Source organism: Numida meleagris, chromosome 2, assembly GCF_002078875.1.
Source record: "Numida meleagris isolate 19003 breed g44 Domestic line chromosome 2, NumMel1.0, whole genome shotgun sequence".
Lineage (NCBI taxonomy): Eukaryota > Metazoa > Chordata > Aves > Galliformes > Numididae > Numida > Numida meleagris.
In genome coordinates, this window is record NC_034410.1 from 146,261,897 (window position 1) to 146,333,985 (window position 72,089).

Sequence of the window (72,089 nt, forward strand, 5' to 3'; positions counted from 1 at the left end):
CATGGAATTGGCATTCTCCCCACGAACCTCTGAGAGGGCTGATGGCTGTAAGAGTGGTCCCATCCCATTTTCTACAGCCAATTTGCGTATTTCCTAGAGAAATATATGCTGCCAATTAAAAAATATTTAAAGCCCTATTAAAAACAACTTACTGGCTTGCCAGGGAGAAAAAAAAAATAAACAGCACTAGGTATATTTCGTGGCTTGTGAAATATACAGCACTGTCCAGTAGGCACTTGAGCTCTGCTACGCATTCGGATTATCTCCTGTTCTGAATGAATCACCACCTGGTGCTATAGATGATCTTGGTTAATTACCCCTCCTTGACATGAAGCAGAGCAGTTGTTGCAATTTTATGAGTCACAAACTGTGCTGGTAATAATAATAATTCTGCCACTAAGCCTTAACTTTATATCTTAATTGGAAAGAATGCTGTTTGATTGAGAAGTACAGTAGGAGGGGTGGGGGAAGAGATGCGAGGAAAATTAATGCCCGTAAAAAGTTTCAAAGAAACTCCTTATGGTGCTTGAGATCCACAAGTCAACAGGTAGATCAGAGTTCCTCTGAAATAAGATGTAAAATTGTAAATAATATAAAATAAGTATTGTAATAAATAAATGTCATAATAAATAAAATGTATAATGTATCATACAGAACTTTGGAAAATACAAGTGGACCAAGATATGCATTTACATGTATAGGTCCTAATACCTAAAATAGGACTGTACTCATCATAAACTCCTCTGCATTATGGAGAAAAATAGTTGTTCAGTCTCCTACAGTTCAAGTCACTCTCTGAAGGTATTTAGCTCCCGGTTGCCTGAAGAAATAACTATATCTCATTTTGCTTCCTTAGATACATGCATGGAATCCTTAGGGTGAAACTGGGCTTAGAACTAAGGTATAGATTTTCTCTCTGTGTCACTTACGGATAAGAAGTAATGGCCTTAAGTGACGCTGAGGCAGGATCAGAGTAGATGTTGGGAAGAATTTCTTCTCTGAAAGAGTGGTGTGGCACTGGAACAGGCTGCCCAGGGAGGTGTGAAATCTTAGTGGTCTTTTTCAACCTTAATGCTTCTGTGATTCTATGAATAAATACTTTTCCACCTCTATCATTCTGCTACTGTGCTGCCATAGTTGCTTGCTCATCTCATCTTCATGGGTGTTGATGACTGGTAAATTATCTGAGAATGACAGGATCCAGAACAAGAAACAATCATCCTTCTGTCCTCACTCCATCTAGAGCAAGAAAGCACTTTTTCTCCATAGCTACAGGACTAGGAAGTTGCAAAAGTAAAAGTGAAGCATGGAGGGCCCCTTATCAGCCACTCATCACCTTGATGGCTATACCAACCACAGCCTGTGAGCCCTTCATTCTGGTTCAGTCTCTTTCTTCAGTTCTAATTCTCCTTCATGAATACTTTCCTCCAGACACCCTTTCAAGCCCTGTTTTCCAACATGCAAATAACAAGATGGAGGACTCTGCATGTTTTTGTCTTCCCTCAGTACCACTCTGTCTGCAAGCTTCACTTCTCCCTTCTCAGAAGCAGAAGCAACTTGTGAAAGATGATGTTGCCCTTATCACAGGTTTCACATTCATTGGCAGGTTTCCAAGGACAGCTTAGGAAGGGGCTCATCATTTTCTTGGCTTAGCTGAAATGTATACAATGATGGCTTGGAAATAAAAGCTGTAAAGTGGAGTTAATAGCATTCTTACCTAGTTGAAACCACTAGGTTGCTACTTAACTCCTTTATATTCAAGCAGTTCTTGCACAGACCTAAAGACTGCCTTATCAAGCTACTGTATTCCTTCTGACATAAATCATTTTAATTTTAAAGTGTATCAAAAGAAATGGATGACAATTGAGAAGCAGGACAAGGGAAATAAAGAAGGAATGACTGAAGTGTCCAATTACCAATTTTTTTTTTTAATCTTCTAATGAAGAAATCAACTATTGCTGGAAACCTTCAAATTCTTAAAACCATCTGATAAAGGAAGTATTTCCAGGGCTGATTTTGCAAGGACAAACACTAGCACAAATCTTTTCTAATTCTCAGACAAATCACAAAGAGGGCATGGAACAAAGAGGATTTTGATGAGTGTGGGTTTAACTAAGTTTTTATGATCATTTGTGATTGTAACCCCTGTTGCACTTCTCAGAACAATCATTTTAAACATGTATGTGCCACCCATTCTCCATCTTTCCCATCCCTAAGCTATTAGGCACCATGGCTTCCTGAAAACTGCACCCAGGGTGTCTTGTACATACATCCAGGAACCTCATTTCACATTACAAGTAGATAGAATTTATGAGTTATCCCTCTCAGAACTTAATTTTGGTGTGAAATAGAACCTGTCTAAGGAACAGCTAGGTTAAAAGAGCGGAGTAGTTCCACATGCTTGCTTAGATGGTTCATGGCCTAAACTCTACTGACTTAGAGACTGCAGCAGTCATAATTATAGGCAGTAATGACAACCATGACAGCCAGTTTAGATAGAGAACCTGCCAGATACCTAAAGGAAGTAAGAGGAATCACAACTTCCTACAGTGAATTTTTTGTCTTTAACACGATGGCAGCTTCTTCTCTTTCAGAAACACAACGTGTATGAGCAGAAATACATACATTTTTCTTCTTATTGCTTATTTACTTCCATCCCTCAGTGAGAAAACCTATACCAGTAGTAGTAACTTCCATAACACAGCTCCTTCCAAATGAGACCTGTGGGCATATTGATCTCAAACAAGTGATGACCACCATAACAAATACACTTCTGTAGTGTAGACTCAATCCACAGCAGTTTGCATGTGATCCTGCCAAGAACTCAAGTATTTTTTGAACAGGGTTTCTGAGGATCTAATAGTGTCTAATTGTGGAATATAAGCAATTCTGGGTTCTGTTTTTTCAGTAGATATGCTTTGCCTTGGTACAGCTGGAGCAGTACTCTCTTTTGTTCCTCTGACACATCTCTTCCCAGCTGTGCATGAAGCAGCTGCTAAGCCACCCTAAATAACAGCTCATGGTGCCAGGAAAGAAATGAGAAGCCAGTTTTATTTTCCCAACTTGGGTATATGGCAGATCTCTCAAAGTAAGCCCTCTGCAGTGAAACAAGGAACCACATCTCTGTGAGAAAGGGATCACTATAGGAATCCCAAGAGATGCAAGACAATGTCCATGGTCCCATAGGAACTCTAGCAAAGAACACCCTTTCTAAAATTTCAGAACAATGTTGTGGAAGTATGGAAACAAAGGGAAATTACTATATAATGTTCACTAGTTAGTCTGCTGGGTTGTATTTTCACGTTTATTCCATGATCACCCAAAAGCATCTTTGCTCATCTGGCACAAGTTGACTGTACCTTAATTCTCTATTTTCAGCTCTCTACAATGTAAGCTGCTCATAGGATTTTGCTGCTGGTTAAAGATCTGCTGCTCATTGCAGATTTGCTCTCAGGCGGCAATAGATCTAATACTTGCATGTGGGCACACAATCTAGTTGCCCTAAGGCAAATCTATTCACAGATGACTGAGTAAGGGGCAGTAGATGAATACACAGAAACAATTCATAGAATCATAGAATCATAGAATATACCAAGCTTTAAGGGACCTGTAAGGATCATCAAGTCCAACTCCTGTCTCCACACAGGACCAGCACATAAATTAGACTATCAGACCATGATTCAACAGTAGGAACTGTGAGATAAAACATCTTGAGACGTATCCAGTATAATATGTCAGTGACATGCCTAGCATCACCAGGACAGGTTAACTGGTGTCCATAGTGTGCTCTGGTATGATGAAGATGAGGTTCCTCTCAAGTTCAAACATCAATAGAGATTGCAGTGACTCTCACTAGTGAAGGGGAATGCCCAAAGGCAAAGCTGAAATTTAACATTTCTGAGCCACAGGAAATTCCAGTTTTCTTAGGGAGAAAAATTCATTTCAGAATGAAAAGCAGAATTTTTCTGAGCTGCTGCCAGAAGGGAGAACTCCATATGCTGTCCCAGCCTACTCTCCCCTCATGCATTTTCAAATCTAGGTTTTAATAACCAGAGCCTTCAGGACTTCACAAGTCCTGCAGCCTCCACGCTTCCTCCCAGTGTTCCCAGGTTCTTGACGGAACATGTAAATCCTTCAGAGATTAAGAAAAAATCTTTCCAGCTCCAGTCTTCACTTCAGAACAATCAATACACTGAAAATCCCCAGTGCAAGTTTTTAGAAGGGCAAGACTTCTGTAAAAAGTGAGAAGGTTGTATTTTTGTACACAGAAACCATAACTGGCCATTACTCCAATATCTCCTAAGAAGTTCCTGTGGACAGTATTTTGTTTGAACCTCTCTTAAACTAGAATTCACAGCAGGGCTGCCTATTACTGTTGTTCAGGCAACTGGAAGGTTGGCATTTTCCTCCTTTTCAATGTTATTGGCAACCTTATCATTCTCTTAAGAGAATGTTTTCATTTGATGATTAGGGAACATTAATTCCAGTTTGCAGTGCCATCTGATGATGGAAAGTATTCATATATGATCTCATATAAAGAACAAAAAAGAGAATGAGATGTCTGTGGTTGACTTCAGTGTTCTTTGATCCAAGCCCTGAATCACAGTAGCTCTAATTGGGCATAATCAAAATGTGACTTTTATTACTGGGCAGGTTATGTAGAAGCCTAAAACGATTATATGTTTCTAGAAAATAGTACATTTCCTATGCTTTTCTCATTAACACTTTTATTTATTCCCAGAAATGCTGTAGAACAGGACTCTTTTCTAAGATAAAAAAGTGAAACAAGAGCTCAGGATTTGCAATGTGATTTAAAGATGCTAGAACTTAATGATCAAATATTCTGGATGTTGCTTACTTTGACCATATTCCCTTATGCACATACATCTTCATTCAGTAATATGTTCAAGACTTTAAATGAAGGTTTCATGCATGGCTGATATATTTTTAGTTCCCAACATAAATTTCTGCTACATTGTAGTGAAGTTTTTTTTTGTTTGTTTGTTTTTAGTGTGATGCATTGTTCCAGAAAAATAACAGAATTAATTGTCATATTTATCAAAAAACTCTGCTGGCTTATCTTTAGTAGTGGAGACAGAATGCAATGCAGCAACAGGAGTGTTGATAGAGATTCACGGTTTCCCTAGCTGGGTTTGGTTGCTGTGATTGTTTTATAGTCTTATCAGATTTGCTTTTGGATATGGAACTCACCTCTTTCTAAAATAAAATAAGTAGAAAATGCAAACTTCTCCCATTGCTGGATGAATGATGTCAGCCCTGTAAAATTGCAGCCAAAGATTTACCTCACTGAACTGGCAATGGAGGCAAACCTATTGTACTGGAAAGTGCAATGCGGAGATACTAAAACTGAGAAGTCTCCTGGAAGGGAAGCCATAGACCTTCGAGAAAAATTAGAGTCCTTGTGAACATAGGTATCTTAGGGTGCCCATGTCATCCCACTGCTGTGTAGATACTGAATGAATCCACTGCAGAATGACAGCAGCTCCTTCATAACTTATAACGAATTTCTACCCTGATTCTGCCTTTCCTTGATCCCCCGCCACCATGTCTCTCCAAAGCTCACAGTTTATTAATGGGTTTGTCAGGCAGGCTGATTCATCCCAGAGGAAGGCCATGTTTGAGAATAAATATATCAAAACGAAGAGCAAACGGTACACCACTGGATGAACAGCGCATGAAGAAGGAGTCAAGAAAATCAATAGGTTATTGAAATTGTAATTGGAGGAACTTATTTGTTTTTAATAATAATGTTATAAATCAAAAGATCCAGGCTGAGAGATTGGTATCAGGCAGGAGAGAAAGAGGAAAAATCAATTCTTGTGATGAGTTAATTCTCAAGTCACGCATGGCCACAGTTCAGTCATAATCTTTTCTTCATAAATTAATGCTTTTATCACTCCCAAGAGTGAGAGAGATAAACGCTGTTCTGTCCTGGGTGGAGAGGGAGTCACACGTAGTGATAGAGTGGGAATTTAGAGATGAAATTGAGCAATAATGCTTTGTCTTTTTTTGTCAAGGGGATAGAGCTGCCTCACTTAAAAAATAGTGGTCCCCTTCGGCCATATGGGAATATCTGCCTTACAGACTGCAATAGTGGGTGGATAGCAAACAGGAATTGAACTAGATATTTTTCAGATAGAGAGAGCAGGGAGGCTGTGGTTAATCACACATATGTATTTAAAGGTGAATGGGAAGTCCAGTACACACTGACTGAAAGGTCATCTTCCTGCTGCCAGAGGGTGAAAGAAAACACTATTCCATTGAAATTTGGAAATCTTCTCCTTCTCCTTGGAGAATGAGATGAGATGAGAGGTTTCCCTTCTCCACATAAGCTGGAGGGTTAGGATGTCTCTAACATGGCTCCAAAATAGGAATCACAGGGGTTGTTTATCAAGTAGTAGTACATGGGGAATTTTCCCCCATTTCTTCTTGGCAGCTTTTTCCTTTCAGTATCTAAAGTGGAGCTACAACAAAGAAGGGGACACATTCTTGAACAGGCTCTGTTGTGATTGGACAAGGGGAAATGATTTCAAACGAAAACAGAGGAGATTTAGATTAGATATAAAGAATGGCCTTAAAAGTGTCATCAGCAAACTTGCTGAGAGTTCACTCAATCCCACTTCGATGTCACTGATGATAGTGAAGAACATCAATCTCAGTACTGAGCCCTGAGGAACACCATTCATCACTGATCTCCATCTGGACATTGAGCCATTGACCACCACTCTCTGAGTACAATCTTGCAACCAGTTCCTTGTCCATCAGGCAGTATCAAATCCATATCTTTCCAATACGGAGAGAAGGATGTTATGCAGGACCATGTCAAAGGCCTTACTGAAGTCTGGATAGATGACATTAGTGACTCTTCCCTTGTCCAGTGACACAGTGATACCATCATAGAAGGCTACAAGCTTGGTCAGGCAGGACTTGCCCTTGGTGTAGTCATGCTGACTGTCCCATATCACCTCCCTCTCTTCCATGTGTCTTAGCAAAGCTTCATGGAAGATCTGCTCCATGATCTTCCCCATCATAGAGTTGAGGCTGACAGGTCGGTAGTTCCCTGGGTCTTCCTTTCTGCACATCCTTTCTGCATGTCCTGATGCACCACACTCAATAAGCACCAAAAGAATTACCTCAGACAGGTGGAAATACACAGTCAGAAGTCCTACCATTGGTGTCTGTGTAAGACACAGCCAAACTGGCAGCCCAGAAGAGATAGGTAATGAGGCTCCCTCTGCTTCCAACAAACCCCTTGGTCTTTTTTTGATCCTTTTACTGATGCAGAGAAATTTGTTTCTGTTTTTTCTGCTAGCAGCTGTTTGCCAGCAGCCTAATCTGAGCTCCTTTTCAGTAAGCAAATTAAACAGAGGAAGAGACCCATCTGATGCCAAGCTAAACCCAGCTGTTGCTTCCTTTTGAAAGCTGTATCACTAAAGGGCTGCAGAGAACAGTGTTGGCAAAGCCACAGGGTGACAAGCATGTCAGATAAGCGTAGGCACATCAAGAGCTCTCTTTCTATAGATGGCAGGCTGCCTGGCAGCTGGATGGAATTTCTATGTGGGTTTAATACACTTCTGCATTTGCAGGCAGCAGAAAAATAAGACCTGATACAACTTGGCACCCAACGAAGGATTTGAGGGCTGTGCAGCTCTCTCATGTCCTGGCATGCCATCCTCCGAGATTCAGGGAGTTATCTTTTTTTCAGAGATGTTCAGCACTCTCAATGAATTATTCCTCAATGACCTTCCCTGCTTTGGCTCCCATTCCACAACCCAATGTCCCCAGTAAAAGTCTTTGATTTAAAAAAGCCCATGCGCTCACAGGTTATCCCACGAGGCTCATGGATCATCTCAGCTTTGGGCTTCCACTTCTGGATTCTGGATCACTTCTGTGTCCAAGAGGAAATAATGTCCAAAGGGCAATTTGCACCTCAAACTCAAAGATATTTTGTGTCTTCCCTCACAGAGTATGATGTATATTGAGTTATGTGTTGTGTCAGGTGGAGGGGCTTAAAGAGGAATAGTATGTATATCTCTCAGAGAGAAACATCTCTTGTTACTGCTCTTTCAGTTCTGAAGATATGGCTCTGGGCCACATAATCTCCATTTTCTAGCAGTCTCCAAGCAAACTGGTCATCAGGGCTCCCCACTTCCAAGAACTGCTGCAATGCTAGTTTGTAAGAAGAGAAACACATTTTCTCCAGGATTGTCCCTGACTGGAAGAGTAGTTCTTCAAAATGTTCTGATCACTGTGGTCTACACCGATGGTGGGGTGGTGGGACCTGATATAGTTGTGGATGTTCCTGTTCTTTGCAGCAGATTTGGACCAGATGCGCTTTAAAGGTTCCTTCCAATTCAAACAGTTCTATAATTCTATGATTCTGTGACTCTGCTTTTTTTTCACAACTACTGCTATAGCTGATAACCTGGGGAAGGAAAATCCAGACTCAATTTCCCATGACAGATCCAGTTATTTAAGTGGTGAAGGACATGTGCCTCTTTTGATGGATCAGAGACTTGCACACAGATGCTCAAAAATGCTGACTTCTCACAGAACCAAGTTTTGAACTGCTTCAGAGTAAATTTTCATAGAATCATAGAATCATAGAGTCATTAAGGTTAGGAAAAAACACTAAGATTATCTACTCCAACTGTCAGCCCATCACAACTATGCCCATTGAACTATATTCCTCAGTGCCACATTTATCTTGAAAAACTCCACAGACTCTACCACCTTAACTCCCTAGTAAATATATGTTAAAAAAAACCAGTTCTTTTTTTATTCCAAAAAGTAAATTAATAATAGTAAAATATCATGAATAGTCTGCTTTGAAGTCCTTTAAAATAAAAGTAAAGGAAATGGGACAGATCTAAAAGATAGGCAATTCTTTCTGCAAGTTACTTTGATTCACAGCATAAGAGGCTTTAAAAAGTGTTAAAAGCAGTGCTGGTTGGTATAAGCAGTAACATAAGACACTGTGAAAAAAAAAAACAAACAAAATTTAATGTCTGACCCATAAGCCTCTTTCCACTCATTTTGCACTTAAAAATATTTCATAAAAGATGAAAGTCTGTATTCTGGTCTCACATCTCTCAGTTCAAATCCCATATACAGTGAAATGAGTTTCTCACACTGACATTATTTTAACTGAGGTCTTTAGCATACCAGTTTCCAACTCTTGGATTGCTTTCATTGCCAAGAAAGCTTTGGGAATCAAATGATATGAAGACGTCTGCACTGCATAAAACCACATTTTGAGTAGCATAAATACCATGCTAAATAAGTAACTCAGGTGTGGATATCAGCTCTGCAGTACTAAGCTTGGCCATTCATTGAATCCTGTGCAGCTTACAAAAAAAAATACTTTATTCCCCAATCCATTGTAAGGACAGTGTGAGCTGAAATTAATTATCGACTTAAAAAAGCATTTCTGTCATGGGTTAACACAACTTCCATGAGCTATCAGCACATTCTGGTACATTGTAAGGGACACATTTGAGATATCAGGTAATGAACTGAGAATGGGCCATGGAAATTTTGCAGAACCCTCATGAACATGGGTCCAGTGAGTTCTGGGTTATAGTTTGGTTGCCATGACTTTGTGGACCACTAGTAGACCACGGCCAAGGACCCATTTTTCAAGGAGAAGCATTGCATCAAAGGTAGACTTAAGGTAAGGTAAAAGACAAGAGTAGTTTGGTTTTTTGTAGTAGAGTTCCTTGATTTAAGAAGAAAAAGGTGAATAATTCTGCAACTTTATACTAGTGCTATAAGAACCCTGCCGTCTCTCATGATTTTTATTATATTCCATGGAGTTCAATGATTTTTAAGATCTCTTCCAATCTAAGCCATTCTATGATTGTATGATTCTATGATTTTATCATGAGTCTTGCATTATTTGCTATTTTTCCTTCAGTTCTAGCTACAGAATTTGGGTCTAGTATCTCTTTAATACACGTTGTATAACCTCCTAGCTGTGAAAAGAAACCTGAAAACACAAATCCTCCAGAGCTAGATGGCATAAAATCACTCTATCACCTCATTACATCTCCTGTTTATTCACTTTAGACTATGATTTTCCAACCTGGCCAGGGATTTAAGAGTGTTTTCCAGGTTTGTTATTGCAGCAGGTTATTTTCAAGCACATGGAATTCGTAAAATCAGTTAGGTGGATTTTACAGGCCCCCTCATCCTTAGCAGGAAAAGGGAGTTAATGAATAATAATAATACTAGTAATAATAGTGATAATAGTGGTAATAATAATAATAATATGTATAACACAGGGTGTTTTGTCATTCCCTGTTCCCAACAGAGAATATCTGAGAAATTTTCATGGTTGACTTGGAACTCAAAAGTGCTGAAAGCCAGGCAGCAAGTCCCAGGAGGAGAGGAATGAGTTAATGAAGAAGGAGGAGTTTGATTCTTCAGAGGAGAAATTCTGACTGGATTAAAGGAAGTGGCAACACTCCCAACATTTTTATTAAGGTCATAAATTCTGGTTAAGTTTTTCATCACATTAAGAGTATAGGTTTGAATTTTTAATACATAAGAGTGGGTACAGATGTAAATAGACACTATATTAAATAGAGTATACACGGTTGTATACTCTAGTTGTGGGTCAATGCGTATTATATAAACACCTATTTATAATTCCTGTCAAAATACAAAATACTTTTTTCTTTTCTTTTAAATTTTGTTTTATTGTACAAGAAACCCCAGGAATCACTCAAGGTACTTTAATGCCACAATTGCTACAAAATCACATAACCTCTGTACAGACCAGCAGGTTACAACCCCTCTTCAAGCTTTGTTCTCTATCCCACAGGAAATAGGAACAAAATTCTCACAGCCTTCAAACAGAGCACAATTCAGCACTGTACATCAGGGATCTGGTGCGAAGAGGTCTGGCTCCTCTCTGAGCTGAGCGGAGGTAATTGTGGTGCAGCAATGAGAAGCTCATTTCATTGCAGAGAAGAGAATAAGTGAGTCTGAATTCGGTAACAGCCAGAAGCCCTGCACAGCATTAATGAAACATCTGTGGAATATCCTCCCACTGAATCAAGGGCTTAAAGGCTGCAGGAGCTGTTGTTATTTTGTGGTTGTACTAATAAGACAAAAAGCATTTCCAGTTAATAGCTTCATTCACGTGAGGCCAAATCGTCTTTTCAGGGTTGCAGAAAGCAGAATATGCAGGAGGAAAAATATTTTCCTGGTATTCATATTTATGATACTTTCCAGGGTAATAGCCATGATGGTACTCAGTTAATAGCTGTAATGATGCTCCATGCAGGTGTTTCTACTTAAATACTCATTAACACTCTAATCTTCCTCTTCTGGCTGTAGCAATATCTCCATCCTGTCATGGGCTCCAGGGAGAGTAAAAAGTGATTCTGGGGAGAACCTCCGTGGTTCCCATTCTTAGTGGAAAGAAACTAGGCTTTTCTGCTCAGGAAAACACTGAGGTCTGACATCTGTGCCATTGGCCTGGGAAAAAAAAACATGCTCCAGAACCATTGGGTCCTACACGTCATGAGATTTCTCTGCAGACACTCTGGTTCAGATGAATGAAGACCAAGGGGTGATGTACGTGTCCTGACTATTTCCCTTGGCTAAGGTGAGAAATTGGTGTCTGAGAACAGAATATGTCCTAAAAACAAAATGTTTCCTCTTCTGTATGCAAAAGCCTGGGAAACTGACTGTAAGATACTTGTGATAAACACCAAGCTGTGTGCTGTGGTCGACACACCGGGGGATGGGATGCCATCCAGATATACCTAGACAGGCTTGAGCAGTGTGTCCATGTGAACCTCATGAGGTTCAGCAAATCCAAGTGCAAGGTCTTAGGGCTACAAGAAGGAAGGTACAGACTATTTAGTAGAGTCTGTTGTGATAGGACAAAGGGAAATGGTTTCAAAGTAAAACAGGGAAGATTTAGGTTGGACGTAAGTAAAAGTTTTTTAAAATAAGGGTAATGAAACACTGGAACAGGTTGTCCAGAGAGGTGGTGAAAGCCCCGTCCCTGGAGACATTCAATCTCAGGCTGAACAGGGTTCTGAGGAACCTGAGCTAGCTGCAGATATCCCTGTTCATTGCAGGGAATTTTGACTAGATGATCTTTAAAGGTCCCTTCCAACTCAAATGGATCTATGTCTCTATGATTTTAAGTCTTGAAAGTTTTATTTTGCTGTCTTATTACAACTCCGGACATTATTCAGAAAGAAAGATATACAGGGATTAAACTTTCCATATCTGACATGTTTAAAAAAATATATGGCTAAGAAATTGGTAGGTTTATTAATATCTCCCCTGGTTTCCTCCCTGCATCAGAACTGGTGGAAAAGCACACATAAGCACTCTGTAATCTGCCTCAACACCAGCTGCTGTGCGTTAGCAAAACTAATGCAAGCTACCTTGGCTAGTGGAGGTGAAGCACACAATTACTGCAATCAACTGTTTCAGTACAAAAGCATTCACACAAGCAGAAACAACACTTTCAGTGTGTTGAAAATAACATCTTTAAGATGTTTCCAAGTTATACATGTATTTGGATGTTGCTCAAGGTCACCCAGTCCCATAGCAGCAGAGACAAGAGCAAGACAATCCCATATCCCATTCAGAGCTCAAGGGGTGCCCCAGTTCTCTAATCCCCATGGCACAGATATCCCAGGCGAATTCTCATTGAGATTCCCAGCGAGTCCTTCTTTGGCTCATTCCGTATTCACCCAGTGTCGCTTCCTTTCAAAACTCATTAGTGACATTTATCCTCATTTGAATGAAAAGAAGCCACAAAGGTAAGATATACAGATGGCATATTGTCTGTGGAGAATCTTTATAGCTTGGAAAAGATTTAAAATAATAGAAAAAAAAGAAAGAATAGTATACTGTGGAGATAAAAACTCCACAGCAAATTATCTGTGGGAGAAAGAAAGACAAAGGCCTGCTGGAAGGCAGGGATTGCTCTGGGGAAGGAGCCAGGCAGTCTCTGGAGGAGCAGAGGAGAATCAGTGAAGAGCATTTTGCCTTTCAATATGATGAGAAAATAAAAAAGCAAAACATAATGATTAAGCACGTAGCCAGGAAGGAGTGAGGTGATGAGCAGAACAGACTCGTGGAAAATGAGTGGTACTCTAAGAGCAAAGTCATTTCTTGATGTAGAAGCTGGAAAGATTCAAATTCTCCAGTTTTGATTACATTCTGACTCTGCCAAAGCAAGGCCTAGAGGTGGACCATAGGGTCTAGGGGTGCTGGACCGTTCTCCAAGGAATGCTGCATCGTGACTGGAGACCTTCTCATTTTCAGCATAAATGTATTCATGCAACATTTCTACATATTTCTTACACCAATTTTGCCTTTTGCCCCTTGACACTCCCTGAAGCATATAAAGGGGCCAGTAATATTGAATATTCCAAGTTGGAATGGACTCAGGAGAGCCATGCCCATAGCCTGGCAGGTAAGGTCAGGTCCCACAGGCAGAGGAATGAATACACATTGATGTCAGGGCAGCTGCTCAGCCTTGGTCCAGAATCTCTTCTTTGAGAATCTGTTCAGTGAGTAACACAGCATGCCCTGTGACATCTGTGTCATCTAGGATTTCCCATTATCTGAAACATGCCATCCTACCTTTGCCTGTTCTCCCTTTGATATTTCTTCTGGCTCTTGTTTCAAAGACTCAGTTTATGTAGCACAGAATGTACCCCTAGTAGTCTGTAATACAGAATGTGTACAACATAAAATTTATACTCCCACATAGCATTTTAAAGCCTATAACAGAAATCTGTGAGCAATATTATGTCCTCTCTGCACTTTATATAATTATTATGTGCTTTGGGATTGAAGTTATCTTTACTATATATGTGTGTACAGCACTTGCACTATACAGATTTGGACCACATTTAAAATTTCTAGGTATTGCTATGAAGTCTACAGGTTTATTGGATGAAATTTTTTATAACAGCTAAAGAGGCTTTCCTAGGATTATGACATCCATGCAGCCCACTTTGCAAAAAAAAAAAAAAAAAAAAAACAGCAGATGAAGGAATAAAGAAATGCGGTGGAAGCAAGATAAATCCAGATATATGCAGGTTATGTTGGCAGTTCACATACTTAGCAGTAAGAGAAAATAATATTTGATGATGATATAAAGCCTGGAGCACTTCTCCTACGAAGACAGGTTAAGGGAGTTGGGCTTGTTTAGCCTGGAGAAGAGTAGTCTCTGGGGAGACCTCATTGTGGCTTTCAAGTACTCGAAGAGAGCTTACAAGCAGCAGGTGGACCAACTTTTTACACAATCTGATGGTGATAGGGCAAGGGGGAATGGCTGTAAACTAAAAGAGCAGATATTTAGGTTAGATGTTAGGAATTTTTTTTTTTTTACTCAGAGGGTGATGAGACACTGGAAAAGGCTGCCCTGAGAGTTTGTGGATGTCCCATCCCTGTATGTGTTCAAGACCAGGTTGGTTGGGGCCCTGGGCAGCCTGATCTGGTGGGTGGAGACCGATCCATGGCAGAGTGGTTGGAACTAGATGATCTTTAATGTCCCCTCCAACCTAAGCCATTCTATGATTCTATGAATATATTGGAAAGTTTTTGAAATGGAGCACTGGATTTAGCAGTCTTTTAAACAGCTGAGGCAGAAGGACGACACCTTTCACTTTACCTCATGCAGATGAACATCTTCATCCATCCTTTCACCTCTGTGCAAACCAATGGAGAAATTACATTCTGGGAGACATTTATTGGAGATGCTGACTTTTAGTATGGCTTTTCTCTCTGTAGTTGGTGAATACAGTCTAAGATCAGGTTTCTTTGACCTGGATATAGATTTTATAGGAAGTCACCTTCTGTAGTCCCTGGGAGTCTCTCATTAGAGACAGTGAAGTTTGAAGTACTGTCCCTTCATGATAAGGCAATTGTCTATGTTTCTTCAGATGATTCATGCCACTGGCTTCATTTACTGTACTGGCTAGATCTCCCATACGTGTAATACCAGTGTTACCAAGTAGCTCAGGGAATTCCAATCTATCGTGCCACTGGGTATAGATCTTTTCTTACTTAAGTATGGCATATGAAGGCAGAGCTGAGGTTGCCTTGACTGTTTTCTCTAGAAATGAACCAGCTGGAATCTCAAAGACCTTAACAACGTCCAGAAGCACTAGCAAAATTCAGGAACATACTACGCATTCCCTACTTAGTTTTATGATGCCTCCCTAGCCACAGAATAGCACAAAAAAAAACCATCTTGCAGTTAGAAGGGATCCATAAAATGAGCTCTTGAGTCCCACGCTACACAGCTCCACCCAACCAACTGCTCATCCTTTTCTGTATCTGAAACTAATAAAACCCTAAAACCCTTCTGCTTGCACCTCATTGTCTCATTTCAGTCAACCCCACAAGCTGAGGTCAAAAGCGTTTGGTGTTATGCAACTCCACTGTGATCCTGCTCAGGTTTCGATGTGGTACGGAGGGACATGGTTTAGTGGGTGTGGTGGTGATGGGCTGATGATTGGATATGATGATCTTGAAGGTCCTTTCCAACCTTGATGATTTTATGATTCTATGAGTGGGCACGACTGTGATGGGTCGGCAGGTGAATTTGATGATCCTAGAGGTCTTTTCAAACCTTACTGATTCTATGACTTTATGTGTTAAATGATACTTTTTTCTGGAGGATCATCCACTTCCCAACATTCAAATGCAACCAGTCACTCTGTATTCATGTTTTTTCCCCACAGTTTTTATCTCTGTGATTTATATGCTCATGCTGTTCTTTGCAGTCGGCAGATCCCTGTTATCTCTCAAATTGTTTTCAAAAACACTTCTTAAATGGCATGCAGAATGAGCTGAGGATTATCTTCCACTATAGAGAAACCATTCTGGTAGGATTTGTTATAGCACTCACGCACATCACCATCACAGGAGGAGAAGAATGTAAGCTAGGAAAGGTGAGCTGGAGCAACCTACTCACCATAGGAAACATACAGTATTGTGTATTAATGTATGTTATTTTCCTGATGGTAAGCGACCGTTTATGTAGGAACTCCAAGCTGGACCAGCAGGAATGACAGACTGAAGAGCTGATGTGTTGGTTATTCATTGTCCAGTGAACATTGCTAGGCATTTCCCAAACTCTTGCAAAGAATTAGAAAATTACTGTTAATTTCCCCACTTTTTGACGTCCATATTTAAAAGATGAAGAGAGAGTGAGTTTAAAAAAAGGCTTCAAGGAAGAATCAGGAATGAATGTCTGTTGTTCTGACTGACACTCTGGTGCTACAAGTAGAAGAGCACTATTCTGTTGTTATCTGGCATTTGCATCATAATCTCCAACTCTGAGATCCCTGACCATAACTGCTTCTACCTCAGGCATGAGACTGCTTTGAAACCCAGAGGATGCTATGGCTGCTGCTACTGAAACTAATAACACATACAGCCTCTTTAATTGATTCTGCTCGCACTGATTTCCATTTTCAAGTTATTTTCTCCAGGTATGTGCATGAGAAACACCCTTAAAAACCTTAGCTTGGATTTTTGAGTAATCCCATGTCTCCATGAAACTAAAGTTTATGAAAGAGCCAGATGAGTACCCTGGGGCTAGCAATATAAGCAAGTGTAAGACCTGTCTATACCTCATTGAACATACTTCCAAGAACATTTGGTAACAGAGGAAAAGCATGCTCTGTCAGGAGGCTTGTCCATTGGGAAAAGCTCCAAGAAAGCAAAATGGCATGAAGAAAGAGGCAAAACTGAAATGCAAAGTCTCATCTATGCATTACATTACAGTGTCATTTTCTGCAGCAGACTAATGAGAAAACAGGTTTCTGTGCAATTGAATCAAGATATTTTACCTTTTCTTATAACTAATAATCTGCTGTAACTAGTAATCAGCTAAACTGCCTTGTCTATCATTCTCTCTTCCCACATCCAGATAGAACCATTTACTCTAGCGTCTTTAAAAATATAGAAAGGTGAAATCAGTCACAAATGATGGGGGAATATTCTCTAGAAGAGATATTACAAAAAGTGAACAGCATTGAAAGTTCCAGCTTGGAAGAAAATTGTTCAATATTATAAACAGTATGCATCTGTACAAGATCTTCATGTTAAAACAGTAGTAAAAACTAAATGTGTATTGCCACACAGGAAATGGTTCATCCATCTGTTTACAAAGACAGGTACTTAGAATTAGGCCATCCACCAGCATTCAAAAATCATGAGATAAAATTTAAAATGACAGGATTTAAAAAATGCAGTATGGGTTCATTTAATAACCTCCTTGGTTTCTTTGCTTGTAGGAAATGCTATTTGCATGCAGTTTTCCTCTGTCACGTGGTATGTAGCACATCTAGTATGAAAATACCTTCCTCTGGGCTGGAAAAGTGGAATGAGTTGCCCAAAAAAGTTGTGAATGCTCTATCCCTGGAGGTATTCAAGGCCATATTGGATGGAGCCCTGGGCAGCCTGATCTGGTGTTTGGCAACCCTGCCCATGGCAAGGGGAATGCAGCTGGGTCATCTTTAAGATCCCTTCCAATCTAAACCATTCTATATAATTCTATGACAAGACATTGATGAAGCAAAGAGTCAGTCACCAAAAACCACTGTCCTCACAATACAAGTGCAAAAGCTGTCATGATGCTGTTATCAAGCAGGGTGAAATTAGAATCACAGAATCATAGAATCATAAAGGCTGGAAATGGGACTTTGAACCATCCCCGCCTTGTCCACTAAACCATGTCCCTCAGTGACACATCTACGTGCCTTTTGAAAACCTCCAGGGACGGTGATTCCACCACTTCCCCAGGCAGCCTGTTCCAATGAAGGTTCCAGGCATGGAATATTCCCAAAGCTGACCTATAACTTAGGTGCAATTTCAGTGAAAAGTCCATAACGCATTTGTATCTTTCAGAGTTCACTGACATTTTAGAGCACTCAGTGTGAGCAAAAAACAGAAGGGAACATTTCCCCATGGTTTCAGTGCTTGCCACAAATGTAGGAGCCATTTTCCAAGGGATAATTGTATTTTAGTTTTTCTGATTTAAAGGCAAATATGTGGAGCTATGATTGATTTTCCTGTCTTACAGTTAAGAGAATGAAGAAGTTTAATCAAAAATTACAGTTACTGTTATTGAAAATTAGTCTGGTCTGTTTCCATTATTTTCCATCTGTAATTAGTGAGATAAGGGAGCTGAGATTTTCCGAGGAGACCACCAGGTCTCAGTCCAATAATTCTACCATCCAGAGTAAGGAGATGTTGACATGTCTTTGGCTAACAAGTACCTCTCACCATGAGCTGTTTTCAGCAGTCTGCATTAAGGGCTACTAAGCTGCTTTGAAACCACCGGGAGAATCTGCAAGGCAAAATGTGCATCCCCCATCTCAGACCCTGCACTGTTGTGAGATATCCAGATGAAGAAGACTTCACCTGGGGAGGGAAAACAGCCCCCTTTTGTCTTTTCCCCATTCCTTGCATTGTCTACACAACTTAATTTACAAGCCATGACATCATATGTGGTTTATAAGTTTCCAACTTCCAACAGTTTGCACTGTTGCATATACTCATGACAGGTAAGTGCTCTTTTCTCACTAAACAAAATTTTCTTTTTTCTTCTGTGTCTACAGGATCAAACTGAGGAACCCAAGAATTAAACAGTGTCATCTCAGTTATTATATGTTGTCAATTATAAAGTTGATACCAAAAGCAAACATGTCTGATACCCAGCTCCATTTTTTACACACTGTGGTTGTTCAAGTCCCTCTTGCATGCACTGAGCCCTTACAGTTCAGAAAAAAGGTGATGCCGCCACTTTTTCCACCAGTGTTTTTCTGATGAGGACTGAATATTCATGTGCGAGGGCTGCTCCGAAAGTAATGACTCCTATTTTATTGTGTTGGCCTGTGACACCAGAGGCAGATGGTGGTGGTATGGCAGTAGAGGCTGAAACTTTCTGCCAATATTTGGTTAAATTTTATTGCCACACAAATGATGGCAGCAGAGGGGCAGTCTGACAAAATGGTATCTGACATGCTATGAAGCAAAGGTGTGTAATTGAATTCCTCCATGCAGAAAGAATTGCACTCATTAACATTCATCAGTGCTTGCTGAATGTTTTTGGAGACCAAAGAGTCAATGCTAGCACAGTAAAAGGTGGACTGCATTGGCAACACTTTCATAGCAATGGCACCGTCAGACTGTGAAACAGTGGATCACCTCCACTGGTGCTTATTCTTGAGAACTCAGTATGCAGAATCATGTTCATCACTGGGAAAAATGCATAGCTAAGGAGGGTGACTATGTTGAAAAATAGTGTTCTGTAGCTGAGAATTTTCTCTGTCAAATAATGTTATTGTGCTCTTTGCATCTGTTGTAGTTTTCATGGAAGTAGATAGGAGGCATTACTTTCAGAGTGACCTACATAGTTATTCACACTCTCAACTGCAGGATAAAAGCAATCTACATCACATTCACAACTCCACCAAATCTTGCAGGGATGGAGGTTGTGACCAAAGTAGTCCCATCCACCACATCTCAGGCCTGTTGGCAGGCAAGATCTTTTCCTGTAGTTGTCTGTAGGTATCAACAATAAAAATAAATATATGGGCTATGCCATGTATGTTGCAGAACAATTCTGCAAGTAACTCCAGCAGAGATGCTCAGGGATAAAAGTCCTTGTCAACTTATTGATTGCAGCACTTGAAAGAATTTACTGGCCATGGTCTGTTATTCTGTTGATGTCACATTTGTAGCAGCCACAGCCAGGTCATAATACCTCCCATATTTATCTGTTGTTTGCACAGTACCTCACTAGCATCTGAGCAGAACACATTTGGCAGTGCATTAACGTACCAGATTTCTTGAATGCACATCACTCTTGTTCTGCAGAGCACACTTTGAACTGGAAACGTTGCAATATAGCCACGGTATAATCTAATGTTAAGGCTGTTTGCCAAGGCACCTTTCATCTGAAGAGTCTTGGCACAGCTCCTAAATTCAGCCTTCTTGAGAGGCATCAAATTATTGACTAAGCATAAAAGTTGTTAAACCTTTCAAACTCTGTTTGGTGTTGACTTTATGTTCTCCTGTGAATCAGCCTTTATGGGCAAATGCACAGGCAGAGTAAACTCCTTGTGATATTTCCAAGTAGAAAAACAGAAGCAAACCGAGATCGTCTTTGAACATGTCATAAAAGCGAGTGTGTGGAAATGTAACATCATTTGCTGACTGCATAAGTAATTAAAGACACGGAAAAGATCTAACTCTCTCTAACACTGATCACAATTATCCATTATTCTTCTCTCAGTTTAATGAGTGTTTATATTAAAAGCCTGCTTGAAGTTCTAACTAGAGTGCTATGACTGACATCTAGATAATGAAAAGCAGTGATTTAATATTCTTGAAGTTCTCTGCTCCCGGGATGATCCTAAAGTGCTCTGTATTTTTTAGAATTCTGAACAATAGCATCCAAAATATCAGGATTTCCCCCATTCAGATCCCTTTCATTACTTTGTCTTAACAAATAGTGTTTATATTCTATTTTGTTCCTTCCCTTTCCTCCCCTTTCCTCTCTTCATTGGATTAAAAAGCTCTTAGCAAACATTTTTTTTTCTCATGGAGAAAAGCTTTATTTTCCTTATTAGGCACTTTTACTTCTTATTATTATCACATTTACTTATTTTCTTTGGATAAACAGATAGAGTGCATTCTGCATAAACACAGAAATAAACAGAGATGGTTAAGTTTAAAGCAAGGCAGATTCTTCCAAGCTTGGATGAAGTTCAGCTGCAGATGACATTATCTTCCTTTTTCTGCTCCCAGTGCACAGTAAATACATACATGGGGTTTCTCAAAGGGTCTGGGTAAAGGTAAGATGGGCTTCTACCAACACTTTATCTAAAAAGTATGTCCTTCAAAATGGATTGTAATTTGGAATTAGGAAAAATATTATAAGACAAATCTTTTCCAGTGTGATGTTGGCTTTTGGGCTTTTTTATTTTTATTTTTATCCTTTATGACATTACTTTTTGTTCGTTTCATTTTGTTTTTCCCTCTCACCCTCTTCTCTTTTTTCTCTTTTCTTTTCTTTTCTTTTCTTTTCTTTTCTTTTCTTTTCTTTTCTTTTTTCTTTTCTCTTTTCTTTTCTTTTCTTTTCTTTTCTTTTCTTTTCTTTTCTTTTCTTTTCTTTTCTTTTCTTTTCTTTTCTTTTCTTTTCTTTTCTTTTCTTTTCTTATGGGCTGTATCACATTGTAAATGAAGAATTCTAATTAAGGAATCAAGATACCCTTCCTCACAGAGAGGAAGTAAGCTCTTGAACCACAAATTTCTTCCATCGGGGCAAAAAATACAAGTTTTTTTAAAAAAATTGTATAGAAATACACCCTGTAAAATTACTCTTTAGCCTTAGGTCACCTGCAGCAAGCTTAAATTGTGATTTTTCTGAAAAACAGATTATCTTTTTTTTTTGTGTTGTTTTTAATTGAAAATATACTATGTACATTAAAGTGTCTCCTAGCAAACTTGTTATCATAGAATCATAGAATCAATAAGGTTGGAAAAGACCACTAAGACCACCTTTTCTAACCATCAACCCATCACCAATATGCCCACTAAACTATGCCCCTCAGTGCCACATCTACACATTTCTTGAACATCTCCAAGGATGGTGAGCAATGAAGGCAAAAATAATGAGTAGTGAAAGCAAAAATAATCCCTAGGTAATAACCATGAAGTTTCCTTTACTTTTAAGTATTGTGTCATATTTTCTCTACCATGAACATTGTTAAACACTGTGGATCTGGTCACTAGCTCCTAAAATTATTTCCCAGGGTGCTTTTCAGGTTTTGAAACATATCTTTATATCCTGAGCAAAATTTAATCCTGATTTGCCTCAGCAGCTCTGAAGCCAAACAAGTTGCCCCAAGCTAGCATGTACCTGTGAACTTCTCCGCATTGATTCCTGCCTCTCTCATCTTGCCGTGTACATCAGCTGCTTTCTACTAGATGAATCTCCAGACAGAAAGACTCAGGAACAGTTAGGCAGAGAATGCTGGCACCTGAAACACAGCCCCATGCATCTTTCTTTGCTCTTCCTCGGTGTTCAGTTATGTTAAAGAGGAGCCATAGGAGCCATAATCAGTGTTTTAAATCTGCTTCTAGTTATCTGGATATATTGTGGGGAGACAGAGGTCTCAGATATATATTCAGAAGTTTAGAAGGGAACTGACGTATAAAAGGATAGTGTAAATATTTCAGCTATAATAGCCTTCACCTTTACCTTCTCTCCCTCCAGTAACTATCTTATTATTACATTTCATCGTGTTCCTCAGGGGGCTTAGCCTGCTTGTTACAGCTGGATAATTCTTTTATCACTCCAAGGCTGTCTATTCGATCTCCACCTTTCTAAATCTTTCTTCTTAATTATTCTCACACACTTTCTCTTTTTTATTACTAGATTTCAGCTGGAAGTTCACTCAGCAGGCCCTAGCAATTCCCACCAAGCCCTCACTCACCATCGCTCATTCTCCTTCAGATAGCTTTGAATTGGAAAATTATTTTCTATTCCTATGTCATGGACTACTCCAGGAGGTTTGTGTATGTGAAGAGTTGTACTGGAGTGAATCAGTGCTAACTCAGTGGAACAAGCCGAAGAGACTAGTCTCTAACATGGCAGGAGTCTCCTGTGATCGGCTTTGCTTTCTGAAGATTTCTGTTTCTGTAATAGAAAATAACAACGTTAAAAGCTTATTTTGTATGTATAGAAGGAGGGTAGATAGATGAAAGACAGCATAAAAAAGGCCAATCCATCAGCGTTTTGATACATGGACCTTTTAAGCTGAAAGAGAGTAGATTTAGGTTAGACGTTAGGAAGAAACTTTTTACTTAGTGGCTGGTGAGGCACTGGAACAGGTTGCTCAGAGAGGCTGTGGGTTGAATGCTACCACCCTCTGGAGGCATTCAAGGTCAGGTTGGATGGGGCCCTGGGAAGTCTGATCTAGCGACTGGCAACCCTGCCCATGGCAGGGTGGTTGGAATTAGATGATATTTAAGATCCCCTCCAACCTAAACCATTCTATGATTCTATGATTTCCACAGGTGTAGATTGCATGCAGGAAAAATTTGGACAGCAGGTCAGGCACACCAGTTACATCTTCAGCACTGTGCCACACTTGAGACAGATACAGTCCCAGTTTAGGGAAAAAGTATCAGGCAAAATAATTGACTGTGACTCCTCTGTTGAAGACTTCACATTGACAGAATCAATAGCAGAGCTGGAAGCCTTTAAAATAATGATGGTGAAGGGCTTAAAATAAGCTCCACTGTGGGAAGCAAAAAAGGGGGAGCAATTTTCTTACCCACTTCTTGCTTTGGATACTCTTTCAAACTCATTTGTTACCTAATCTCCGTTTCTCAGTTTTTGGAGGCTGTATTTTTTTCCTGTGTTTCTAACCCTGTTAGAAGCTGAAATACACAAGAATGGCAAAAACATATCTGTCAATCAGTGCAATCATCTGGAAGGCCTGAGAAAACATAGTATTCACAAAGACAGAAGGCTACAAATCTCTCTTTCAGCAATGGTCATTATCTCATCTGTGTGGGTGCTGTAACATGGGGAAGCTCAAGAGAGAGAGTTTTAAAACAAGGTGGTGTTGATGATGCAATATTTGAAGTGCAGTGTGTTTGTTTGAGTTTGTGTGTATGCATGGGGACATGTGCTTTTGCAAATGATCATTTTCCAGTTAGCAACAAGAATAACTGGAACACTGCTTTGATGCTAACCCTCCAGACTGGCAATTTTTCACAGAGTAATGTGAATTTGGCTTAAACTCTTTTCCCCATAATGACAGTTTAGCAGCCCAACTGGTTGCCCTGGAACAGGACTCCACCCTCCCTAACTCACTGTTTGTCCAAATCAGTGGTGCTCATTCATTTGAGGCATTGATTTTCCTTCAGCCCTCTGCTCCAAGCCCTCTAGGAGGTGGGTAAATCAGCACCATTGACAAAGTCATGTTGCTTTCCCTAATGCTCATCCTGTCAAAGCATAGTTGCTTTGATCCTGCAGGACATGGTTGTGCTTTTATGCTCAGTTTTGCTTGGAAAACAATCATTCCATTATGTCCTACAAGAAGCAGGCATGTTCATCTCATCAATAAGGGATGTGTTCTGCACTTTCCTTTTTGCCACCACCTCTCCAACGAGTTGCATATCAACCCATAAATACCTATAGCCACTGTATGACCCCATGTTTCTTGCTCTGGGATAAGAAGAAGGTGCTCTTCTGTCCCTCATGTCAAAACAGAGAATTAAACCCCTTTTTTTCAGGATGTAAAGCCTCTTTGAGTACTCTGATACTCAGAATTTCAAACAACGGTTAAAAGCAATAGCATTAGAGCTGGAAGTGAGAGTTTGGGACACTTACTTGGACACCCTGAGCTGTGCTACATATCAGCTGATGGCTCCTGCTCATAGTAGAACCCAAATGTTCATATAGGGAAAAGCTATAGCTCTTCATAATACCCTGTGCCCTTTGAAACTTGCCATCATCCACACAACTTACTTTCCCGAGGTTTTAATCTGAGTTTGCGTGTTTTCCTATTAGATCAGATCCATCAGGTTGACTCAGAGCAGCTGACAGGTATATTATTTTTTAACAACTACAGCATTCCAAATGCCAATCCTTTACACCAGAGACCCTCAAAAAAAACCAAACAATATTCTGCCAGGTAAGTAGGCAGCTGATTGTCACCATTGTAAAATGTAAAAACATATATTACTTTTTAATGGCAGTTTGGATTGTGTTTCCCCAAACTCTATTTTTCTTGCAAGTCTGTTCTAACATCTCTGCATGCTAACAATTCTTGATAGCAGGGTTTTCTGGAAACGGTAGGAAAAGATTTCACTCAGAAAGCTCAAATGTGTTTTCCAGGCCTGCCAGGTTCACTAAGCAGCTGATCTACACATTTGGAACTTAACGGTGTTTGATGAAGTATATCACGAGAGGCGTGGAGACAAGGGGTAAGAGCTAATTTTGCTGTTTACTAAATTGTGATGATGAGAGGTCAACGGGAGATAGAGTCAGAAGAAACACAAACAGGTGGTTCGTCATTCAAAGCATAGTTAGGCTGTCCTAGGATGGATGCTAAAAGCTGAGATGCGTTCATGGAATAAATGGATAGATAGTTCCTGAAAAAGAAATCCCTCAAAGGATACTAATACACTGAAACCATTTCTGGCTTAGGGTTTTTTAGAGATAGAAATGGCTGAACAGTGAGAGACTACAGGAAGAAAAAATCCTTGCGTTCTCACCCTCTGCTTATGCCCTTCCCATGCTTAGAGTCTGCTTTTAGCCACTCAGAGAAAGGAGAGATACGTAGATGTGCCTTTATCTGACAAAGACTGAAGAATGTGATCAGAGAAGGTAAACACAAAGCTCAAGGACCCATCCATAGCAGGGTTAAGTAGGTCAGAGACTCTTCTATATGGTTGTTACGGCCTAAATGTTTCTTCCTGACCTTTCTCCATCCAGGTTACTCAACTGGTCTCACTACTGAACTGTTCTTACACCTCCATCCATACCAGCATACCACCAGTGCCTGAGCGGGAGACAGTGAGCCCATCATTCCCTTTGCCCCTATCTCCTTATGTGCCTCTTTCTTGGATGCTGGATCTGCAGTTCCCAGGTCTACTAGAAATTGTCAAATCTTGGAAGTCCTTCTTGAGTGTGTCAGTGAGATCAGGAGCTACATGGTCACCCAACAGGATAACCAGAGAGCCACACACTCTCCAAACATCTACCACTTGAAAGGCAGTCATTCAGCTGGAGAAACACCGACCTGACAGTCCGAAGATCAGCCTTTTATTCCTGTGCCTGAGTTTGGAGTTCTCAATAATTGTGTATAATTTCTTTTCTTTTGCATTTCCTAAATCCCTCATCTCCTCCATGACACTTCTTTCTTTTCTGAATTTTAAGCCATTCATGACAAAATTCTGACTGCTAGCAATGGTTCTGCAGAAGAGCAATATTTGTTATGTCCTCTGCCATGGGGATTGCTCAGGTGTTAATTTCTGAGATATGCCAGACATCACATGCAATAGGCACCTTGTCTCAGATGCATGAAGGTGAACAGCTCAGCCAAGCTGTTCCTGATCCTTTATATCCTCCCATGCTTCAGACACCTGCCACAAATGTGTTGTCCAATGCATCTATTACTTACGAAGAAGAGGAGACTAACTGAAAAATAACAACATGAAAAAAAGGAGAATTCTCGCTTTCTTAGTTACAGCCATCCAGGATGAACTGTCTCACTGTCAGAGAGTCTTTAACATGGGTACCTGACCTGGAGGCCTGGAGTACCTCTGTCCTTGGAAGCACTGGCACCTGCCCTAGTGTTAATACACGGGCACCACACTTCTGCTGCTGCTGGGGCAGATGACAGGGTCTCCAAGCTATGAGCTCTGCTAAAAGAGGGTGAAGTATTGACTGAGCCACAGTGCTAGATCCAGATTGAGGTTTTAGTTTCAATCCCCCGAGAATTGAGATCTCTCAAACTTACCTCAAATAATTACTTCACAATTTCTTCTCTTTTTTTATCCTTTAGCTGTTGCTGAATTTCAAGCCATGACCCTCATTGTGCTGCTCTAAATGTTTATGTTCTGTAAGGGTCCTCAGAAGCAGAAAGGAGCTGTAGATGGGATTATTCAATATGCCAGAGGGTTGTGCCATAGGTGATGCAAAAAGCAGTGGTTAAACCCAGGCTTGGAATGATTCCCTGCAGCAATCTGATGTCTAGTGCACCACACCAGTGGCCAGGATGCCTGGGTTTTCTTCACAGTATGGCATATGGTATCAAATTGGCCCCTAGACTGTATCTCCAGAAATGAACATGGAAAATGCCACACCTCACTTGTTCTTTGGTGAAGGAATATCCATTACCCAGAAGTTAGCTGCTTATCCTGTTGTTGTTTTTTCTCTCCCACTCCTTGTGCTGGAAAGAGTCTGTTTAGAATCCCATAAGGAAAAAACAACAGAAACTACCTGTCTTTGTCTTGATTAGCCCTAGAACAAAATTGGATTCAACTCATTTTTCCACTTCTGCAAAGAATAAAAAAAACCATACAGTAACAACAAACAATAACCTTTCTATCCATAGCTGAAACTTTGCTTCTCTTTGCTGCTGTTTGCTATTCAGTTTCAAGGGTACGAGCTGTCTGGTCCCAAGCTATTGTTACAAGAACAGCATCAACAGCAGACCTTCAGGAGAACATAGGAAAGCCAGTGATGGGACTCTTGGTGCCAGCAACAGTGTTAAAATTTACTTTCAGAAATCCTCACAAGGGAAGAAATCACTCATCATCCTTTTGTCTCCTGTCTTCTCCTTTGTTAAGGATTATTCTCAAAAGCTGAACCACATTCGTTTTTTCCTTCTTCTTCTTACTTTGTCTTACCCACTGAAATTGAATAGATCATTCCAGTGAATACATACCTGACAGGAATTTGAAATAATTTAGAATCTGAGCATGAAGGTCTTCTTCTTCATCATTTTAAAAAATGTGTCCCCAGATCATCTTCCTATAACAATGAGACCTTTTTCTAATCTTCCGATCCTTATGTTTGTTCCTCATTTCCAAAAATTCCTTGAAACACAGTCAGCAGTTCCAAATGAACTTGACAGCACTAGAGATCGTAAACAGACATGCCTCTGAACATTTCATAAAAGAATAGGAAGACTTACATTTTATTCACACAAGAAGTAATGTCTGTTATGTAGTCTGTGTTACCCATCAGAAAATCCACAAGGAAAAATAATAAAGCATCTCAGCTTGGCCAGTTCTACAGCTCAAAAATAGCTGGGTGGCTTTTTGACTTCTATATATTTTTTTTCAGCTTGGCCCTCATCCTGTCCTGCTTTTCCATACGCCTTTTAAAATTTCTATTTTAATTTCTGTCTTCTTTTGAATACATATATTTTTAATCAGCTCACTGTATCAGCGGCCATCGTGCTGGCAATGTGTTGACTGATCACTCCATAAATAGAGCATTTCTAATGCTGCTGGAGGCACTTCAGCATTTTGAATCACTTTCCACTCTACATTATCTCTTTAAAATAACAGAAGTGATGGCATGTTTTTCCTTCTGAGTCACCAAACATGGCAAGGTTGGGAGGTCCTTGGCAAGGGACCTGCAGAGTGATTTCTGATTCTTTCTCTCGTTTCCCTCATTCTCTGGAGGAAATGTCCTCCAGATGACATCTGAGGGCTCAAAATATTTTGCATGGGCCTACATAGCCACTGGAAGTGAACAATGCTTGAACATGATTCCTGCTAATTTTCCACACTGAAACTGAATATAAAGGAAAACAATCAGTGAGAAATTGAGATTTAATTAGAGATTTAAGGAGAAACAATTTGGACATTGAAATGGAAGAGATCTGGAATGATATCAGGAGTTTAAGAATAAAAATACAAGTGCAGAAGAGATCTGTCAGAAGAGGTGGAACTAGATCATCTTTAAGGTCTCATCGGTTCAAATCATCCTATGATATAAGCTCCCATACGTCAGGGTTTCACGCAATTTTTAGTTTTAGTAAATGCAGACTTGAACAGTAGACAGATCATAGAATAGAATCATAGAGCCAGACAATGACTTGGTTTGGAAGGGACCTCAAAGATTATGGAGTTACAAAATCATAGAATAGTTTGACTAGGAAGAGATCCTTAAAGGTCGTCTAGTTCAGCTACTCTGCCATGAATGATCTCTCTAGATCACCTATTCCAAACCCTCTGCCATGGGCAGGGTTGCCAACCACTAAATCAGGTACTCAATCAGATTGCCCAGGGCACCATCCAGCCTGGTCTTGATCATCTTCAGGAATAGGACATCCACAGCTTGTCTGGGCATGATTCTATGACAGATCTGACACTTCAGGATATAGGCCATAGCCCTTGGCTTGCAGTTTTCCTTTAAGCACTCTGAACACAAGTCACCATGCCACAGTTCACACCCTTAAGAGTACTTCCAATAATCCCATGTGTTCTCTTAGATAAACACACTCATCAACACAGCCAGGTGGTTAGCACCAATCACCATCTTTACGTTGCAGTAGTAAATCATAGAAACATAGAATCTTTTGAGTTGGAAGGGAAACTTAAAGGTCATCTAGTTCAACTTCCCTGCAGTGAGCCTGTACACCTATAGCTAGATCAGATTGCCCAAAGCCCCATCCAGCCTGACCTTGAATGTCTCCAAGGACTGGGCTTCCACCATCTCTCTATACAACTTGTGCCAGTGCCTCACCACCATCAGCTATATCCTAGAGTTGGTATTGATCATTTGGCAGTCGTGTGTGACTTCTGCCTTCCTTCTGTCTCCTTCACATATGAATAAATAACTTTGGAGATGTTATCTAGTGACTGGTAAATACTGCAGATGCTTTGGACTTTTCTTTCAATCTTTATTCTTCATTATTGTTGGACACAAAACATAATTTCACATAAATAAATCCTGAAGGACACTCACTTACAAGAGTTAAATAAAGAGTGAAATATTATTCACACTGGAGAAAAAAAGAGTCATTTCAGCAGACTGGATAACAATATGTAAGAATAGACTATCAGAAGATGCTGAGCACCTATCTTTAATATTGGTTTGCATTTCTAATAACATCCTCCAGTTTATCCAGAAACTGTTAGATCCAGAGCTGGGTAAGATCCTCTATATTGTGTTATGCTGAGGATAAGAAAAGGCAAGTCATAAGAGTCCGTTATGGAATGAAAAATTTATGACATATATCATGTTCTACATTTCCAAATCACAGAGTAATCTCTCCATAAGAACAGTTAAAATTCTTTTGTGTTCCAGTGCATATTTTTTTTTCTGCCAGTTTGATCTCCAGAATGTTTCCCAGTGTTGGTATTTGTTTTTATTCTCACACACTTAGATATTTCCTGACCCAATTTAGAAATCATCAATGACAAATTATGCTCAGTAACCCTTAAAAATTCTAATAGTTGATTATTTTTAGTATTAAAGAGAAACTTACATCAGATTTCTTGTTTGAATTTATCTAGTTTCAGTTTCCATATAGATGTGTCTTACTTTTGTTGCTTGAGTTAGATAGCCTGTTCTCCATGGAAATTCTTTTTAAACTGTGATTAAACAACTTCTCAAACTTCTCACTAGTAAGTAGGCTCTGTTCTGTTCATTTTAAGCCAAGTTCAACCCTGTAATGACTCTCATAGCCCTTCTCTGAACTCTCTTCAATTTATCTTTTTTTTTTTTCACTGTAATCCAGGCTATAATCTCACAAGTGACAAATACAGAATTAACAGGACCTCATCCAAACTGAGCTTGTATGTTAGTGCCTCAAGGAATTGTATTAGTCTTTTTTGTCTCCTGCACTGAAGTAGTTCATATTTGTCTGATTATCTGTCATGAGTCTTTCTCAGATTTACTGCTCTATTTAAGTCCTATAAAGTATCAATCCACTCTATATGTTAATTTTTTATATGGAGTCAGCGTCTGATGGGTGAATGATTTGCCTTTTTTGTGCTTAGGTATATGTAGAATCAGATCTTACTGAAATATACACTATTTTCTGAACACAGTTTACAAAATCAGGCATGTGGCTCCATGTCAACATTGCCATTCTTCCTACTTAGATTCCCCCAAGCTTCATGACATCTATAAAATTTGATAGCTGTATTTTACTCTTGGCCACAAACCAGGCTAAAATATTTTATAGTAAAGGGACAAAAACTGACCTTTGCAGAAATCTGTTATAAATAATTACTTGGGACTGGATTGATAGGACCTGTATTATCTTACAGCAGAACAGCTGCAGAGAGGATTTCCCATTTCTTGATCTGCAGAGAAAGACAACTCCAAGTCTATTTTCTGCTGAGAAGCTCCAAGGTAAAATAAGGAGAGAAGGACTTGTGTTTTTCCTACAAATCTAGAGAGATGTAAACTGGTTAAATAAGAAATTCAAACTCACAAAGATGTCATCCTCCAACAAGAAGACTTAATGTCACAGTAGTGTGGGTTGAAGATGGCAGCATGCTCACTGAGTGATAGGAATGAGCTGTTGCCAGCTGGGACATGCTTTCAAGGGAACTCTATTAGCCTTACCCCTTTAATTCATCAGATACTGACAACTTTTTTCTGCTCCCTTTTCTCCATTGCTATTATTTCTGTTCCCCAAGAGATGGGACATGTCCGAGTAAGAGAAATTTGGTCATACTCTTGGGTCAGTAAAAGATTAAATCTCTATTCCTGTTTTTTTTTTCTGTGTCCAAAACCAAAATCCTGTAGTGCCTTGTGTGCCATTGGAACTGGGTGCCCATGGAAGTGGTGGAGCCACTGTCCCTGGAGGGATAGTAGATGTGGCACTTAGGGGCATGATTTAGTGGGCATGGTGGGGATGGGTTGCTGGTTGGACTCAGTGATCCTACTGGTCATTTCCAACCTTAATGATTCTAAGATCAAATGGGAATGAGAAATGTTTGTACTTTTTCTCAAGAGAGCCTCTATCTAGCCTTGTCTCCCAGGCAGAACCACCCCAAACAATTACCAGAGAGCTGATGTTATTTCATGTGTGTAGCTGCCATCAACAGGCTAAGACATGTGCTGATCTCCACCAGCTTTTCAAAATCACTCTTTCTTGGCAATAAAAAGCTATCTCAGACAGAAACTCCCCCTGGATCAATAATTAAAGTTATATGTGACAAATACGATCTTATGTGACCCTGAGTCAAACAACTGATCTCCTCTTAAAAGCCAACTGAATCCTCCAAGGAAGGAGAAACACAACAAGGGCAGGGAGCAGCAGAAATTATATCAGCTCTCCCAGTCTACCATTAATTGTTGCATCCTTTGGATGACCTGGGACTATAACCCTGAAGTTTGTTAATATTTTTTATTTATTGTAGTACCTAGCAATTAATCAGAGTGCCTGTTTTTCTGAGTTCTATATAACAAGCATATAGAAATGAGCTTATATAATCTGCTAATAAAAAGACAGACCTTGCCATGAAGAAATGAACATCTAAGACCTACTTTAATTATAGGTATAATTACTACAATTGGGCATTCTCTAAAGCAAAATGCATACTTCAGAGAGCATCCGGAAAAGCATTCAGATTAGTTTATTGGCCACTTGTTCTGATTTTCTCCCTGCTTTTCAGGCATTATCTGTATGGATTTAAGTACTTTTCTAGATGCATAACCACATCCACATGAAAAGTAGTGTGATTTCATGCCTGCATAATGACAATAACACTTTCAGTGTACCGGACCTCAAGTAACCCTGTTGCTATGGGTTTTTGAAAACCCATCACATTGGTATGAAATGCATCCCTTTGCATTAGGAAACACACAGCAAAGTTCATTTGCAGTACGTAGAGCTCACACCTCAGAGTTCATTTAGATAGAGACAGGACATTAATTTAAAATAGAAAAAACATTCTTAATTAAAACACTTTGTGGATGCTATTGATCTAGAGTAAACAAGTCATATGACAAATTAGTCTCTGAAATTGATTTAATTCACCTGAAAAAAGGCTATCTTGTTCCATAATATGCATATCTACAGAAGGAATTGATAAAGAGGAACAAGTCTGGATTTACTTCCAGCAAGAGAAGTCATTTCAGAGTGAGGAACACCTCACTTTTTGAAAAGCCTTTTCATGATGGACCCATGAGGATGGGGAATGCTTCAGATTCATAGCACTTCGACCAAAACTGCTTTCCAAACATTTTTTTCTTTTGGAATATTTTTTTTTCCCTCACCAAACTGGAAATAATTGCCTGTGATATCCGAATTAGTCTGTGCCATTTTTATCAAGAACATTTGTAATTTAAATTGGATCTGCAAAAGGAGGGGGCTAAAAAAAAAGTAATGTTCATTTCATGCTCATTATGTATCTCGGTGAGACTGATGACATTTTAATATTAACATTGTTATGGGTCTCTTATAAAAAAAACAATGTCTACTTAATATTCCAGTCTTCACTGATTGGAAACCAGTTACTCTTTACAATGGAAAATCAATTGGTATTCTAATTAAAAAGAATAACACAGAAACAAACAAAACAATAAAAAAAATGTATTCCATATATTAGATGAAAGCCTGTGTTCACTCCTTTGAAACCATCTCTTCTCCATTTTCAGTTTTCTTAATTGCCTAGTTTGGGCTTTGGCCTTGAGCTGGAAGAGCAAATGTGATCCATAAGGTCAACAAAGCAGAAAGTAGCGTCACTAAAGAATGTATATCAAAAACTGCAAGAAGTGGGAGTAGATGGAAATAAGAGGTGAGCCCCCTCTTGCAGATGATGCACTGACTATGTTGAATAGCTTTGTTTTCTTTTTTCTTTTTGTAAAAATAATTCCCTTTCTGAACTTCAGTTAAAAAAAAAAGTTTTTAAAACTTATTTTTATATTTCCCTTCCCCCTCTTTATTTTCTCTTTGGCTGCTATTATCTAGGAAAAAAAGCAATAAAAAACGGGGGGAAAGAAAATAAAATAGATTATAAAGAAAAAAGTATATGTATATTTTATTTCAGTATTTTTAAAGGACATACAGTTCATATTGATAAAAAGACAACTCTTATTACATCATATGCTGAAAGAAAAGTTTCTACTCTTGACTCCTAGCTTTTTCAGAGCATTAATCTGTATGTCTCTCAGAACGAAACCATTTTTTTTCAGTTAGCCTTATTATATCTTTCTAAAAAATGAAGAGTGTGAGTAAACAAGACAAAAGCTTGGATATTAGGAAATATTTATTCTTGAAAAGAGTGGTGAGGTATAGGAACAAGTTGCCCAGTGTGGTGCGGGAGTCATCATCCCTGAAGGTGTTCAACAACTGTAGAGATGTGGCACATGGGGACGTGGTTTAGTGGGCATGGAGGGGATGGGTTGATGGTTGGATTTGATGACCTTAGTGACCTTTTTCAACCTTAATTATTCTATAGTTCTGTGAGAGGGAATGTTGTTGATGGGTCGATGTTTGGACCAGGTGACCTTAGTGGTCTTATCCAACCTCAATCATTCTATGATTAAAGATCTATTTGCTTCACACAGGACCACTTGAAAAATCAGACCATATGTCTGAAAGCATTGTTCAGACACTTCTTGAACTCTAGCAAACTCAGTGTCATGACCACTTCCCTTGGGATCCTGTTCCATGCCCACCACCCTCTGGTAAATAACCTTTTCCTGATATCCAAACTGAACCTCCCCATCACAGATTAATGCCATTCCTGTTGATCTTAAGGGGGAATAAAATGAAAGGTGGACATACATTGAAGAAGTTGCCCAGAGAAACCATGCAATCCAATCCCCATTCATGTCAATAATTAAAACCTGACTGGGCATTTGAGCAACCTGATCTGACTTTGAACCTGAAATTAATTTCAAGATCAGCTTTGTTTTGAGCAGGTGGTTCAAACAGACACTGGTGGTTTTGAGCAGGTGGTTTAAACAGACCTCCTGAGTTCTCTTCCAGCTTCAGGTCATCTGTTATTCCGTAATCATTCTCTTTTTGCCTGTTCCCCAGCCTGTAACAGATCAAAGTGTCCCGTGCCAGGACATCTCACTCTCCCTTCTGGATTCATTGTGACAGTGAGGCGTTCAATATTTAAAATAAAATAAAAAAGGAGGAGGAGTCTTTTTTCTGAGATTTTCATTATAGCTCTCCAAGTAATTTAAGATGATGTGGATAAGTATCGCCACAAAGAAAGGGAAATGTTCCACTTTGCTGCTCTTAACCATTTCTATCTAGAGAACCAAGACTAATCCAAGTAGAGTAAAAGGTAGGAGAGGGAAGGAAGAACGAAAGAAAAAGAGAAGTGTCAGAGAACCATCAGGCTGGAAAAAGATTGTTAGTGAATTTGCCCATAGATCAGTCCTGGGATATAACTTACTTTTTTTTTTTTCTTTTCATTAATCACGATGATGCAAAAATTGGGACAATTTTCAGTTCAGTGCACAAATTTAGAAGGCATTTTCCCTAGCAATAAGGATCAAGCTATTACAGAGAGAAAAAAAAAGTGACCTTGAGGATAGCAGTATTCAAAATGAGATGAGATGTAGCAACATCAACTGCAAGGATCAGTAGCAAGAATATGTGCTCTAGGGAGGGAGATAATCAACCAGAAATGGAGAATAGACTTCTAAAGATATTGATCATCATTTATCTATTGATGTGCAACACAGGTGATCACACCAAAGCTAATCACCCCAAAATCTTTTTTTAATGAACAAAAATTGACTTCGTGTAATGATAGAGTCAACAACATCAATCATCTATCCAAATGCTGATATATTCTTTAAGGTGAGAAGAATAAATAGCACCATACACAGCACTGACATCATTGACTCACTTTATTGAGCTAAGGGAACTACAAGTAATTTGTGCCAGGACGGTTGCTTCCACCAGCTTCTTGTGACAAATGCAGCCCTGGGAAGCAGTCAGAGAAATCTGGGAAGAAGATATAGAATTAATGATATTTATTCAAGTCTCAAGTACACTCTAATGTGGACTGTCATGTGCATTTCCCATCACCCGTGGTCACAAAGAACAAATTCCACTCTGACCTTGTTCAGTAAAGGCTTTGAGGATTTTCAGGGGAAGAAGAAACTCTCCAATCAAATGAGATGACCCGGCAAGTTGAGTTCATGCAGCTGAACAAGGCAATGGCTGGGCATGAATTAACGGCTCTCTATAAATACACTGCAGAATGGAATGCCAAGGAATGAGACCTACTGGAGCTAAAGGACACTAGTGGAAAAAGAACATTAGTGGCAAAAGAACAAATAGATCTAAATTAGCTATGCATAAATGCAGGAGGGAAATTAGAAGGAGATTGCAACTGATTAGAATGGCTTTCCATTTGGAGAAACAGAGGCAAACACTATTTATATCAAAGAGGAAGCTCATTTACTTAAAAAGGGATTTGGAGGCATAGCCAACCTTGCCAGCAGGGCAGCAGACGTAGTGCACCAGAAGGTTCAGAACCAGGTTCTCCTACCTCCTCCTCAGATATCCTTTGTGCATGAAAGACACTTCCAATGGCAGATAAACCTTCTCCAGAGATCAGGTTAACAGTTCTTCCATACTTTACTGCACAATACAGCAGAATTAATATACACATGAAATGTAATAGCCCCAAATCGAGTTTCATAGCTGCCCCTGATCTAAAACATCCAATGTGTTGCGGGAAGTGTAACATGATCTTGCAATACTTGCAGTTGTTAAGAGATCTAAAATTGTGATCAGCTGGGAAAAATTTGCATTCTATCACCAAATACTGCAATACTGCAGTGTCACATCTAGCATGGGTTTGGAAAAGTTCCTCAAGGAAATCCCACAATTTTCTAGTAGCAGCCTACCTTTTACAAAAGAAAAGATCTCTGTTTTTATTACAGTTACTGTCCACAAGTTTATCAGATCACAACTTGAGGAGGCATTATGGTCATACCCCTCTTCCCAACATTACCTAAGTAATCAATTCTGCATCTCACCTCTGGTTGCTAGTGTTTTCTTAAATGCTCCCAGCCCTATTTAGTGAAAGAAAAAAAAAAACAAATATAGGCAGATTTAACCAGCTTGCTCATTTAACTTTATTATTATGCCTTTAAGTTCCTTGCACAGTTGGAGTTTGGCTGCGACTCAGCCAAGGTGCCAGAAGAATTGAAAGCCATGGTGTCTTCGGAGCTGATAGAAGGAGAAATCCCCTATGACACAAAAACAGTGTCTCTTGTTAATTGTTTCTGGCTCATTCTGACCAGCAATTAATTTAACAGCCCAGCTAAGTTAGCTCTGATGATGCGATATCAGTATCAATCACATTAATGACCCATCTGCTAGGAAGGCAAGATAAACTATTACCAAGACCAAACTCATTGCATAAGTAGTCTGTGTGGCTCTCAACAAACACCTCTACTATTGTTTCTAAGTTAGAAAGCAGGTGATTCATGTCTGTGTCATGTTTTTAACCAAGCAGAAGTTTACGCCCATCTTGTCTAAACGTAGGCTCTTGCCACCAGAGTTTACTCTCATTCTACTAGAATCACTAATGAGAAATTGAGACCTACAGATGGTAAGTCAGGACACCAATGAGCTGAATTGTCCCTGGAAGGCACTCATCAATCATTGAAGGCAGCTGAATAGGTCCATATTGTAGGTACTTCACTTCAGTGCTTAAAATCAGATGGATTGAATGTGGGTTTCTGTGCACTGGGATCTTGAGAAAAACTAAATTCAGCAATACCGCACTATTATAAAAGTCTGTTTTACATATTTTTTCTGGCCCCTATCACTGGAGTGACACAGTATCTTCTATTTATTATTTATCCTCATGTCCCCACTCAGGGTAAAGCAAGTGTTATCATTAGGCTCAGCTGAAACATCAGAATTCTGTTTAGTGGAAAAACTCAACATTTTAAAGACAGGTTTTGATGCAAAATAAAGCAAAAATAAATATTCATAGAATCATTAAGGTTGGAAAAGATATCTAGGATCATCTAGTCCAACCATCAATCCATCACCGTCATACCATATATTAAAATATAATTCTGCAAAACTGGATTTCTGAAGAACTTCTTTTGGAAAACTTTATTGGAATTCTGAGATTTCCATTTTAAGTTCTGCTTATTGCCAGTACATGATGTTCATCTTTATTTTGTGGTAGCAGTAATTAGTGTGTTCTCTAGATTTTTAATGAGTTTATTCATACTCATGTCTCAGAAACTATAAAAGTCTTGCAAACTTTTTCTTTTACAGACAGGGAAAATGAGGCATGGATAGCTAATTTGGTAACTATAAATTAGTTATAATTTTTCAGGAAATTCTCCCCTCCTCTTTTAAATCATTGACACCTCTTCTTAATTTTTCTGTTTTTCCTCCTAGACAACTTTTTCCCATGGTTTCTAAAGAGATGCAAGTCTTTTCCTCTATTAACGGTTGTGACAAAAAAATCGCTCTGGAAATCACTGCAGCAGGTTTTCTCAGTATCAGAAACAGAAATAAAATGACCTCTGGACATTAAACGAGTTCACTACAACAGCTAAAAGGGGTTCCAGGTTTGTGGTGTGAATATAGGTACACAAAGAAACTACATCTCAAGACAGTATGTCCGTAAGATGGGCTCCTTCCACCTTCCCCTAAAGCAAGAACGAGAGGTAAGAGGTAACTTAAGAAGTCCTTAAGTTGCACCAGGAGAGGTCCAGGTTGGATATTTGGGAAAATTTCTTCTCTGAGAAAAGTCAAGCATTTGAACAGGCTGTCCAGGGAGGTGGTGGAGTCACCATCCCTAGAAGTGTTTACGAATTGTGTAGATGTGGCACCAAGAGCCGTGGTTTAGTGGACATAGAATCATAGAATTACTCAGGTTGGAAAAGACCTTCAAGATCATCAAGTCCAACCGCCACCTAACCATACTACTCTAACTCTAACAACCCATTGCTAAATCATGTCCCCGAGCACCACATCCATTTTAAACAAATTCTGGGATGGTGATAGGGAAGCCTATTCCAGGGCTTAACAACCCCTTCTGCAAAGAAGTTTTTCCTGATCTCCAACCTAAACCTCCCCTGGCACAACTTGAGGCCTTCTCTCCTTGTCCTATCACCTGTCACCAGTGAGGAGAGACCAGCCCTGCTCTCACTGCAATCACTTTTCAGGTATTTGAAGAGAGGAATAAGGTCTCCCCTCAGCCTCCTCTTCCCCAGACCAAACAGCCCCACTTCCTTTAGTCTCTCCTCATAGGGCATATTCTCCAAGCCCTTCACAAGCCTTGTTGCCCTTCTTTGGACCTGCTCAAGCACCTCAGTGTCCTTTCTGTATATAGGTGCCCAGAACTGAACATAGTACTCAAGGTGGGACCTCACCAATGCCGAGTACAGGGGCAGGATTACTTCCCTAGTCCTGCTCACCACACCATTCCTGATCCAAGCCAGGATGCCATTGGCCTTCTTGTCCACCTGGGTACACTGCTGGCTCATATTCAGCCAGCAGTCCATCAGCACACCAAGGTCCCTTTCCATCAGGCAGCTTTCCAGCCACTCCTCCCCAAGCCTGTAGGGTTGCCTGGGGTTGTTGTGACCAAAGTGCCGGACCTGACACTTGGCCCTATTGAAACTCATACAGTTTACCTTGGCCTATCAATCCGGTCTATCCAGGTCCCTCTGTAGTGCCTTTCTACCCTCTGGCAGATCAACACTCCCTCCCAACTTGGTGTCATCTGCAAACTTATTGAGGGTGCACTCAATCCCCTCATCAAGATAATTAATAAAGGTGTTGAATAGAAGCGGCCCCAGTACTGAGCCCTGGGGGACACTGCTCGTGGTTGGCTGCCAGCTGGATTTAACTCCATTGACCACAACACTGTGGGCCTGGCCATCCAGCCAGTGTTTCAACCAGCAGAGTGTATGCCCATCCAAACCATGGGCAACCAGCTTCTCCACAAGGATGCTGTGGGGGACATTGTCGAAGGCTTTACAGTAGTCCAGGTAGACCACATTGACAGCCTTACCTTCATCCACTAAGCGGGTCACCTTGTCATAGAACAAAAATGGTGGGGATTAGCTGGGATTGGACTTGATCTCAGTGATCTTTTCCAACCTCTATGATTCTTTGAGCCTATGGAGTTAGCCAGCAGATGCTGACCTAAGAGAGCCTGCATGCTGAAAAGAATTATGGTTAAAAACAACTTAAAATGAAAAGGACTGAAGAATTAAAGGACCCCTCCCAAACAGCTGCTGATCAAAAAGCCATTGAGCAAACAGGACACAGTCATTATGAGAAGAGCTATCTGGAGGGATGGTGGATTAGAGGTATTTCAGGCAGCAGTGTTAGGAGTTAATGAATTCCCTGGGGAAAAAAAAAAAAAAAAAAAAAAAAAAGCAGGCAAAAGCTTTTCTCATACAGCTTTATCGATTTTTCACTGCACTAACTTCATATTAAGCAAGAGCAGGTCACATCCAAGTCAGGACAAATGAAAATATAATTGTAGTCAGTGTGAGAGAATGGACTTTTGCTGTTGCATTAAAGCTGATTCTTTGATACAAAGGCAGAAGCAAATGTTTTGGTTTTGCTTCGTTTTCTGCTAGCAGATACTCAGCTTCATTTCTCATTGAAGTTATTTTTAAAGACAGAGATATTCTTGTTTGCACAGAGCCTCTGTATCCAGCATATAAGAGATCTGTGAGGAGCACTCAAGGTGGACAGAACTCCTATCTTCTGCTCCTTGAATTGCAGCTTAGAAGAGTACAGATGTCTCTTGCTAGATGGTTGATGTGGGGTCAAATTCCATAATTTAAAAAAAAAAGAAAAAAGTTAAGCCTTGGATATATATCCTTATTATTAAATTTATAGTCCCAAGCATTGACTTCCATGCCATTAAGCTGTTGGAACAGCCTATATCAAAAGTATATTCTCCTGTGCACTTCTCAACCATGGTCCAGAAGCTAACATATGTCAAACTCCTTGGACACATTCAAGGTCAGGTTGGATAGGGCTCTGAGCAGCCTGATCAAGCTGTAGATGGGCCCGTTCACTGCAGGGGAGATGGACTAGATGATCTTCAAAGGTCCCTTCCAACTCCAACAATTCTATGATTCTATTAATTTGAAGGCCTTATTTTGGAAACTCTAGGAGCAAAAAAATTGTCTCTTCCAAGCTAGGCCATTCTATGATTCTATGATTCTGTGAAATAATTTCGCTATGTGCCAGTTAGCATGTGTCCCAGTGAATGCTCCTTAAGCAAGTTTAATTTCCAAACACAGCCTGGGGCTTCCTAGTCCCAGTGCCTTCACCTTCTTGAAACAGTTGGACTAGAGGTTTTTTTCTGACCTAAATGATTCTATGATTCTGTGATTATGAATTGGCTAAAACCTCTTTCCTCAGATTTCCCCATTGTGCACTTTTGCTCCATAGTGTGGTACATGAGTCCTCCCTTGCTTTTAGTGAAGTTATTTATAGATCCTATTGTAAGAATTTTCCTGCCTTAAGCACCATTGACTACAAAGGGAACAGGAACTCTAGATGGAATGACTTGCTTGGGGAGAGAAACCTGTATACCAGGCAACCATATTTATTAATCCATATTGAATGACTACTGTTGGATGCCCTCCTGTGAGTAGAGAAAAAATTACAAAGGCTGTCCCAGTGTGCAGTTCTCTTTTACCAACACTGTAATTTCCTGAAGAGTTTTGGAGCTGGATGAACTGCTAGAATGTAAATTATAAGTTAAATTGGAGTTTGACTCAATGATCCTTTTAAGTCCTTTCCAACTCAGGGTATTCTATGAAATTGTATATCTACACATGCACACTCACGTGTCATCAGGCATTTCATGGATGGAAGGGACTGTATACCTTGATGTGGGTATACTATCACATACCATTCATATCTTTAGTGGCCATGCAATAAACTTAACAGCATCAGAAAGTTTTATTGGAGTACACTCTATGAAGCAGAACAAAAATCCACTCTCTCCCCTTGATTTTTTTGCAGAGAAGGTGATGAGGACTCACATTCAAGCAACATTGGAAAGTTCAGCCCACCCATCTCATCTCTTTCCAGGTTTTTTAAACAACACTTGTCACCAAGGTATCTGCATTGAATATTTCAAGCTGGCTTTAAAATGCAAGCCAAGCATTAGTTTGAAGCTTTAATGTATTTTTCAGTACGCCACAATAATAAAATGAGCTTGAAACATTTTTTTGAGCTGAAGCAATTGTTGAGCACTCTGATCAGAGAAGTATTTTCTGTCCTTTGGGATATACTTATGGATGGAGAGTGTGTCTGCTTGGGCTGAAAGTCACTGTGTTTATGCTATTTTTTATAGAGTCACTGGAGAGGCAGGAAATGTCATACTAGTTTAAAGGAAACATCACATGTGACTCATTTGTTTTAATTCTTCTGTTTCATGGATGTACTTACTGTTTGCCCCAATGAGGCTAGAGAAGAGCCCTGTCCCAAATCGTATGTACCAAGAAGGGAGCATAAATAATCAAAAATCATACCCCTCTAGAGTGCAAGCAAAGGGAATTAACAGATGTTTATTCCAGTAAAGGCTACATCCATTGAACTCCAGAAACCCCAAAACTCCATAAAAAGCGTAAGACTTTTCATAAAAGATCGAAAACTTTCTATCAATACCCCAAACTATGCTGTACCTTCAGACCCCTTTGCTAGTATACAGCACAGTGGGAAACCAAAGCTGATTTGAAATGGAAGTCTACTTTAGAGGTATGTTTTCCTTAGGCAGCAAAGACACTCTTTTGGTAAGGCAACATTAAAATCCAGGTGGGAAATGTTCATGCTTTTGAGCTGAAGGTTTCTTATTAGAGAGTCATTTTCAAGCTACAGAGAGATGATGAGAAGAAAAACAATGTTTAGACAATGCAAGGGTTTGTGACAAGAAATGGAAGGTTGAAACTGGACCAAAACACGTGTGACTGTGTTTAGGTTCCTTCTTTAGGTCTTTTTCATTCTCCAGAGTTCTCTAAAGCAGGAAATTTTTCTCTCCTAGCTTAGAGTTTTCAAAAATGTACACTGAATCTGAACATTCCTTAAAGGTCCCTTCTAACTCACAGGATTCTATGATTCTATGAACATATGTCAACAACTTCCATGTAGCATCCATGTCAAACTGCCTACCTGTTAAACTGTCCTCTCTCACATAGCTCTGACATACGACATTGTTTTGGGGCAAGATGTCTTTGTTCGCATTGCAGTGGACCTTCATTGCAGGTGAAGAGATAAATATGAGATTGAGTGTACATCCACTGCCTTCACACAGGATTTGGGGCCTCAATAAATACAGTAACACCATCATATCATCCTATCAACAAACAGCAAATACAAACGTGGTTGTCTCCTGCTGGCATTCTTAGTTGGCTTCATTGCTTAAAATTCATGAAGTGTTCTGCTGGAGTAGCTCTCCTACAAAGATAGGCTGAGAGAGCTGAGCTTGTTCAGCCAGAAGATTAGAAGGGTCCGAGGAGACCTCATTGCAGCCCTCCTGTACTTGAAAGGAGCTTACAAGCAGCGGAGGAACTGACTTTTTACATGGTCCAATAGTGAAAAGGCCAGGGGGAATGGTTTTAAACTAAAAGAAGGGAGACTTAGTTTAGATGTTAGGAAGATGTTTTTACCCAGAGGGTGGTGAAGCCCTGGAACAGGAACAGGTTGCCCAAAGAAGTTGTGCATGTCCCATCTCTGGAGGTGCTCGAGGCCTGATTGGATGGGTCCCTGGGCAGCCTGATCTGGTGAGTGGCAACCCTGTCCATGGCAGGGGCTTTGGAACTAGATGGGCTTTAAGGTCCCCTCCAAGCTAAACCATTCTATAATTTTATGATTCTATGATTCTCAGATCCCTAGTAAGCATCCGAACAACTAGGTGACACTTCCCTTTCTAATGGTAGTTTCAATATAAATGAGTAACTTGTGAAAATCCTCAGCACATACCACATACCACAGAAAGCAGACTTGGTAAAGAGAGGGATGATGCAAATGGCAATATTGAACTTATCTGCAAGAAATTGAGATGTATCCCTTTATTTCTGTCTTTCTTTTACAGAAAACATAATTAACAGGCACCAATGAGGCTTGGAAATATTTCTGCAGTATCTGTGTGATCTTAATCTCAGCCTCTATGAATATTTACTATGTTTTCACTAGATCTTTATTTTACCAAGAAAAAAAGGACCACTCAGAAAAGAAAAACAATTTCCCATATTGCCAAGCTGATCAAATCATACTTTGGGATTCCATTTCAGGACAGACCCTGAGCACACTCTTCCTTGAGAAAAATAATTAGCATTTTCTCCACCAGCTTTTTTTTTTTCTTTTTTTTTCTTTTTTTCTTTTTTTCTTTTTTTTTCTTTTTTTACCCTTTTCTTTTTTCCTTTTCTTCTTCTTTTTTTCTTTTTCTTTTTCTGTTTTTTTTCCTTTCTTGTCTTTTTTTTTTTTCCCTGAGAATGGGAGGTCTGTGTTCAAGTCAGCCCTGGGCTTGTTTTCAGGTCTGGAGAACGGCTGGAAACCTGTCCCCTTTCTCCCACTACAGACTCTTCCTGTAGCTCTAATGATTTCTGGACTTGACTTAATTAGCATGTGTGTAATTGGGCATACTGGTAGAATGCAGCAAACCCAGCGAGAAGCAAGCAATGCTTAAAAGTTCAAAGCTTACCTTTGATTCAACCAGCCTTCTTACATATTCAGCTTTGTTTCATGCTATCAGTCAGTTGCTGAACGGAGGGATAAGGCTCTTTATTCCAACCTCATAGTTACCTAGCCCCTGGGCAGCTCCAACCCCCTCCTTTTAATTATCGCTCCAAAAGCATAGAGCCCACGGTTACATGAGTCACAAATTATATCTCCCAGCAGTGCATAATGCTCCTTTTCACACCTACAGAGGATGAGTCATTAAAAAATATCAAAAAAAAAGGGAAATTTAACATTTCCCATCGATAGAAACGGAAGGAAAAACATAAAAGAAGAAATAGGACATATCACCTCAAGTACAGTCAGCTCCCTTTGAAATGGACAAAACTCTGAGCTTGTCTTCTGGTGAGTTTTGTCACATAAAACACTGTGGTAGTAAAGCAAATCTATCAAAATCTCACTGCAGCTCTGCCCATCTCTTCTTTAGTTGAGAACAGTGGGAAAAGCCAATCTGCCAGCAAAGGGATGGGGGACACAGTGTGTCCAGAATAGCTGAACCATCCTTTGCTGTCAACTGGGAAGTAGTTCCCAGCACTTGTGGAGATGAACTAGGGAGAAGAGATACACAGTTAAAAAAAAATATTAGAAGTTGGAGTTGAATTTGAGGTCCAAATATATTGTTTGGATCTAGGTCTCAAATAAAGGGAAAAGGCATTTCTGCTATGTCCAATACATACAAGTATAAGTTGAGTAGGAGGGAATCTCTGGTCCAGTCTCCTTAAAGGAGGGTTGTCTTGAAAGGCAAATCAGACTGTTAAAGGGCTTGTCCATCTTTACGTAGGTAGGTCATTCTGTACGTACCGGAGATAAATGGACAGTCTTACAAGTTCACAGGTGGACAGGCAGAATGTCATAGAATCACAGAATCTTTTGTGTTGGAAGAAACCTTTAAAGGTCATCTTGTCCAACTCTCTTGCAATGAACAGGGACAGGGACATGTACAGCTCAATCAGGTTGTTAGAGCCCCATCCAACCTGACCTTGAATGTCTTCAGGGATGGGACACCACCACCTCTCTGGACAACCAGTTGGAGTGCCTCACCACCTCTTCTGCAAAAAGCTTTTTTCCTTATTTCCAACCTAAATCTCCTCTGTTTTAATTTGAAACCATTTCCCCTTGTCCTCTCATGTGTTGCCAAAATGTTTCCCTGGGGACACCAACACATGTTATGGCTTTGACAGAGGTTTATTTGTTCTCTGTAGGACAACTGAGAAATTTTACACTAATGGTTTGGTTTCGTTTTAGATTATGCAACAGTGGTTCTCAAAAAGTGAGATATTTCTAAGAGCGTACACAAGAAAGATTTCCTTTAGTCTCGGTTGCTACTGGATGAAATCCTGCCTGTTGTGTTCTTTGGTGGTGATTAATAAATTCTCAGAAGCGATTCTTCTAAGGAAAATAAATTTTAGGTAAGCAGCTAAACAAACAAACATCAGAGGAAAAGGCTGTGGGGAGGCAGAGGGACCACGAGCATCTGCCAGCTCAGAAAAACTGCTCTCCTGAACCAGAATATGCTGAGGAAGCTGTATGCACAGCCAAGTCTCTTAACGTATAAAACACCTCACATTTCTACATCCCAGAATTAAAAGAGATTGCAGTAAAAGCACAATATGTGCTGTTGTTCTCCTTCAGTATACAAGCAGCCCTCTTTTGCCTTGAACATCTCTGGAGTGCTTTGTGTCCTTGCACATTCTCCACATCAGCCCTTTGCTTTGGCATAGTTAGAAACACTTGCACCTGAGCTCTCTCCAGCATAAAAAATTCAGAATAGTTCCTTTTTTCTTTCTCCTCCTCCCCTTGTAGACAAAGCTTCATTGTCTGCCTCTTAAAGAGCAAGGAAATAAATACCAAAAACTTCTGTGCTTCTTTCTTTAATATATAAATACAATATCTTTTCACAGGATATTCACAAGATCTTTGTTCACAAAAACCTTTATTTCTGCCTATTTTCATACTGAATTCTTAATATTGATAAGAATTTAATATAACTTTGGTTTTAAAATCAGAATAACAACATTGTCTGGTAGGCATGAATGAAGTATTCCTAACAGCTAAGGAATTTAGAGCTGAAGAAAGTTAATATCTTAAACTGATCCTAGAAAAAAATGAGCTTGAAATATGGCAAAAGACAGAGCTAGCTACAGTAACTGATCCAAATCCATTGCTGGACAGGAATTGGTTAGATGTGGTCCAGTTCAGCTATTCCTGCACTCCTGATCCTACACCAAGAAGCTCTGCAGACCTTCTGAAGAGCCATGCAACTGATGACAAGTGTCAATGCACAGGATCTTCTTTCTCTAAAGTACAACTCAGTCACAGTGCTTAACAAGCCAGGAGTTGAGCTAAGCATAGCTCTTTAATGAGGTTAATACATTAGGGTACATGCATGCTGAAAGACTAATGATGCAAGTTCTTGGACTGCCTCATGCCAGAAACACTTGTCCTAATGCACATCAACAGACAGAATCCAGCCTGTCTCACCCAGGATTCTGGGGAGAAACAGAAAAGTCAGACCCTTGCTGTATCAGTGTGTGCCTCGACTATGAAAAGTTTGCATGGGGTAGGAGTGTCATGGTTTTGTGATTTTCGGTTATTGGTATTCCACATCATAACATCATGTAGTGGATATACCTGGTTCTCAGAAGAGAAGGACTACTACAGTCCCCACGGTACTTTGCTCCTCTGTAACCATTTTCCAGCCGGAGGGAAAAGATAAAAGCTTGCAGTATAAAAACTTGCAGATCACGAAACCTCGTCCCTTTTCCGCCCATCTCTCGTCTTGGCAGCACCTTGCTCTCCAGCCGTCTTATCGTCGGTAGTAGAGTAAGGCTTACCTTGATTTTGGGACAGTCTCTCTCTCTGTATTGGATTTATCAGCTTAAATTGTAATTATATTGTATTATAGTGTGTTGTTTTGCATTCCGATATTTTATTTAGTAAATTAGTTTGTTTCTCCTCAGATTGTTGCCGCTGTTTTTTGCTCTCAGGACCATCTCCTTACCCTTTCCCCTTTTCCCGGGGCGTGGGCCCGTGGGTCTCCCGTCCCCTTTGTCATGGAATCGGGCCTAACGCCCGTAAACCGTTGACAAGGAGGAATTTGTTCTACGAAATCCAGGTGTGTGCCTATGCTAACAGATTCAAAAATCTGACTGATATGGGAATACCTTATCCATACTAATAAAATCTCTAATCCTTCAAAGGAGGCTGCCATCCACTCTGCTTGCTGGGATGCTCCATGGACAACTTTAACTCTTTAACCACATATAAAATTGGTTGGAGAGGGTGCTAATATTGACCAAAATCATGCCAAGCACCATTCCTAAATTTATCTGTGTCAAAAGTGTAACTTCAGCACTCAGGAACATTGTCTGGCAAGGCTTAATTTGCTAATATAGGAATAAATACCCCCTGATAATTTTCTCATATCCCTGAAGATGGTTCCTCTGGAAAAGAGATTAATGGCCTTAAGTTGTGCCAGGGGAGGTCCAGGTTGGATATTAGGAAACATTTCTTCTCCGAAGGAGTGGTGAGGCATTGGAACAGGCTGCCCATGGAAGTGGTGGAGTCACCATCCCTGGAGATGTTCAAGAAACATGGAGATGGGGCACTGAGGGATGTGGTTTAGTGGGAAAGGTGGGGATGGGTTGATGGGTGGATTAAATGATCTTGGAGGTCTTTTCCAATCTTAATGTTTCTACAATTCTATGTGTTTTGGTGTTGTTTGGCATCGCCAGGAGCTCCCAAATCAAGCCAGTATTATTTGAAATATGGTAGTACTGAATGCGCTAGTCAGGGTGAGGGATTCACTGTGGTCAGCAACACTCAGACATTCAGAAAAGGATTCATCCCACCCACGTTGAGGGCACATATCTACATCTCAGTCTATCATCTCAGATTTGCTCCCTGCCCAAAAGAAGAAAAGAAGCATTTTCAGGATACATTTCATTTGACCTTGCTTTGCTATAGATTTTAGACCAAGTACAGGTGATGAAAAGAGCCTTGCATTTCTACATGGCATGAGCTTTCCTTGCAAAGTGGGGATGTAAAATGAAGATTTGGAGAACTTGGGGTAAAAAACAAAGTTTAGGAGGGGCAGAAGGTGCCTGAAGCCTTTCTTCCGTACACTCAACCACATTGTCACATATCTCCACAGGCATTAAGTCCTTGCTGTCTTGGCTTTTTCTCCTTCAATTATTCAGGAAATCATGATTAACCAATGGCAACCACTGGCGTTAAAAAGAAGTCCTTTAATCTGCTGCTGCCCTTCTGCAAGCATCAGGTCCATGGACTGGAAGAAAGCAGGCATAGCACAAACTGAACGGTTACGTTGGTGCTTCCAGATCTCAGGAAACCTCATCTCCAGGCTTAAAAGGCTCTCTAACCTTTGTTCATTTTGCACCCTGCTCTGTCTGCCTGTTTTCCCTGTCACTTGTGTTCTCTTAATTGCTTAGTTCCTTACGGTGGTGAATTTCTAGCAACATACTTTCCTTTTTCTCTCCCGACTCTTGAAAACAATCCACTTAACCTTTGGGGCTGATGGGTTTTCAAAGAGGTGGCGCAGCTGCTGAATCTGAGATGTGTGGAAAGGTGAAAAGAGATTGGACAGAGTCCAGAGCTACAATCACCCAAAGATACCTCTTTTGAAAGGCTTTGAGAACCCAGACTTCTTCCTGTCCATGGAGACCTGTCCTTGACTTAAAGGCTGTTAATTCTTAACAAAACACAGCAAGTACAATAATAATGTATTAGACATCACTGTTAATTAAATAGCAAAATGCAGAAATCTTCTTATCTGCAATCGAACCTCAGGATTGACACTGTTTATCTTCAGAGCCTCACATGACAGACCACCAAATGAATGTAGCAGGTAGGCAGTTTTCAAAGTAAACAGCATTATCTAATAATTACATGTTTAATGTTGAAGTTTAAGAAACAGAATTATCTGCCAGTGATTTGCCCAGCGATGGCCATAACTTTGCTCAGTTTAGAAGCAGAATTAGTCTCTGGCTAGAAAGGACTGAAAGCTAAAATCAATATGCTATTGCTCAAATAAAATGATTAGAGTCCTGTCTTACAGCTTCCGTATGTAGTTTTCTAATATTATCTGCAGTAGGAAAGTGGGAATAGTAACATCTGCCATGTCAGTATTTCAGGAGAATGCATTGCTTCAGGTTATCTGAGTTCTACCTACTCGTATGTAGATAATATAACATGCTAGGTACCATAGTATTTAGTGTTCTGAACATACTCCTTTGCATTAAAAACACAGACTATGTCTCTTACTGTGCTTTTCTCTCTTATCTTCCCCTCTGAGAAAAAGTACATAAATTAGACTGATGATTTAGTTGCATTTTCTTTAACGTATCCATTCCTGAGCACTTGTGTTAGAGAAAGGAAATCAAATACACGTGCTTCATTCTTGAAACTGTAAGTGTTGCCTGAATTATAAATCACCATTATGAGATTAAAAAAAAAAAAAAGTAATTATCCATTTAAGGCAACTGTAAACCATTTAGGAGGTGAAACTGAGATTAAGGAATTGGATTTGATAATTTACATAGAGCTTAATCTCAAAATGCAGTTTGCTGCCAAGAAGGTCCAGCAGTGTCTGAACGCTTCTCTTCTGACCTCCTGTTTTCCAGAGGCCAATCATGATGAGATGTGGTGACCAGAGAGCCAGAAATAAGCAGTAGCAGAACAGTCCCTCAGGGAGAGCTATGAGAGGAAACAAGGATGATAAAGACAGAAAAATGGTGATGAAGTTAGCAAACAACAGTAATAACAGAAGGAAAAGTCAATAAATAGAGCATTGATTTTCTGATGTTCTTTGTGTGTGTGCAATGCTACTAACTTGGACTTTTTAATCAATTGAGCCAGGCTGTATTGGTTAAGTATTCTTCCTCCAGAATAATATTGTACCTTGAATACCTTAGCATCTGAGCTACCTTTGCATATTATTTTAACCTTCATAAAGTTCAGCTGAAAAAGTAGACCTCAACTATTACAACTGAGAGATCAGACAGAAATAAAAAAGGAACAACTGTTACAATATTTAAACGAGAAATAATTTCCCCTGTGCCTCAAATTCATCAGTTTGGCTGAATTTATAAAATAACTTTCTTTGAGACTAGCAAAAAGCTTGTGATCATTTCTTTTGCTCTTCCTTCACAGCCAGTGGGGAGCTGAAGATAAACAGACTGAAAGAAGGTATTTTCTGAAGCTTAATAGAAACTTACAACAGGATTAACAATGAATTGAAAAGGGGGCAGCTACAAAGCAGGGACTTTCTGAAGTGTGCTTCAAGAATTCTGTAGAAAATGTATGTGAATCTGCCAGTCGGGCACAGAGACTCAGTAATTAACACTGAATGCAGAATAAAGTTCCTAGAGAAAAGCAAATTCCAAAGATGAAACTTAATTCTTGTTTACTTATTTATACCTATCCATAAAAACAGAATGGGAATTCACATTATAATGTACAGAAAGTTCCTTTTAGCAAATGTGTTATTTATTATTTACATTCTTTTCCACTTTTTAGCATCCCATTTGAAGGAAACAAATTAACTGGTGGGCCAATGAAGCAACGTGAGCTGGAATACTCTACTCATATGATGCATGCACTTGCATAACTTGCATATTTACAGACTCATCTAGTCTCCATTTGGCTCGGAGATGTAATTGCAGAATTGTAGAGTCATTAAGGTTAGAAAAGATCTCTAAGTTCAAGTCCAACCATCAACCCATCCCTACCATGCCCACTAAACTGTGGATCTCAGTGTCACATCTGAACTTTTCTTGGGCACCTCTAGGGACAGTGACTCTACCGTCTCCCCAGGCAGCCTGTTCCAATGCCTGACCACTCTTTCTGAGAATAATTTCTCCTAATATCCAACCTGAACCTCCCTTCTTCTCCTATTGCTAGTTATCTGGGAGAAGAAGCTGACACCCGCCTCTCCACAGTCTCCTTCCAGGGAGTTGTAGGGAGCAATAAGGTCTCCTCTGAGCCTCTTCTTCTCCAGACTCCCAGTTCCATCAGCTGCTCCTCATAAGACTTGTGCTCCAGACCCCTCACAGCTTTGTTGCTCTTCTCTGGACATGCTCTGAGGTTCTCAATGTCTTTTTTGCAGTGAGGAGCCCAAAACAAGACAGTACTTGAGGTGTGGCCTTACCAGAGATGAGTACAGAGGGACAATCACCTCCCTGCTCCTGATGGCTACACTGGATACAAGCCAGGATGCTACAAGTCTTCTTCGCCACCTGAGCACACTGCTGGCTTATGATCAGTCAAACATCAACCAGTACCTCCTGATCCTCCTCCTGTGTGCAGATTTCCAGCCACTCTACCCCAGGCCTTTAGCATTGCATAGAATTGTCATGATCAAAGTGAAGGACTCAGCACATGGTCTTGCTGAAGCTGATAGAATTTACCTCAGCCCATCAATCCAGCCTATCTAGAACCCCCAGAGAGATCAACATCTCCAGCAAACAAGTTCCTCTCACATCCTTGTTCTGCCTTTAACACATTTGTGTGTGCACATTTTCCAAAAGAGATTATATTGATTCCTTCCCCTTATTGGACATTATGTGTGCCAAACACGTCACTTTCTTACTGCTCATTTATACCATCCCATACCCCTGGATAAACAAGGGTTGCTATTTGTTGTTTATATTTTCTCCTTGCACGCCAATATCCAAAGGTCTCACTGTTATTTATAACGTTAATTGTTGGGACACCCTTTGAAGCTCAAACTTCTCACCATATTGCACAGAAATGAACTGAAGGAAAGACAAAATTAAGTGAAGTTACACTGTAGAAAACTCAGAAATTCAGCGTTCTCACTGATCATTGGATCTAAGTGTTCTGCATTTACACTCAATGCTATTTCCTTTTGCCTTTCTTCAGGAGATACAATTTGTAGATACAGATATGCACAGTCCATATATATATACCCATACATATACATAAATATATACAAGGACTATATTTATACATAAACTACCTCTGCTATGTATAGACAGGGAGACAATGATGATGCCAAACTGTTATATGTAAGAAACCAAGCATGATAGAAAGAGCCCCCAAAATCCCTCTTGTTCATCTTTCTTCCAGGCACCCATCCATGTCGCGTTCATCAGGAGCCCCACAACTCTGCTGTGTGATAATTATAAATGTCAGAAAGCACATTCCTTCTGCACCAAAATTAGGAAGCAAATTGAATCGAGTGGGGTGTGTCATCTTATTTTTGGTTTTGGAGACTTCCTTGGGTTTAATATCTACATAGGTGGCAGCTGTTGTTCCTTCTCCCCTTTAGATGTATCGCATCCATCACCTCAAGTGATCTTTTATTGTCACACCTGAGAGCGCCTTTCAAAGCCAGAGGGAGTAAAAGGGACATACTTATCATGAATTGAGGAGGAATTTGCACCTATTCACAACACTTGTCCAGCCTGAAAGGAACTGGCCACCAATGGGTGGAGATGTAAAACCTCATGGAGAGGTTATCCCCAAAATGAAGATATCAGCAGGGAGGGGAGAAGTGTGACTGAGATAGCTCCCTTACGCAAACTGTAGGAGGATTAGTCAGAGCCACTTCCAGCTGACAAATCTCAGAGGAATTCATTCACACTTGCAGGTAAGATGTATGGGAGCTTTGGAACTGGAAAGATCTGTATTTTTTCAGAAATGAGTACAGTATATTACTCATTAGTGTGTATTATCTTCCCCAGTTGCTCTATGCCAGCCTTGTAAAGAAGAGATTATAGTCATCCCTGGGGAGGAAAAATCACATTCAAATCCCTTCTCTGTTTTCACTGAAGCCTGTCTGAAACTCTGGGAAGGACTTTTTGTTCTCCCCCCAATCAATAGGTCTTAGCTCAGATAACTTGAAAGTCAGGTATGTTTATTTTCTTTTTTAAATTAAAATATGTGCATTTGAAATTGTGCAGTTTTGTTTAGAACAAAGCAAAACATATTTCTGTGAAGTGCTTGCTTGACACAGTCAATGCAAAAAAAAAAAAAATACAACCAAGAAAGGAAATAAAAAACATACTTAGTGAGTTTCTTCAGTAAACTCTCTTGGTTCAAACTTCACATTGAGAATCATAGAATCATTTGAGTTGGAAGGGACCTTTAAAGGTCAGCTTATCCAACTCCTCTGCAATGAACACGGACATCTACAGATGGATAAGGGAGCTCAGAACCTGGTCCAGAGAATTTTTAGGATTATAGCAGAGTCTCAGTCCTTTCTCAGGTCTTTTAAATGCTGGTAGAGTGCCTGTCCCATGTTGGAGTAAAGCTCTTCCTTGTCTTAACAATTAAGTTGTTCTTTTTTGCATGATATATTCACAGCAAGCATAAATAGAGACCATACTTGCTGCTTGTGTGTGCCACCCAGAAGGTGATAAAGCCTATTCACTGCTATCTTCCCTTGAGTGAATGTTTACACGTTCCTATTCAGAGCACAGCAGCATCAATGGGCAGAAGCCATTGATGGGCAGAAGTGTCCTCTGTGAAGCACTTTTATTCTTGAGAAACAGGTTTCCTTCATGAAGAGAGGGGAGTTTAACACACAGCCTGGTTCATAGAATCATTATGGTTGGGAAAGACCACTAAGGCCATCTAGTTCGATTGTCAACCCATCTCTGCTGTGTCCCTAAATGCCACATCTCCATGTTTCTTGAAAACCTCCAGGGATGGTGACTCCACCACCTCCTTGGGCTGCCTGTTCCAATGCCTCAGCACTCTTTCTGAGAAGTTTTTCTAATATCCAATATGGGTTGGAACTACTCAGAACCTCCAAGGAGTTATTAAGGTTTTCCTCTAAATACAAAACAGTGACTAAACAAAACTCCATTAAAATATTTAGCCAATATCTTTAGAGAAACATGTAACAAATTTATTGCTGTGGCAACTCAAAGAGACTCAATACCACAGAGAGGCAGAAAGGAAAATTCAGCCAGCCTTTTGTTTCCTTCACAAAGCCAAAATGAATCCAGCAAATACGTTTATAGCATTAAGTAGCTGTATCAAGGCTATTACTGCTCGTTATTAGCCACTTCAGTGCTGAGATTAGCATGGAGAATTTGCCAGACATAGCAGGGGTGGCACAAAGGGCCTTGATTGTTCCTAGAAAGCAGCAGAATTTCTTTGCTGGTTTGAATGGGCTTCAGAAGGAGGCTGAGCAGGCATACAAATATACAGAGCACATGTGAATAGATGCATGTATCTGTAGATTGATTATCTTCTGATTGAGTCCATCACTATCTTCCAACACCTTTTCAGTATAAAACAGTGCATCCTTTAGGCCAAAATGTATTTTGTGAACTTAATGACTGTTTCATCAAGGAAGAGAATTTCTGTGCTCAAAGCTGTCCTCCTTTCCAGTCCCTCAATATCTTCTTCACACTCTCTTGATTTGTGCTTGTGCTCAAGTTAAGCTCTCCAAACTCAACAGAATTTGAAGAAGTAAAGAAACAAAAGTAAGTGAAGAATCAGCATTCAGTAGGAGAAACTGTCTCTTGAAGAGACAATTTGTTGGTGACTACTTGATAGATAGAAGCATGAAATTGGCATGCACAGTGGTAAGATACCATGAGATTCATCATCTGAATCTTGACCATCTGAAAGACACAGAAAGACTACAGCCACTGCCTTCCCAGATGCCACATCTTCCACATCCAAACCAGTGGAACATCAGTCTTTGTCCCCTACCAAAAGTGGCTGCTGACTGGGATCTCAGGACAAGTACTTTTGTTACCAGACCATTTCTGAGCCTCAGTTATTCTCCCTGCTTGGACTCTGTGAGGTGGGTGGACTATTTCCATCAACTGATTTGTGAGGTAAAAAAACATTAATGCTCATAGGAACTTCAGGCACACTCACAATGAGCATCATGACTCTCTAGATAGACTTGCAGACACCAGATAATGTTTCTCAACCACCCAAACTTCAATTTCCGAACTAGGCAAAATTTTATAGAGTTCCAACCTGTCTTTTACTTCTTTAATCTAAATGAATCTGAAATAAAAATAATTAACCAATAACCTCAAATTTTAACAGAAGTGATTTAATGAATCTTGAGTGCAATATTGGATAGGCTCACATCATCCATCAATATAATGTATCCCTTTCGGATGGAGCATGATTCATTATTTGTAATTTGATAGTATTCAATAGCTCCTAATGAAACAAGGTCATGCTAGCCAGCACACTGGATTGAAATAAATTCATATGTTTTCTAAAGTATCAAAAAAGCTTGGTATGAAATATTCAAGTTTTCAGGGCCTTCGGTCAGCACTAGTAATTGGCAGCCAGGCAAGTGCATAGGAACCACATCCATTTTAAGACAACGTGTGAAAACATTAAGGGTTACATTTTGGTAGCTGCAGTTCTCACAGTTAAAACTCAGTTGACGCATTTTCCATATTCTTATTATGGATAGCAAAGAGATGCTTTTTCTTTGCTTATTTATATCCTCATAATTCTAAAAGCTGAGAAATATATGGAGAGAACCTCCTTGCAATGATGAAAAAGTGCTATGATTTGGGTTCTGTAACCCAAAGAGGCCCAATTTTCTGTATATAATGTGTGATCTGCAGGTTACAAAGTTCTGAATAGTTTATCTCAATATAATATTATTCAAATACTAAAGATTAGTAGTGTTCTGAGGATGAAGGACTATGTTGAGCCTTTGGCACATCTTCAATTGTCTTGTGTAACCCTGGAGATGCTGCAAAGGGTTGTAGTAAAGGTTGTAGTAAAGTGATAGTGTGTGAAGGGTAAGACTGATTGTCTATAGTCCGATGAGATTTAAATTAGATCAATAAATACATTGCAGTATTGCAGCAACTCCTTCAGTTCTTGCAAGAGTTTCAGGGACAGTGCTGATTTACTGTGTATTTTGGAGGCCTCACACACACTACTGAGACATACAAAACACCAGAGCAAGAATCTCTGAAGTCTTTGAGGGATTGAAGTGTCCAAATTTCCATTAACCAGGAGAAAAATAGGAAATGCAAACCCCAGTGGTAGCTTTCTAATCTTAGTAAGTGCAAATTTCTCATTGTTTTGCAAACTAGTGACATTAAATTACTTTTTCTCCCTATAAAACCACTCAACACTGCACAGGATATATGGGAAAATTGTTTCCATGGGCTACAAGGAAATGTGGAAGAACAGAGGAGAGGACATTTGTTGGAGATGGATTTTTATTTACAGGCTTTTTCATGGGATTCATGACTTCTCCTTTCATTTATGTTCTTAAATTTTCCTATCTATCCTTGTCACCCTACAGCTCAAAAATATGAGTGGTAAACAAGGCACTCTGCCCCTTGCTCTACTAACTACACTGATTCTCATCTGGAGTAATTTCCTGTTTAAAGTCTCAGAGCCTCAGGAATCCCTGTGAGAAAAGCAGAAGTAATAGGATTAGGAGATGTTGCCTGTAGTCAGTAGTGGTGCTCTGGGCAGCTGACACCTCCTGGTCAGGGAGCTCAACGTGAAAAAGAAAGGATGGAAAATTACATAGCCCATGAAAAACGCCGGATGGATGATTAAGCAGAGGTCATTGTTGAAACAACATTTGACATCTTGGCCACAATTCTAAATCTGATTCAGGTCTTTTATTTATTACCCTAAACTCCTTCCATCTATAGCTGTTACTTGACAATCAATGGCATGCTTTTATTTTTACTTTTCAAAAAGGGAACATTTTCTGGAAATAGGATTGCCAGGCATGGAACAAGCCACATTCATGCCATAATTCTCTTGTCCTTCAAAACAAGATGACAATTTCCAAATTGTGATTGGGATGGTTTCTGACCCAGGATGAGTACCCAGTCGTGCTCAAGAGTTGCTGAGGAGGGTGCTACTTGGTCCAGGAGGATGCTTAGTAATCCAGCGGGGTACTCTTTTTAATTCACTGTTACAGACAAAGCCAGAACAAAACAGGTCATGGTTTAACAGCAAAGGCCAAGCAGATGATTACTGGTGTGAAATGTGTTGCAAATATTAAAGTACGCATCACATATTGCAAATGCGTTGAGAGGAGGTTTTTTGTATGCTTCTAGGAGACCTGCCAAATTTCGCATTAGTTAACCATTTATTCAGCTGTCAGCAGTGACACATCAACCTCTTAAAAGTGTTAAAAGAGACATTATTGTTCCTTCTTTGCACTGCAAAACAGATTCTGTATTGTCCAACCAAAGCATTCACATAGCCCTGCTGTTTGGTGTGCCCACTGTGGCAAGGCTTGAGGCATGCTCTTGAAACTCTCTACTCTGCAGCGAACAGGCATTACAGCAGGACAACCCATCTTCAAAGACAGGGCTAGGGATGTGGGGTCTCAGATTCAACCTGATATTTCCCTTTCAGAAACAGGGATAAAATTAGAAATGGCATTGCTTGGTTCATTAGCTTTGCCTGGGGATCTCTAGTGGTAGGGAACATTCCTCATTAATGAGCTAGAGGAGAGGCAGAGAGGTAAGCAGGACTTTTCCCATGCTCTGTCTGCAGTGCTCTCCTACACCATTCACAAGGGTGGCACCTGAGTGTTTTGCAAGCATTACTGAATCTCCTCACATCTCTTGACAATATTTATTGTGCATGACTTATTAAATACAATCCAGACCATGGGAATCTAAGAGGAATTCAAAGATCCATTTGTACTGTGGCACAGTCACTTCTGTTCTATTCAGTCCTCTTGGGCACAGTTGGAAACACGAGAATTACCCATTTAAGTGTAATAAAATCAAACCCATGTAAGCTATTACTTGCTATTAAAGCTTTATGTAATGTGCAGTAAGGAAGAAAGCAAGGTTCATGTTCTTTTCTTTTCAACCTGCAATAAAGACATGTATGAAGTACTTTGAATAGTTCCAGTAAAAATCTTGAGGAAAGTAGGTCATGAGGAGTTCTCTGGAGGATAGCAAAAGGCTTCTTATGTAAGCTGGAATTTCCCACTTGCTTCCTGGTAAACACTGCATTATTTCCCATCTGATTGACACTTAGCGTGGGATGGTTTCTGTTGCACAGCCAACCACACCTCACCCTGATGGTGAGGACATTTGTAAAGAGCAGAACTGGATGATTCACAAAAGAGGAAGAAAGCCCAGAGGAATTTGTTCACTTCCCTCAGCACGCATCACAGGGAGATGACCATGACTGCCCTGGGAGATGATGTGTGAATCTCTGAAACCTCCCATTTATTGCTTTGGCCATATTCAACATATTCTCACTCCAACCTCTCAGCCTTTTCTACACCCTTCAGTCTTCCTCCTAAACAGGCTCCTTTCAAATAGACTTGCTATTAATTTCATCAACTCCTTAAGACCCTTTCTTACTCTGGCTGTTCCCAGACATTTTTCAACGCAGATCCTATCCTGAAACTTCAAGAGAAAGTAACTTTAAAACTGAATATATTCCCAGGGGAAAAACAAAACAAAACAAAACAAAACAAAACAAATTTTCACTATTTTTGCATTTTTTCTTATTTGTTTTTTAAGAAAAGAATGCAACTTTCCTTGACCAGTTAGGGACATCTGTATTTTTCTCTGAGGAGGAAGAGCTTTACATATTATTTTTATACTTCTTGAGAAGCCACTGTTGTTCTACTGTGTTCTTAACTTTCTTCAAAGGGAAGATAATTATAAAAAGGTATATTGTTATAAATAAGCTCATAGGAATCTGTATTCTTCTAAATCTGTGTATATGTTCCTTACATTATATCCTAGATAAAGCTGGAGTGGTGGCGTAATACATATAATGGGATGAGTTAAATGTCAGCACAGAGTGGGCGAATCTGGTGTTATTCCAAACATTCTAGCAGGGTAGAGAATTTCAACAATTCGCTGATAAATAAAGGCAAGTGGCTTCAAATAATGTTTTATCCTTTTAAGGATGTTCTATTCCTGAAGACTTTAATGTTTCAAAGTAAAAGAAATTCATAAGAAATTTCCATTTCCTCTATTAATCTCTGACAAGGAATTACCAGTTTTAGAAACCTTGTACCCACCCTCTTCTGGAGGTGTCCTGATTTTATTCCACATTTGCTCTTGCTAAGAAATAGCATCACTGCTTTCAATAGAGTTTCAAGGAATTCCAAAAAGAGATAGAATATCAGCAAATTAGACCAGGAATGCCAATTCTGGGTCTTTGGTCTTCTCAATCTTTAGAATTTTTTATGCTCAGATCTAAAAATCTTTATTTGCTGGACTTTTTCTCCTATGGGTTCAGGACATGACTTTGGCTCTGCATTTTCCAACCCTCTCTAAATCACAAAGACCTTTTTCAAGAAAAGATTTATTTGTCATAACTCATGGGATTAAGGGAAATGACTGTGTGCCATAGCTAAACAGTATTTCCACGAAATGACATTGCTTACTTCTGCTCTTGGTATACAGAGATGAGATTGTACTGTGACAAAGTGAAAAGGTCAAAGAGGCTAATTTGTAATTAAAGGGATGTAATTAAAGGGATGAGTCATTCCATAAGCAAGCTGTGAACCTTAGCTCATCTCTTATCCAGGCGCATATACTGGTGTCTATTAGAAGCAGAGAGATGGAGACTTGCTTCATTTGAATGTTAAACATCTGTCTGGGACCTCATCTGCTCAGTAGAAAAACAGACCCTATAGACTTCATAAATAGGCTTTGCAGACAGTCCCTGCAAACCAGTTCTACCTATAGTCACTCTTTCTTCTCCATGCAATCACTTCTTCGTGTCACATTTATTCTGAGTGTCATTTACCAAAAAGCAGAGTTTTCCTGATGAGGGCACATCTGAGAACCTGTTGAGAGAGGTGCACTGGAATGTTTTCAGTTCAGGAAGGAAATCATCACAATGTAATGAAAGAGCAAAGCAACACTAAGGAGTTGTGAGAAATGTCACAGCCTTGGGACATAAGAATACGGCCAAGTGCAGGGTGAGAGAGAGAAGATTTAAATTCTCCAGTGTTTGGCCAACACTGAGAAGGAAGAGATGAAGCCATACACACGAAATAAGAGAAAATCTTCTGAAGGTATCTGCTACCTTCTCTCTTCTCAGTGATGGTCCTATGACTATGCATGACTGGGTTTGCATGAAGGGACAAAAGGTCTTTTTGCTAAAATGATCATTTTCTGGCAGCTGGTGAAACCTGAAGGTTCTCAAGGACATCTGAGTCTTTTGCAGAAGACTGGCTGATTCAGCACAGGGTCCGGGGGAAGCCTGTGCCCTTCTGCCTAGATGCTGGAGTCCTGGTGGGACACACCAGCACATCTCAGCTGTTTCTATATGCTAGTGTGTGCTCAGATTTGTCCATCTCAGTTGGTGTCAAAGTACACGTTATCATCAGCAGAGACATTCACAGCAGCATCAGCTTTCACAGAATTGTAAAGGTTGGTAAAGACCTCCAAGATCATCTAGTCCAACTGCCAACCCATCACCACCATGCCCACTCTTAGAATCATAGAATCATTAAGACTTTGTGAACCTTTGAACAAGATGAAAGTTTTTGCTTTAGGATACAAATAAAGCTTTCATAAATTCCACTGATTTCACTGGTAAATCCAAATAGAGATACTTTCATGAGAGGCGCACATATTTACTCAAAGGAATTCCAACTAAAGTTTCCTTTTAATATCATTTTCCTTTCAGGTCAATGTTTGTATGTCAAGCAAAAGGAACAAGGTGAAACAAATACCGATATAATGGGAGGAAAAGTCTTCTCCACTTGTTCTACAAACCTTGGACTAAAAATGGCCCCTCTGGCAAAGATTTCTTGGGAGCTAAAGTCATCTAGTGATGCCAGACCACAAAATGAAGTGACTTCTGCACAGACACCTTCTATTCTGCCACCAAAAGCTGGATAGAGAGGGAGAAGTAGCAACAATGTAAGTGATTGACACGAAGTCCACAATAGTGATTCTGTCAGGATCCATGGTTTATGAGCACAGTATATTCTGTTCATAGGCCCATAGTCAGTGCCTAGCCAGTGTCTAGCCAATCCAGATAGACACTTGGTTATCTGAAGTTTCACAGCCTTTCTGTATGCATCATTTGGATCCTGATGGCCTGAGAGGAGCTCCTTTCCTTCCAGGAGAGGATTGTTGCAGACAACATGGATATCTGGTTGTAGGAGATGATGGCTGCTAGCATGGCACATTTTCAGTCACTGTTTATTGAACACATCAGGAGAAGATATGTTTCTACTATCAACACCAACAAGCAGAATAACTCCTGTAACAGAAATTATGGCTCTCTCAGTTTAATGCCATTCTCCTCAAGTGGAAGCTATCTGGTTGTTGTATTGTCCATTCATGCGAAGCTGTGTTACCTTGGGTTTGTCATGGATCTCAGGAAAAAAAAAAAAAAAAGAAAAGCAAAGGCAGATGTGTATGAGCAAGCTCTCCAGAGCTAATATCATCCAACAAAATTTTTGGCTGGCTCATCTAATTAGAAAGGAAAAAGATACTTCCACTAATGGCAATATACACACACGACTATATATAAACATATATATAGGACTGTGAAAGGAAGAAGCTCTTATTTCTAATTAACTGCCTGGCTCTTCTGGCTGTACTCCAGATTGATCTGACAGATGGAGACAGGCCACTCTTCTCTATCCTCCTTGTATTCATGTTCTAACCAGAAGCAAATGTCTCCTCCATTCATTGCAGAATTGGCTGAAGCCCATGGCCAGCCCTTCTACTGTGTTTTTTATTAAGTCATTAATATCTGAATTCTGGTTCATTAACGCACAGGTCGTTGAAGGTCTCCAGTGTAATTAATTCCTCAACTGGCAGTAAATTTTTCTGTTCAAGCTAAACTGAGACTGGTTTGTGATGGTAGCTTATGAAGAGCTGTATGTAAGGAAAACTGCAAAGCAAAGATTGTTAGGAAAATTTCTTCTCAGAAAGAGTGCTGAGGCATTGGAACAGGATGTTCAGGGAAGTGGTGGAGTCCCTGTCCCTGGAGGTGTTCAAGAAATGTGGAGATGGGGCATTGTTAGTGGGCGTAGCGAGGATGGGCTAGGGTTGAACTGGATGATCTTGGAGGTCTTTTCCAACCTTAATGATTCAGTCATTCTATAATTCTAAGAAGGAAGTTCTTTTTCTCTCCCTATTAGCTCCTTGTCTTCTCATCTCAGAGTAATAGTGTTTTCTGGGTCAGCATGAAGATGCTCCCAGTCAAGGATGACAGTCAACAGGACAGTTGATATTGGCTCCAGAATCAAATCACAAGTCTCTTACTCTAACAAAAAATGGAACACTAAAGCTAGAATACGGTCTCCCTCAATTCTGCTCCTTTACTCTTCCGCTGAACATGCAGCAAAACTGTAAGTCTTTTGATTCAAAGCAGCAGCTATGGACCATTAGATCACAGAATAATTTATGTTTGAAAGAGTCTGAGGAGGACATTAATTCCAACATCTTGCTCCATGCAGGTTCAGAAATGAGTCTAGTAGGGCATGATATGCATGAAGTGCATTGAAGATGAGGAAGGTAAAAGCCTACTGCACTGGGCTAGCAAGGATAATTTCTTCAGTAAGCAGTCATGTAGATGACTGGAGGATCCCTTGTCCATGGCAGGGGGATTGGAAGTAGAAGATCCTTAAGGTCCCTTCCAACCAAAGCCATTCTGTGATTCTGTGAATGTTTGGAAATGATGACCACGCAGTGAAGTACAGATACTTACAGCTTATGCTAACCAAAATAGCACTGAAACTAGAACCAATATATTTCTACATTTTATCTTCTACATAGATCTTAGAGGGAGCAATTATTATCTCAAGTAGACCCGTCAGAATGGTTGGAGCTGCCCTCCAATTCTTTGGGTCAGACTGTGAAGTGCAATATGGTCATATACCTGGTAAGAAAGGTACAGCATGAATATACTAGCATGATTTAGGAAACTGTTCCCATTCTAGAAGCATCATAGCAAAGCAGGGAAATTCCAGGATTCATGAACTGAGCTTCAAGACTTTCAGGTTTACTCTCAGCTTTGTTATTGCCAGTGGGATGACCTTAGACAATTTTTTTTACCTCTCTGTTCCTCAATTTCCCAGTGCATATAACGGAGAATAACAACGCTAGATTTGCTTCTTTTCTGTCTCTCTATCATGCAGGGTAATTACCTTATCACTTACCAGCCCTACCAACACACCTGCTTGCTCCTCACGTACAAAATGCCTTTCCTTTCAAATTATCTCTCCATTTAACACCAGGAAGATAACTCAGAGCAATTTTGCTCTCAGCTGTTCTTATGTTCAAGCCTGCTGCTTGCATTTCAGACCTGATGAAGGGCTTCTGTGTCTGAGAGCTCAACATTGTTCTCCAGCTGCATCTGTTGGTCTCAGACACAAAAGGGCCTCCTGCTATGAGCCTTGCCTCCTCACTAATATGTTTTGGGATAAGCCATTGAGGAATTAGAGTAAATAAGACTAGCTATGGTTATGTGGCCCTGTGCAGCTGACCCATAATCAATATGCCTACTGAAAACTTTTGCATACAGAGCATTTGAGCAGCTGAGGTCACAAAGAATTAGAGGGGGTCCAACACCACATTGTCCTTCCTCAAGCCGCCTTCTGCTCTCTAGAACTTGTCTCTGCTACAAATATACCAGAATTATATGTATGTTCCCACTGGCCCTTTTTTCAACTTTTTTATTTGTTCTCTCAGTTTTCAGTGGGTTGAGTAAGCCTAGGATGATCCGTCACTCCTTCATGTATGTAATTCAGCTGCCAGGAGATCAAAGAGGATTGCATGTTTAAGTACCACGTCTAGTTTGATCCTACTCACGCCAATACAGCCATTGATGTATTTGGGAACTTCAGGAACATCTTATCCCAAGATGCTACGTATTCAGTAGGTTTTGCTGATACATGAAGTAGATTGATTGTGCTGATACCTTTATTTTCTACCTGACAATTCCTAGATGTAGAGCTATTTCTCAGTTCCTACATAATTCCTGCCATTCATGCTTCCTTGGACATCCTGCCTGGTGAGATCCAAGCTGACATCAGGATTCAGGATGGGAGAAGATCAAAACCACTGCAACCTGAAATGTGCTTTTCAAATGCTTATGCTCTCACCCTATGGGAGACTTCCAGTCTACAGTCAAGCGTATTCTTCCTGATCACCCTGGTCACCCTCCTGTATATGCTCAGCATCCATCAGATTTGTGGTCTCTAATGAATCAGGATCAAAAATAAGTTCATTTTCCAGACTCTCCATCTCTTCTGTGTCCACCAGAGTTGAGAAAGTGGATTCCAAAAACCCACACATTTGTCAAAAAGACAAACATATTTAGCCATCACTCCCAGTCTCTCTTTGAGTCATGGGTGGATAACCTGGATGCTATCCATTAAGACATTCCCAGTGTCACAGCTCCATTTCTCCTTGGTGAAAGGGGTTAAGAAGAAAAATCCCACCACTATTCCCACCCTGGGAATGACACCATCTTTACTATCTCCATACCTGTTTTTCTTGCACAGACAGATATACAGACAGCCATACTCATACCTCCACTATATAGGCAGTCTGGAAGGGAGCACACAAATCACTCCATCTTTATTTAATGCAGCAGCTTTGTGAAGTTGTACAGGGGTAGAGAGAGTGTTACTATTATAAATCATCAGCTGCACTACACAAATAAAATTTGATGATAACATATCTATTAAAAATGGTTTGGCTCATGATATTAGGCAGATCCTCAACATTTCCCATGGTGAAGTTCTTCCAGAAGGTGAAGGCCTCCTTAGCTCTCTGCCCATCACAGCTACCTGAGAGGAATGCTTTGAATATCTGTGACAATTAAAAATGATTTATTTCACTTTTATGTGCCTCTTGACGGTGATTTTTTGCCTGAAAAGATTATAGAATCATAGAATAATTAAGCTTGGAAAAGACCTCTAAGATCATCTAGTCCAGCCATCAACCCATCACCACCATGTCCATTCACAGAATCATAGAATCATTAAGGTTGGAAAAGAGCACTAAGATCACTTAGTCCAACCATCAACTCATCACCACCATAGTCACTTCACCATGTCCTATGTCAGTGTGCATGTATCCATGGCAGAAGTGCAATGGAAGGGGTCAGTAGACACCACTCCCCTCTACTCGGCTGTGGTGAGGCTGCACCTGGGTGCTGGGTCAGCAGCCTTGAGACTAACTGGAGTGCAGGAGCTGCCTCTGCTCCTTAGGAAGCACTTCTATGCTGTGCTGGTGCTGGAGCTGGCACAGGGACAGAAGAAGGTCTTGGGAATCTTCAGCCCCACCTGCATGTGGCCTTGGGCAGTCTGTTCTGGGTATCCCTACCTGAGCAGGGATTGGACCAGATGGCTACCATGGGTCTCTTCCAACTTCAGTCACTCTGTCATGCTGTGAATTGCAAGTGAGTAGAATTTAGTAGTTGGAACAAGAAAGCAGTCATTGGTACATGCTTCCTAGCACAAAGTACCATAGCACGTTCATCACCTGAATGCCAAAGGCAATGGGAAACACTTGTTTTCCCTCTTTTTAGCAAGAATTTCCTCCAACTTGCTTCCTGCTTTTTGCACTGGGAGAAATCTCCTGGATAAAGAGTGATCTGGGATTAACCTAAATGGAGTGTGCTTTTTCCAAGGGAGGTCAGTCAGAGCTGCAATCTTTTACAGGTGTCTGCTCTTATATATACCATGATGGTCTTTAATAAAGCTGACATGGTTAAATGGAATACTGATCAAAGAAATGAATAAAAAATGAGTACAAAATATATTGCTGAGAGAAAATATATAAAACAGTATATAAATCCAGGAAGCAAAATGTATCACCCTACTAAAGGAAATCTAAGCTGTCATATTATCTTAAAAAAAAAAAAAGATATATGAAGCTAAGCCTAATTCTTAATGGCTTGCTTAAAATAAAACTGAGTTTGCTTCTTTATTTTCCCTTCCTCTACGCAGAAGAAGGAAAGCAAAACCTTTCCAAGCCTTTATGATAAATCACAAGCAGTTAGAGCAGACAAAGTATTTACAAGTTGTGGTTAATAGAAATGTTTATCAAAGACAGTGTAATTACCAGACAGCTTGCTCAAAAACAGAGTTGTTAAAAAAAAGATGGGTAAAAAAAGGCAAGAGTAGATACTAAAACAAAAATTTGCACGAACATATGTAAAAGCAAGTGGTTTTCAATCCAAACAGGTGTCTCAGCTCTTTCTATTCAGAGCAACAGTCATAATATGAGAAGAATATATAACCAAGGAAAGCTATAAAATCCTATGTTAATGGGAATAAATAACAGCAATAAATGGCTGGGATTGTGGAGGGTGTCCCTATCATTTGTTTGAGGGTATGTTTATTGAGTAAGACATTAAGTGGCATCTCCATCCAAGTCAAACAAGACTTAAATGTACATTTAAAGTTAAGTGCATGTTTAATTGTTTTGCCAAACACATTCCCTGGGTAATTAGAAAGCCACCTTTGAGATACCATCATAGAGCAGTGCTGGGCTGCTTTATGAGGAATGCCAGCGGCAGCTGAAATAAACAGCAAGTGATGCTTCCCATGAGTAATAACAGCAGAAAGAGTTAATGGTGTGACTTGGACAAGATTCAAGCCAGTGCAACGTTTCCTTCATCCCAAAATCCCATAATGATCATCAAGGAACAGGTTGCTCAGAGAGGCGATGAATGCCTCACCTCTGAAGACATTCAAGGTCAGGCTGGATGAGGCTCTGAGCACCCCGATCTAGCTGTAGATGTCCCTGTTTATTGCAGAGGCCAGATGACCTTTAAAGGTCCTCGTCAACTCAAATGCTCCTATGATTCTATGTTATGCCTGGTGTTGCCTGTCTTGAATTAGCAGCATTGATGTCCACTGTTAATCAGTTCTCCCATTTCACAGAATCACAGCATAGTTGGGGTTGGAAGGGATCTCTGGGTCCATTAGGTCCAACCCGTGCTCAGGAAGGGATACCCAGAGCTGCTTGCCCATACATGACCATGTACATGTACCTTTTTAATATCTCCAAGGAGCATATAACACAAGCTCTCTGGGCAACCTATGCCTGCACTGAGATGTCTGTGCAGTTCTTCTAATGAGGGAAACTTCCTATCCTCCAGTTTGTACCTGCAGCATCTTAGAATTATAGAATCATTAAGGTTGGAAAGATCTCTAAGATCATGTCCAACAGTTGATCCATCAACACAATGCCCACTCATAGAATCATAGAGTCATTAAGGTTGGAAAAGGCCGCCAAGATCATAAAGTCCAATTGCCAACCTATCACCACCATGCTCACTCATAGAATCATTAAGATTGGGATCTTGTCCCAGCATTGGGCACCACTGCACTGTCCCATCTTCTATTTCACCCCTGAGGTGACTGCATTTCAGCATGGAGGAAAAGCAATCACTGCACACAATGCACTTTGTGATCTCTGTGAACACTGATTACTATATTCCTGATAGGCTCAATCATTCAGCCAATGGGGATTTATTAGATTGACAAGTAGTGCCACTCTGTTGTGTTTCTATGGGTTTCTCTTTAAAGCTGTGGTCCATCTGTGTCGATTCATTTAATTCTGCTCTTTTTTTTTCCTTCACAGGTGATACATTTTGAAGGTTGATTTTTTTTAAAAGAGCTGCACTATTTAGTAGATGTTGAGAACTGACACGAATGATACTGATACAAATTGTAGCACTGAGGGACTTGATTAGTGGGCATGATGGGAATGGATTGATGGTTGGACCAGCTGATTTTAATGGTCCTTTCCAATCTTAATGATTCTATCATTTTATGATTCTATGAATGCAGTACTCCCAGATCACCCACAAATTAAAGCTGGTCAAACAGTTCGTACTGCAGCCAGGGTCAACAAAAAAACAATGATCACCTCACATTTGTGGGCTACAATTAATATTTTCATGGCCAAAAACTTCAGCTCACTGCAAAAAACAACTTCTCTGTGTTGAGTACTGGCAATTTCTGTGCTAGCAAATTGGTCTGAACGCCATTAGCTGTCTTAAACTTGGAAAGGTTTTTGTTCAAGTCAAGTAATGCTTTGCTGCTCCCCAAAAAAGAGCAAAACCATAAATAAATAAATAAATAAATAAATAAACAAACAAACAAACAAAGGGAAAAAGATCAACAGGGAATTACAAAGAACTGATTTTTTTTAAAATCATTCTTACAGAAAATATTAATTGCACACCAATCAAATAATGCTTTATGGAGGATTATAAATAATCCAAGGCTTCAAGTAGCACAATTTTATGAAAAGAACAAAATAATAACCTATTCCTGCTGAAACTCTTGTAGGTTCTATGATGCTAAGAAACATTAACAGGAGTCAGCTGGTTTGGGTTGAATTATGTTAAACTCCTGGTGTTGAAGAAGAAGGAAGTGGGAGTCTGTGTGTCCTCACACTGAGAACTGAGATATGCCAGGGCACAGCCCATCTTTTTCTTTTGTAAACCCTAACACAAAGCTGCATTATTACAAATATGATTTATTTATAACTTTATTTCCAGGCAAGCTCTGTCTAAACCAGTCTGATTTTGTACCATGACTGATTCTGGCTGTTCAGATTGAAAACAAATTCCTTCTGCACTTCTCACCTCTGCCCCTTTCTTTTGATCATTCTTCCCTTTATGTCTCTTTTTCTATTATTTCAGATAAATGTGATCTTTTAAACTCAAAAATCACACAGTATCTAATCTAATAAATGTAGCTAATTGCCTACAATTGTCCCAGACAACTGTACAATTAGTAATTAGTATGGGTGGGAGATATTTTCAACAGCCAGGCTTGATACAGTCCTCCTACTTGCAGGGTAAAAGAATCTGCAGCATTTGCACATCCATTTCTTGCTACTTCTTGGCAAAAACAATAATACTAACACAAACAAATAAAAAACAGGAACATGTAATTTACTCAGAGAGATACAGGCATTGCTTTTCAAAGCATAGGTTTGTCATTTTGTCTGTGGAAGTTTTAAAAAGGTTTCCATGACTTCAGAAATGAATGGTCAGAAGAAAACCTCAGACCACACTGTCTTAGCCCTTGCAGAATTTATTTTAATACCACTGGCACTGAGCTGAGATTATTACCTCACCTTTGGCAAAATTTCTTCCAAAAGGCTTCCAGTCTTGAGCTGGAGACCTCTGCAAGAAGATGTACCTGTTGGAGCAGATCCAGAGAGAAGCAAAAGCCAACAGCAAATGTTTGGAAAATATGACCAGGGAAGAAAGAGAAGAAGAAGTAATGTTTTTTTGTCTTGGAAAGAGCAGGTGAAAGGCTGATGATAAGTAAAACTTTTGTAGAGGATGACTTAGTACCAAAGAACATAAATGGCTGAGAAATCATAGAATCATAGAATGGCTTAGGTTGGAGGGGACCATAAAGATCACCCAGTTCCAATCCTCCTGCCATGGACAGGGTTGCCAGCCACTAGATCACACTGCACAGGATCCCGTCCAACCTGGCCTGGAACACCTCCAGGGAGGGGGAATACATAGCTCCTCTGGGCAGCCTGTGCCAGTGTCTCATCACCCTCTGAATAAAAAATTTCTTCCTGACATCTAACTTTAATCTCCCCTCTTCTAGTTTAAAGCCATTCCTCCTTGTCTTATCACTGGAAACTGATGAGAGAGAGAGAAATGAGTAAGAGAAATCCATAAAAACAAATATTCCATAAAGAAGCAAGATGCTCTGGATGTCACCTCATGCTCATGAAAACACAAAGCCGTATATAATGAAATTAGAGGAGTGTAATGAGAAAAGGCATTTTTTCTGCCTTTTTCTCTTATAATCTTTTTCTATGCATCCACTGAGGGCCAATGTCAGAGGCACTACACAAGCCAGATGGACACTTTGGTCTGACTGGAGACAGTTGTTCTCCTCTTCCTAAGCAGCCCCACTGCTTCCCAGGGTAATTCTTTCTAATGCCTAATCAGTCCTGCTACTAAAAATAGGCATTGCTTATTCATGCTAAAATCATTCCAGTAATTAATAGAAAATTAATTCAAGCCAGGCTGCTATACTCCTGAGAACATACGACCTTGCTTTGTTCAGTGAAGAAGAATGAGCCAAGGTCCATCCAATGTGAACCATCAAAATGGGAGAAGCAAACTGTCCCTGAACTCCTTAATGTTTCCACACATAACTCATGGACCACAAGAGAGGAATGGCCCATGTTTCTTCCACTACAACCTCTTTATCTCTTCCCTGGTCAGCAATTATTTTGAAACATCCTTGACATTTCCTTTTTCCGTTTTCCTTTCCTTTCCTTTCCTTTCCTTTCCTTTCCTTTCCTTTCCTTTCCTTTCCTTTCCTTTCCTTTCCTTTCCTTTCCTTTCCTTTCCTTTCCTTTCNCCTTTCCTTTCCTTTCCTTTCCTTTCCTTTCCTTTCCTTTCCTTTCCTTTCCTTTCCTTTCCTTTCCTTTCCTTTCCTTTCCTTTCCTTTCCTTGCCTTTCCTTGCCTTTCCTTGCCTTTCCTTGCCTTTCCTTGCCTTGCCTTGCCTTGCCTTGCCTTGCCTTGCCTTGCCTTGCCTTGCCTTGCCTTGCCTTGCCTTGCCTTGCCTTGCCTTTGCCTTGCCTTGCCTTGCCTTTTTTTTTTTTTTTCACTTCTGGATGTTATTCCTATAGTCCCGTAAGTCTTAACCTTGTCTGTTATGGAAACATGGGTTATGCAATATGGATTATGCCTCTCCATCCCTCCATCCCTCCATTCATTATCTATCCAGCTACTTATTTGGCAGCTTTTCCAGATTCTAATAAATTCAATGAGAAGAAAGATCTCAAAGGTCCAGACATATTCTCAGGCTTGTGAAAATTGGTCAAATAGAGGAGAAACCCAAATGAGTGCTCCCACCGAAGAATTCAGCTCCTCAACCACTCCTAAGAGCAGCAGACTGACAGTATATAGGTCAGACTGGTGCATCAGCACAACCACACACCATATATTGGTGCCTTTTGACCATCTGAAGAGTAAATCATCGTGGGAGAGATCTGAAGTGCAAGTTGCAACACCTAAACAGAGAATTTGGAGCTTTGAGGATACACATGCATGGCAAACTGAAGGACATGGTTAGTGGGCATTGTGGGGATGGGTTGATGGCTGGACTTCATGATCTTAGTGGTCTTTTCCAACCTTAATGATTCTATGATTGTATGAAACCAGACTTCACTAGTTTTGCTGCTCATCAGAAAACATCATTCATGAAAAATGCACCCCTGTGCCCAAGCTGCAGTCTGTAAGTCTGTCTCCTCCATTTGAGTCCCATCAGACCCTTGTTTTGATTCCAGTCACATTTCTGTTTCCATCCTTCAGAATCTCAGTTTTTGCTGAAGAAACTGAGAATGCAGTCATTAAGTCACATGCTCACTACAGAGCTATAGTATCGATTGCAAAAATCTATGTTTGGGGTCTGCAGCACCTCTGAAAAGGTTACAGCAAAGCAGGACGTGCATTTTGTAAAGGTCAAGGGATCTCTGACTCCTGCCTGGGGATGCATGAAGGATGTTTTCAGTCAAGTGACAAAACCATATAAGTAACCACTGGAATCAGCTTTGAGCCGCACAACTTGAAAACTTAGTTTCCTTGTATATATGCATTTGTTGATAGCAGTTTCACAAGACCTGATATCTGCATTGCAGTGGCCTATCTTAGAGACAGATGCCCAAGCTCCCACTGTGGTCAGCAGAAATTTACCCAACAAAGCCAATGGAGACAGTGACACATCTTCAAATTCAGATGTCAGGTTTAGAACAGGTTAAACTACAGCCCAAACTCCCCAGATGTAAGTCTTCAAATGCATCAGACAATCATATCATTAGTGGCTAATTAAAGAAGAAACCTAGAGCATCACTGAATCACAGTATGATACAACC

The 72,089-nt window shown here is 40.0% G+C and overlaps 2 long non-coding RNA genes across 3 annotated transcripts in view; one reads left to right on the forward strand and one right to left on the reverse strand.

Moving 5' to 3' along the window:
• LOC110394294 overlaps positions 1–11,206 on the forward strand; it is a 156,204-nt gene extending 144,998 nt beyond the window's left edge. Inside the window, exons 7-8 of the long non-coding RNA XR_002435533.1 lie at positions 10,334–10,506; positions 10,847–11,206. This is a non-coding gene — a long non-coding RNA (uncharacterized LOC110394294). The remainder of the gene's footprint in view (positions 1–10,333; positions 10,507–10,846) is intronic.
• LOC110395167 lies at positions 35,337–36,213 on the reverse strand. Of its 2 annotated transcripts, none has more exons than XR_002436206.1 (3): positions 35,982–36,213; positions 35,606–35,741; positions 35,337–35,489 (listed from the first exon to the last, which is right to left on the reverse strand). It is a non-coding gene; the product is annotated as an uncharacterized LOC110395167 (long non-coding RNA). The 2 variants fall into 2 exon arrangements; XR_002436205.1 differs by having other exon boundaries at positions 35,347–35,489; positions 36,040–36,213.